Below are 66,480 nucleotides of genomic sequence, written 5' to 3'. Positions count from 1 at the left end.
AGCAACAGTTCTGTAAGGTAGTGCCTGCATTTTTCTTGGCAGACAGAGGTGTGTCAAAGTATGACTAAATCACAGTGTGTTGCATGTTATTTCTGACATAATTATATATTCCCATACATTGCTCTTAGCAGCATGAACCTCCATTCCAGCCTGCTATCACAAAGGCAGAGAGAAGGAGAGACTGTTCACGTCTGGAGAGGAGAACCAGTGGCATTGTGAGATACATGGGCAGACGGAAGACTTGAGATGTCAGAGAGGAACTAATGATACCAGAGATCATATATTTCCTCGTGCATAACCTATATTGTGCCCTGCCACGCCTGCCACCGCCTTTCTTCACCCAGCCCTATATCCCTGGGGAATTATATCCATCGAATGAGATTTCCAGGAACCAAGTACTTTGTCCCTGTCACTTCCACTGTAAATTTGTTTATGATCCAGCATGACCATATTTATTTTTAAAAACAAATGAATGTACATTTTCCCTTCTGACTCATTACACATCCTTTTCATTAGGTTAATAATTATACACAGACTGGTAAATGGAGTTGCACTGAAACTAGCATTTGCTCACAAGTGCCCCATATTGGAGACTGGTAATTTATACTTATAAACAGAATATATTTGCAGCAATGAATGATACATGGTTAGTTTTTAATAGCTTAAAAGGCCCCTATTTATTTTGCTGACTTATTTTTTTCCTCATTTTTAAGTTCTACAATCTGCTCTGCGGTCCTTTGCATCATTTGTGGCATTAAATATCTCTCCCTAGGCAATGCTCTTCAAAGGCATTATGTGATGAACAGATCTAGTTGTACTCCAGAATTAAATACAATAGAAAGAAATTTTGAAAAATATTCTTAATATTGACTTTTAAAATGTAGATCTTTTCAAGTGAAAATTAATACCTCTGTGAGGTGTCAGATGAGTAAGGTGGAAAGGTTTGAATACACATGCATCCATTTAATAAAATACTGACTGTCACGCTGTCAGCCAAACTGCCCTGCTGAAGAGCCTCACTCTAATTTAGAGCAACAGATTCTTAAAATAAACATCTGAGGTGCTTTCTGTACTCATCAAATCCCTGGACTGTCAGAAAGCTACTAATTAGCATCAAATGCTTTTGTGCTTAATTCGCTATGATTTTGACAAACACAAGGTAACTAGGTGTTCACTATGACCTGAAAAGGAAAGGTTCAGTACCAGATGGTTCAAGACCAAAGCATGTGACATTCCAGCTGAACCACAGATAAAACAGGGAGGCAAACAGGAATGTTACATACAGGACTGAGCTCCTAAAACATATTTGTAATGACCCTAAACGTTTGGAGAGGGTTTTTACTGCTTCTTGAATAGTATCATTCCACCACAATAGATCATATGAGGGAAATTTCAGGCTAACAGTAGTTGGCAAGATAAGTGTATAATCTGCATTTAAAATCTGATGTACATTCATTGATATAAAAGGTATGAGAAGCACTACCTTTAAAAGTAACTGAACCAATGCTAAATGTGAGATAGAATTACAGGCGGGCCAATAGCACTTCAAAATGCTACTGACAAAGGAATTACTTCAACGTTTTAAAGTAAATCAGGCAAGTGACATGAACTTACTATTTGGAATATTGTTCCTCCTCAGGGTGGGTATGTAATTCCAGTAGATTATAATTAAGTTACGTAAGATTCAGTGGAAGGTTATAAGGATATATTTAAAATATTCATCACCATTCAAAAATAACACTTTTAAAGCATCAGGATAATTAGTTCCACTAAGGTTACATCTCCATTGATGCTGCTCTAGCTAATATAAATCCATCAGCTGATCTTTCTGTTGTGTCACATGCAAATGCTTTTATTAGGCTTATTCATAACTTCCTTTGTTTCTGAGCTGATCAGTGTAAGGAATTATGTCTACATTTCTCATTCCTACTCTAGGGTAAAAATCTCCAGAGCTACAGAAGTTAGGCCAGAAGGCGGGGGAGGCACTGAAATCAGTGAGCCCTGTTCCCTACCGCATTCTGTCTGTGCAGTCCTGGCCTATGAAAGGGGTCTGACAAACTGCTGTCTTGACTGGAAGGCAAGTTGCCTTGTGACACTCCAGTGTGCGCGCTCCTTTTTCATGAAGAAAGGTACCTCACAAGGCTAAAACCATTAAAACATCAAGTCTGCAGTTTCTGGTCACTAGGAAAAAACTATGTGCCCGGTGCAATATTATTTAAAAATTCTCCTGTACTTTGATAGGGTCAAATTTCATAAACTGTCTGTTACTGCATCTTTCTGAATCATTACAGACCACATCCTGCTATAAGAGTCTGCATCAGCAATACATATGGAAAATCTGATGATGGTGAGAAACCTGGTCAAAACAAACGCATGGTTAGAGTTTTGGCTCGAGAATAATGCATGCAACTAACTCAAGACAGGACAACCTATTGTAAATCCTGTATTCCAGATCACTAAGATGAACCAAGTCAGAACCTGAAAGCTGTTCTGTACCCTTGGTTCTTGGAGTCTGTGAGATTTCTCAAGAAACAGCAACACCACTTTGCACTCTATACCACTAGTCTTACAAGTTCTGTTTTCCTATACTAATTCCACTGCTATTTTCATGTAATACAAGCAAAGCACCTCAAATAACATCCTGTTAATATAAATAAGCTTGAATTTAATTCCTTATAGAAGCACAAATTTAGAATAAATCTTGAATTAACTGATATTCTGGGATAGCACTATTTCAAGAAGTCCAACAGGGATGGTATTCTGAAATTACAGGCCCACACTGTGTGAAAACCACATGCCTTTTTTCCGTCCTACATACAGGCAGCTCTGACTCTCACAGACTCAATCAGGCACATACGACATGAGCAGAACAAGGGACGTGATGACACAATGGGATGCAATGCAAGGATCATTTGCTAATCAGACTCCTGAAGTCTTGTAGGCAAGCTTCCCTGAGTGAGGAGCGCTGGCTGCCACGCCACCATCGCTTGCACTACCAGGGAAAATGTAATTCAGTTTTGTTCCTCCCAGATCTGTGAAACTCAACCTTAAAAACTAATTATACACCCGAAGACACCCTTGCTAGTAAGATATCCTTGGGGGATTTTTTGGGTCCACTAGGAGTAACTGTCCTATGAACAGAAAATTCACTTTTCTCTGGCCCTATTCCCACACACACTCCCTACAGCTATTTCCACCCACACTACAGCTCTTTTTAACTGTGTTTAAAAAGCTGAGAGAGAGAAATGTGCTGCTGCTGCTGCTAGTGCTCCTCCTCCTCAGGTGGGCGGGTTGGTAGCTGGTCAGTTTTCTGCAGCATTTCTCATTGCTGGAAGCGTGGGAGGCCGAGAGCTGGAAGGGAAGGAAGCGGTCCTCTTAGGGAGGGAGGCATATCAAAGCAAGTGGGAAGCAAATAGCCCCTTCCCACCTGCACATGTGCAATTATATGCAAATGAAAAACTAACACAATAGATCTGCAAGCGGAGCTTTCCCAGCTGTGGTCCTAAAAGGTATCAAACGGCTTGGGTCTCAAAGCCAAATTCAGGGGTGACCAGATCTCTAGGAAGGTGACATTTTTTCACCCACAAAGAACAAACCCATGGGGAGGAAAGAAGGAAGGCAAGAGGGCGTTCCTTACAGTTCTGGTTTTGTACGTAGGTGGAGGGTGGTTTGGGGGGAGGAGTGACAGATTGCTTGTGGCAGCAGGGAAGAAAGATGTAGGAGGGTGTTTGCCCAGGGTTTGTCTAAGCCAGGGTGGTGGGAGGGGAGGCACCCACTGGTGGATGGACCTTGCTTGGGGCCTCTCTCCCGCCCTCATCAACACAGCAGTGTCTGCAGCAGCACTCAGCCGCCCCCACACTTTCCACAGTGCCCTCTGAGGCCCAAAGAACGTGGAAACTGCTTCACTCACAGTTTCAGTAGGGATTTGCACTCATCCTTTTGCAAACACTTCTAGTTCCCCACTGATAAGTACCAAATTAACTGGTAAAATACAGGGGGGGGGATGTGTGTGGAGTCCCCCACCATCACATTTCTATTATAGGAGAAACTCACTACCGCATGCAATTAGCTGTGACCTCATCCCAATCTAAGACTTCAGCAGTTAGATGGATGCATCATCTGAAAAGTATCTGCTCAAAGCCCTGGGGAAAGCCCTCTGTTCCCATGGGTTAAGTTACATTAAAGACAAAAATTTGCTTCTCCATATTACATGTGTTTCCTGTGTTTCAGCCCTTCTCTGGGCTGGCCTATTCTTAAGCAGTGGAGAAATGGATTAGTTTATTCTTATTTTAAGTCTACTTCTACTCACACTGACATCAATGAAAGACTCTCCACTGCACTATGAGGTGTCCAGTTAGAGCACGGAAAGCTGAACCTGTCTCATCTGTGGAGGTGTTTTAGAATATTGTCAGCTATGGTTGGACTAAGAAGAAACAATTAGAGGATCACCTGTCAGGATTGTAATAACCAGTTAGCAGGGATGGACCGGAAAACTTCCCATTCTGTTCCTCAGTCCTTTAGAGTCTCATTTTTCCTAACCTTCACATAGTGTAAGGATGCACTTGCTACCCACACACAGAGAAATTAGATGCTAGCTGTTAGACCAGCAGCAGAGAAAAAGAAAAACATTACAGCCAGCCTGGATGCAGGAGCATGCGACACGATGCAACATTTGTACCATTTATTATCTGGTCTTCGTGAACTACAAAGGGAGCTCTCAGAGGAAAGCGAAAGGTACAAATTAATGATTAGGGGTATATGGGTGGCACACAGAACATAGCTGAGCAACTCTTAGAATCTTTCTTTGGAGCAAGAGCTCCCACATCCTGAAGTTACATGTTTTTCTGGAGAAGAAAAAAAAAAAAACAAAACACCCTACCAGGAACAAAACCTGAAAACATCTGCTCAACTCTGAAGTCCTCCTACAGTCTGCAATTTGTTTCTCTTTTCAAACCTGCTAAACACACTGCCAGGAAATTTCTCCAAGGAGAGGAATTACAACCTGCCTATCCTTCTGGCTTGCGTTTATACTCCCTGACTTCCTGGCTTGGTTACTAGGAGTGAGCAGCACCCCTAATATATCCGGCCTCCTGCAGCCCTCTTTGCCAATAATAGCATCATCCATAAACTCCCAGGTTAAAGGTCATCTCATTCTGCTTGTTCTCATGCAACTTCATTCCCTTCACTCTTCTTCCTATTTCTACTCATAGAAATCTTACTTTTTAGAAAAGATTTTCACTTTGACATTCTACTCTGCAGAAAATGGGGTGTGCAAGAAGACTTTAAAAACCAGGGTAATATCTGAGTTACTTTTTGGACTGGCTTTCAGTCACCAAATGGCTGGCTATGAGAAAATCACAGTCTTCTAACACCACCAAGCCTCCCCCCAAAGCTCTACAAACTATAAGTAACTTAAAGCCATCCCCAGCATGTTCTAAAGTGAAGTAGAACGCTACAGAGCCATAGAATCTCCTGAGTTGGAAGGGACCCTTAGGGATTAGGTCCAACTCCTGTCTCCACACGGTACCAGACAAGTCAGAGCGTGTGACTGAGCGCATTGTCCAGACGCTTCTATGCTCAAGGAAGATGTCTCTTCTGTCACTACTTTTTCATCTTGAAACCCATTAAAAAAAAAAAACAAACAACAAAACAAACCCGAAAAACTCATTTAAAGAAAACATTAAGCATAAATTCAACATCAGCACTGTGGAAAGAAATTAGTAGCTGCTGCCAGATAATGCTTGCTATTACATTGCTGTTTGTAAATGATCTAGCCCCACTCTTGTTCTCAATCAGACATACAGCTGGAAATCAGAGAAAGATACAGAAGCTGGAGGTATGAAGTCAGCATAAGTAAAAGATGAATCAGAGCACTGACTTCTATTTTGGACTCTAGAAACTGACATTGTATGTAATCATGTCCTGATCACAGCCTTGCCCATGTGCAGGTGGAATTCATGGAACGATTTCCAGGGTTTTCCAACAGCCTCCACCTGCTTTTACCCAAGGTTAGCTTTCAGATTTCTTCATTTCAGTAACAAAAGGATTACCCTACAGAAAGTTTTTGGTCATACTTGCCTGTGAAGTGTATAGACTTTCAGACATGGGGTGTGAACTACAATGTTTTGATCTCCTTATCTTACTTTGATTACGGCTGGATGAGAGATGGAGTTTTCTCATCTTCAAAAGTAATTAAAAAAATAATCTAAGTAAGGGTTCAGATTGGCAACTGTGTCATTTTGACTGGTTTAGATTTAATTGCATGGTACTTCCAGCAAAAGAACATTTGGGCATTTATTTGATCAAGATGACACTAACACGTTGCATTGGTCATATAATCTGCAGGTGAAAGTTCAGATAGCCTGGACTGCCTAATTAAATCCGCCCATAATTAGTTCACAGCAGGCAGTCTCCTAATGCCTGCAAAGCACCTCATGTCCTGTTATTTTTTGATCACAGCGTACAAGACAAAGCTGTGACTACATAGCACAGACATACCCTGTGTCTTTTTTGTGCCTGTGTAGTTCAATTAATATTTTCACAACCAAATTTAATATACCCTATGAGTTACTGCAACGGGAATGCCAATGGTACCACAAGCAGGGCCTGAATCACTTCTTGAAATGAAGAGCAAGGTTGCCCTCTGGGGACTTCTCTAGAAGTGCTTCTGCAAACTGGGATTATTATTTTTTTTTTTTTCTAGCAAACTAACTTTGTTACATGGTTTTATTTATTTTAAATATGAAAGTGAATCGAGACAGCCAGTGCTCAGAAACTGATACATCCAGAAGCCATGAAGCTACTTTTCTGCCTAATGCACTGTATTGTCATTTACTTTGTGATTCATCACACTCTTCATCTGTTTTATGCTCATGGTATGTGGCAGCCTAAAAAAAAAATAAATTAGAAAATCCACAGAATAGTGTCTAATTTAGTTACTGGTATGAAAGTGAATTTAGGACTATGGATGGACTCCTAGCGTGATGGCCATAAATTCTTAAGTGCTTTTTTTTTCCCCTTTTTCCTAAAATGCAGTTTTCTAGTTGCAATTTGCGAGTCCATGCTGAACACACGCTGTGTGAACTCACGGTTCTGCCAGCAGCTGCTGTTGGAGCAGCACCCACGCCAGCTGCTTAACCCCTGTATCCACCAGATGCTGGTGCGACGCCACATTAGCGCAGCCCCTTCACCCCGGCTCACTAACCTGAGCGCCAGGAGCTGAGGGCAGCACCGGTGTGGCTGCAGACGTGAAGGGTGAGGAGAAACTAGGAGATCAGGAATTAAGAAAGCCGGTTTTGCTGCTGAAACCAATACAGCGTCAAAACACGGTTTGACTCCACAGTGAGCTCGGCTCTGACGGTAACCTGGCAGCTTTGGCTTTCTCCGCCAAGGGCAGCCACCGCTGTGGCTTGTGTTATTGCCACAGACGGTGCCATTTGCTTCGCCGAGGAACGAGCAGCCCCACCTCGTGTGCTGGCCCCTCCCGGCCTAAGCCGGGACGGGGAGCAGCAGGGCTTCTGCCCCGATCCTAGCGAGGTAAGGCCAACCCTTTCCGCAGCCCTGCTTAGGTGGCCCGCTCCGCCCGCCCGGCCTCCCGCTCTAACCGCGGTCAGTCGCTACCCCGCCCGGGAAAGGGCCGTTCGGGGAGAAGCGGGCTGCCTCGAGGCTCCCCGCCTCCCGTACACGAGCGGCGGAGGTGGGGGCGCGGGCGGAGGCGGGCGAGGGAGCCGGAGGCCGGGACAAGCCGGCGGAGCCGCCCGCTTCCCGGCGCTGAGGGAAACAGAGCGCTACCCACCGACCGCGCTCCCGCGCATGCGCCCCACCACAGCCGCCTACCTCATGACGACGATCGACCGCGCCGGTTGCCGCCATGGCGGCCCGGGTGCTGAGGCGGCTGCCCAGGTAACGGGGAAGCGGCGGCAGCCGCTCTGAGGCGCGATGAAGCTTGTCCCACGCTCCTCCCCGCCGAGGGGCTTAAATGGCGCCGGGCCGGGCGTGCCCGCAGCGTGCGGCGCCGAACGGCGTCGGGGAATTGCTGGGGATTGCGACTCTGCGCACCAGTACAAGTTAGGCCCGGGTCAGCCAGGCCCAAGTTAGCCAGGCCCGGGTCAGCTTTCTCCTTCTAAAACGAGCGGGTGCTTAAAAGCAGCACAGGGTGCCGGGATGCTACCACATAACACGCTCACTGGCCGTGGCTCATGCTTCTAAGCAGCTAAAAAGTACAGTTGCTCATTTATGTTGTTGCAAGCCAGGTGTGTGAGAGAAAATTACTGTCTTCCTCAGTAGAGTACAGGGACAGTTTAATAAAGAACAGCCTCATTACTTACATTGAGTAGCATGTTCCCAAACTGGCAGCGTGGGTACCTCCTCCAAGCCTTCCTTGTTCAAATTCTGTTAACAGAAGACCTACACAAATATACGTGCCCTCAAGGACATGCATGGGAAGGTTAGGTATACCAGAAACTTTGGAAATACACAGGTTTTTGACCAGACATTAAAAAAGAAAGCTAGATTTAAACATGCAGGAAAAGGCTGTAAATCTTTAGGAGACACACTGCTAAGTATCAAACACACACTCAAACTCTTTGTTGTCTTATTTACAATTTCTAACTTGAACACATTGAAAACATTAGTCTGTATTTGCTATCTATTTACCAGTAAGCAAAGACACTTCCAACTTTTGATATCAAAATTTTTCTCTAATTTGATTTTAAGGAGAATGTAAAACAATTGTGTTCAGAAATTCTGACAAAGTTGCTTAACTCAGTCATATTTAGGTGTTAAGTAAATGACGTATGGTTTTAGCTATCTTTTTTTAATACTTCTTTTTCAGACTTAAGCCATTCAACAGACTGCAAGTAATATTACAACATTTGGTAAGAGAAGCATCCTCTTTGACCCAGTTGGAAATTTTTAGAACTTTTACTTCTCCAAGACAGCACATGCAATTTCTAATAGGCCTGCTCATGCCATCATTTGTTAACCATGTCTTTTAGCACTTTGTTAGAGATTTCTATTATACTGTAAACAAAGTCTGAATTATTTTGGCCTTACCTACTTTTATAGCTGGTTTCTATGCTAGCTTCCATTTGTTCCTTAAATGTCATTCAACTGAGAGTCTGAAAGCAATTGTGACAATACTGTAGTGATCTTTTTTCTCTACTGTTAAACATTACTTACAAAGCCATGTGTACATTTGGGGTTTCAGTGTCAGACTGCCAGTAAAGACACTTGGAACTGTCATTGTTTTGATTGTTGCAGGTATTTTCAGAATGTTGGTCTTAATGAACCATGTTTGTGTTTTACTGTGGGTTATTTTAATGAACTCAAATGTCACTGTCAAAGAGCGTGCAGCTCAAAAACTTGTTTGAAGTTTATTACTCTGAAGGACTCAAAGTGTTTTCAAAAGAACTGCTTAGGAAATGCAAATAAAATTTAAAGCACAGTGAGGAAGTCTTAACATGCAGATCAATGCATGTTTTATGATCTTAAATTGTGCATTTTGAGAATGCATTTCTATAAATACTCTTGCAAGTATGTTACTCAAGGTATATGATGACATTTGCTTTTTTATTTGGTTTTGCATGTACAGAGAATGTCTAAGCATGCAGATTTGACAGCTGAAGTGTTCTTGGAAAAGAGAGGAGGTGCAGGAATAATAACTTTGAATAGACCCAAGGCTCTGAACGCACTAAATATTTCTATGATCCAACAAATTTATCCGCAAATAAAGGTTAGTAGCTCTGCTTCTACCTATCCACTATAAACACATTGTCCAAAACAGATTTGAAAAGTAAGTCTGGCAGTTCTTAGTGTACTGATTTAATGAATGAAAGTCTGCCTGAGTGCACTGGCCAATAAGCTCAGATTTATAGGATGGGAAGGAATAGTTTCAAGCAAGTTTGACACGTCTTCTCTTTCTAAGAAGCATTTTTTCAATGTTAAGTTTAGCAGCTGGGTAGATAAGAGACATGCATATTAAAACCAGGCCTCGGAGTTTATACGTTCCTTTTGGCAACACACACCTGCTCAGAATTCCAAGCTATACAGCGGTGTTGCCTCATGACTGGGTGCCTGTTTTGTGGGGAGGCTGCGTAACTGAGATAAAAGATAGAAGTGACTAGGAAGCAAGGTGCTGTCAGTGTTATTTGTTAAAGAAATACAGATATAGAGGCACTGTTTCTACAAGCTAATTAAGTAATAGGGAATTTTAAGCATGCAAATAGTCCTTTGTAATTTAATGATATGATCACGTGCACAGTCAAACTTAGTAGAATCCAGTATTTGTAGGGTAGTTGCCTGCCTTTTGGTATTTTGGCAGAGGGTTGTGCTGCTAATTTTTGCATTCTTTGAAGAACATTTAAAGAAAAACATACTTCATCTGTACTGCTCAGTATCTCGCTGTTTTTGAAGCATAACCTTAAAAAGTGGCATAATTTTAAGTACAGTAGTTGTTATAAAGAAACATCTTAGCTGCATACACTTACTTGAATAAAGGATATTAAGGATAGTTTAAGGGGAAGAAAGTCTGTTAAAAGACATCTTTTTCTCAATATGGTTATACCGCTGTATAATTCAGGAACCCACTCTATAGTTTTGCACCTAGCAATACCTCTGAACACAAACTGATTTGATTCAATCCACGATTAACATGGACTGCAGTCATTTTAACAAAATCCATCAACAATTTAAATGCCATTTTCTTTGCCATGCGTCATAGACTTATCACAACTTTAATGATTTAGCCTGAAACTTTGATATTTTAACCTACATATTGCCAGCTTTCTGTCTCAGCATCATGTTACCATTGAGATTTATGTTGGGCCCTGTTTTAGGAAGTGCCACCCTTCTTCAGGGACTGGGAGGGCTTGTAAAGGTCTTCACAGGCATTTTTCTGAAATACATGAGGCAACTCTGCAGATCTCTGATGACTAGGACACAGGAGTGGTAAAAAGACATTTCTCTCTCCAACTTCAGTTTAAGACAAGCCATTTTAATCATGGTTTGATTTGCTTTTTGAAGAAGTAAAAATAAGAATTATAGTATGCAAAGAAAGCTTTTTTTTTTGACAGACTTTAATCTTACATGGGAACATTTACTTCTTTTTAGACTTGGGAGCAAGATCCTGAAACCTTTCTAATAATTATAAAGGGAACAGGAGGAAAAGCTTTTTGTGCTGGAGGTGATATCAGAGGTAAGGACTGTAGTCACTTAAACACTGGACACACCTTTCCCAGTTACAACTTTGCACTGATTTCCTTTATTTACTGTGACTTGGGTAAATGGAGGCTTGCTAATCAACAGTAAGAGACATTAGTTGTGCTGACTTCTTAGAACACCTTGATGTACAGATGCTATTTAAGTTACTTGTCAGGAAACAGCTGTTGGAGCATTGTATAAAAGAGTGAAAATCTTTTTTTTTTTTTTTTTAATTAATAACTGGCTAGGCCAGATAGTCACTCTTTGAAAGAAAGGGCTCTTATCTTTGCCACCTTCTCAGATTTTCATTACTGACAGTTTCTTTGCAAGAAATACAAAAAGTCCTAATAGGTAACTATTACTACTGGATAATTTGTCTGATGTTTGATTTGGAGATGGCTAGATACAGAGCTGGCAGTGGTGATCAGTCTATCTGTGATTACTTCGTGACTGTGAACTGTAGGAGGTCTCTGAACTATGAAAGTTAGCAGTTGTTTTAAATTTCAGGTAAACAGGCAGCACAGGTTATTGTTAAATTATGCCCTGCTTCAATTTGCTTCTCATTTTTAGTATTCAGTCTTCAGTATAACTAATGTTAGTTCACATCAATTAGCAGATCAGCCACTATCACAAGACTACCACACACTAGGAGGGGTGCCACAGCATAGAATCACAGAATTGTAGGGGTTGGAAGAGATCATCGGGTCCAACCCCCCTGCCAAAGCAGCTCCCTAGCTCATATTGCACAGATAGCCGTCCAGATGGGTCTTGAATATCTCCAGAGAAGGAGACTCCACCACCTCCCTGGGCAGCCTGTCCCAGGGCTCTGTCACCCTCACTGTGAAAAAGTTCTTCCGCATGTTGGTGCGGAACTTCCTGTGCTCCAACTTGCAGCCATTGCCCCTTGTCCTGTCTCCACAGAGCACTGAAAAGGGGCTGGCTAATTCCCCCTGCATTCCATGCTTAAGATACTTATAGACATTAATTAGATACTTATAGACATTAATTAGATACTTATAGACATTAATTAGATCCCCCCTTAGTCTTCTCAAGACTGAACAGCCCCAGCTTATTCAGCCTCTCCTCGTAGGGGAGATGCACCAGGCCCTTAATCGTCTTTGTAGCCCTTCTTTGGCCTCTCTCAAGGAGATCCCTGTCCTTTTTATACCAGGGAGCCCAGAAATGGACTGCACTCTCACAAGTGTGTTGCAAAGTCTCCAGCGTAATAGAATTGACTCAAATTTGAAACTTTGCATTTATATTAAAGGTTAAGCAAGTTTTCTCAAATAAAGCAGGATTAAGTTGCTGTTTGATTGCTGAAGGAAAATGAGCTGGTATTATGTGATACTAATGTTTTTACTTGTTAGTGTATTTTCTATTTAAACTTACTTCTCTTAAGCCATCACAGAAGCAGGAAAAGCTGGAGACCCACTGGCACAAGATTTCTTCAGAGAAGAATATATGCTGAACAATGCCATTGGTATGTTTGACAGCAAGTTCTGAGGCGGTACAGCTTTCAATAACGGTGGCTTTGAATGCAAATTCATTTTCTCTCTTTGCTAATTTTTTTTTTTTACCAAGTTCAGTACCAGTATACCAGTATCATAAAACATCTTGTTTTTATGCACTGCATACAGAATTTGTTTCCTTTGTTTAAGCTATTATGACAACTATCTTCTACTATTCCATTCTTTGGGGTATTTGAGCTGTGGATAAATAAAGTCCTAGATGCAGACAGTGCAGTTCTGCGCTAAGTATCATTGATCTACTTCAGAGGAGACCCGAGATAAAGAGAGATGCATGGAAAATCATTGATATACTGTCAGAAAGCAGAAGATCAAATTATGTTAAAGCTTTTATGGAAATAAACTGCATAAATAAATACTCAACCTAAGGCAATTAACTCCTAGCTTGTTTTAAGAACATATACTCCTAGGTGCTTTGCAATAAACTAACAACAAAGACTCTGCATAAAGTTTACTGGGGCAAAGGATATTTCTTCTTTAGAATCAAAGTCAAAAGTTGAATGCTTTGGTGAGCAGAATATTTTCTGAACATACCTTAATTGCATACAGTTTGAGGTTTTTAAACATAGTGAGTAGATTTAGTCACTGCAGGAAGAGAGGCGATTATGTGTTTCAGCTTAGGTTGACAGAAGAGCACAGAATTGTTAGCTTAAGAGTAATATCCAAAAAGTTATTTGTACTTCGTTTGATAGAGCTTTCAGTTTTAGCATGTTTGACATGTACCTTTCATGCCTTTGTCAAGAAAAATACTTGTTTTATGTAATTGGGGAAAAACTAGTATTGCTATGGCAGTTGGATTAGATGATTGTTGTAGGCCCCTTCCAGCTAATTATTCTAGTCTATAGAATATCACAAGGGTACGTAATTTAAAAAACCACAGATAATAACAAACTTTTAAAGTAGAGTGTTCAGTGTCTATAATGCATGCAATTACAAAAGCTAGGTTTTTGATAACTGGTGTGACTATATTCCTTTAAGACTGAGATTTCTGTGAAAAAGATTTATTTCTGTCTTTATTTTACAACTTAAAAATACACACCAGAGCTGCTTTCACAGCATTTGCGGTTGAGAAGGCAAGTGTCTGTAGAAACTTAATTCAAAGACTAACATCTAGAGCCCATGCGTTAGCTCATGTGTTCACATAGGAACAAAGTTAAAAATGCAATTCTGTTGTATTTTCTATCTGCTAACTTGAAGGACTGAACTGCCTTTTTAAAAAAATCTTATTTTTTTTAAACAAGGCTCTGTGGTTGCTGCAGAAAAGCTAGCAGTATGTTTGCAGTGGATATTTGTATCAGCAGTCTGATTGAACTTTAAGTCTGACCTGAAAACACAGAATATGAGTTAGGGATTTCATTCACAGTGAACTTCTGAATATTTCTGTGAATGGTAATCAGAAGTGTCAGGTCTTTAGTTTCATGCCTCCTAAAGGCCCCAACAGATAAATCTGATAGGTAAAACACTGGTACTTTAGAATATTATCATCTCAACCTGCCTGTGTCGCATTCAGGGTTGTGAAACAGTTGGCAGGACAGAACACGTTTGCATTGCAGTAGTTCATAGTCACATTAGCATCTGGCTTTGTAGTCAAGTACTGGAATGCCAGTACACTCCCTGCTGTTAGTCCCAACTGCAAGATGGGGTGAAAGGGGAGCTCTTACATCCCAGTGTCCTCCAGGGCTATTTGTAATAGCCAAATGTGTCTACACTGTGAGGTACCCATATTGCAAGCAACCTGACATTTGATAGTAGTATAATGTTCTCTTACGACACTCAAAATGCACTCAGCGGTGTTTCTTTTTGATGCTTAAGAATTACATGAAGTGCCTTCATTATAAGTTGATATTTTGCTACTTAATTACCATTTATTTTCTGTTGCTCTTGTGGCAGAAAGATGTGGGGAAATATGTCATGTGTATGCAGTAAATCACAGATCTATTCTTTTGAAAAAAAATACACTTTTTTTACATTTTTACAGGCACTTGTAAGAAGCCATATGTGGCACTTATCGATGGCATCACAATGGGAGGGGTAAGTTAAGTACCTTGGTGTGATAACTGATACAATCTGTTTTAAAGTAATATTCTGTGTTTTAATTAAATGCACACATGGCATTTGAAAAATTTCAATTCAAGAGCAAACATCATAATCTGAACTTTGTCTCTTGCTTGTCAGGGTAGATTGCTGCTCTTCTAGTGCTTCTGCCATTCTTTGAAAGCTAGCACAACTGCTTTTGCTGAGGATTTGGCAATTGCATTGAGAAACAGAGCAGAGTCCTGTCACTGTAGGAAACACCTCTCACAAGCTTTCAAAATACTGAAGTACGAGTTTGTAGTTCATACAAGAGCTGAGAAGAATTATCCACTCATATTAAGATAGAATTATATATAAATAAATTTGAAAGACAACATTTTCAAGAACTGGAAAAATACCATTCTAAACTATAATTTAACAAACAGAACACCAATTCTTCATTTTTCCAACAACTACCACGGAAATGCATCTATCTTCCCTCTTCTGCAGTACTCCTAAAACATGAGTTAAGGTCCTGATTTCCCCCTACCTCCTTAAGGCTTCACCTTATTACCAAAGCAATGGAGAAGAATCCAGTACATTGCTAGTTATACTCAGTGCTACTTGTTTCGGAATTTGTTGGCTCTAAACACAATGAGTAGATAGTTAAAAAGACAATACCATGCTTTTCTACATGCTGAAATGCTATTCTCTTCAGTTGGACCTCTGTTGGTTACTCTTGCATCATAGCAGCGAGTAGAATGCCATAACCTTGTGATTTTGAATGTTGAGTTTGAGAGGGAAGTCCATCTGCCATATTGTCACTCAGAGTTCTGTTTTCTTGCATGTCAACGTCATATGGGTGTACACTCTATTTAAATTAAGATTGTCAAAGACAGGATACCAGTCATGACTCTTCATCATCCCTTACACATTCGATTTTTTCTATTTTGTTTGGTTTTTTCAGCAAGATAGGGAGTTCATTTATTATATGGTGTTTTGAATAATAGCCTCAGTAGCTATGAAAGAATAAGCCAGTCCAGCAGCTGATGTCTTTTCGGAGGTCTAAGAGATTGCTTATTATGATTGTGGCCTAAGCAGGAATAGATTTTTATTCTTTGAAAGGAATGGGTTTTTTTTTGTTTATTTGTATTTTTACTTAAATTATCACAGTAGACTCAGATGAGCCTTCATTACTAAGATTCATTATTAGTTCCCATTCTTTTGAAAGACAGTCTGTCAAACTGTAGTTGGATATCATATTTTAGCATAAGATACCCAAATTTCAGTGGGATCTTGACAGAATTTAACTACCATTAGAGTCAGAATGACAGACTACTTGTTCATCCTCAATTTGATGATACTAGTAGCAGTTATCTTCATTTCAGGGTAGGAGATTAGATTTTATTTGAGTGAGTATGCAGCCTAGCTTAGGGGAAAAATCATGTAGGTCTCAAGTTCCAGACAATTTTTAAACTTTTTTTTAACCTTGAGTGCTATTTACTTTGCATGTGTTAATACAGCTGCAGTTTACTCTGACATAATGTCCTTCCTACAGGAGCACCTGTTTTCATCAACACACTTCCCACACACTTCCTTGCTGTACCTGGAAGTATCTAGTGTTCATTTAACAAAGGTGGTCAGCAGTAGTATTTCTCAGCACCAATTAACTACTTCGGATGTGTTTTGGGTTAGTCTCCACAGCTGTCTTCTACACCTTTCCTTTCAAGCACCTGTCCCCTGGCTGTAAGATTTTATTCCTCTAACCAAAAAAATGCTTGTGTAGGAAAAGTGTGTTAGCTCCCACCTTTCCCCAACCCTCTTTCCTCAGCATTCTGAGCTTTGGGAGCTCCATCACAACAGACCTTAACCAAACTTAAAGCTTGCAGCAGCTTCTTTTCATATTGTGGTACAAATAGGTTCATTGCAGTGGGGTTTTATAGATTAAAACCACTAGAACAGCCCTTGTATGTGTCATGATCATACTGTTATCTTGTTCTGCTTGCTGTGTGGAAGTACTCTGTCCTACTGTCATTATTCACTTGAGCTGCATTCATTCAAAGGAGTTATTCTATTCATGGAATAAATAACTGCTTTGTTTTGAATCACTCAGATACTAGGATCTATGTTTTTGACACAATCAGGTCATATTTCATCTATTTTATATGCTCAAAGTCTGGCTGTCAGTCTCTGCAAATGAGTGGGAGCTGGAAACACTTGTCACTTAAAAAACATAATAAATGCCTTTAAAAATACTAATCTTTAGCTTTAAAAGCAAGATGTTTTAACTCGGGCTTAAAAAAATCATGGGACATCACTTAAACACTGCAATTTCATGATAGTCCATTTACCTGTGAGTGAAAAATGCAAGCAAGTCTATCTCAACCATGCTTGAGGCAGGAGCACTGTGCACATGAAGAACTCTTTTGCTAATTTCTTTTAAATTAGAACAACATCAAATGGTGTATTAATCTTGGCTATGTGCTTAGGTAGTGAGAGTTGCTACTGATGCACAGCTATCACAGAATTGCAGTGGCAGAACTAGGAATTGTATGGGAAAAAATGAACTGGTTCCACTTCAGCATTGCTGGCTAGAGGCTGGTAGATGGCTTTCTTGGGAGCTTAATTAGCCAACAGATGGGGCTGTGGAGCTGGTTTTCTGTACCTTCTTGTCTCCTATACTCCTCTAGGTCATAAAAAATTGATACTCAATATAAATGCAGCTTTTCCTACTTACTCAGAGGAGTAGGTTCAAGTCATAAGTATGTCTGATGAACCAAAGACATCTGCATTTTACCAAAAAAATTAATGAAATGAGTTATAAATACCACGTTTACTGCTAACGGGCGTACTGTTGAAGTGCATACTGGGCACATACTCTCATGTTGCTAAAACCTATTAAAATTATTTCAGTGGAATTCTATCCATAGATTTTTTAGTTCCTTGAAGTGAAATACCTGAACAATAGACAAGAAAAGTATTTGAACTTTAAAAAAATGTCTGTAAATGAGGCCCTAAATTCTGACTTCTTAGTTCTAAAAAAATCCCAAACCTTCCTTGAGTTCTTTGGAGATGAATGGAAATGAGATTTATAAGCTCAGTCCACATCTGTGGTTTTAAATAGGGCTTTGGTACAAAATACATTACTGTGTCAGATACTCTAACAGACTAAAAGGATTAATTATCTGGCTCTGAAACAGGTTTAAGTACACTAGACAGATTTGAGCAGCGGCTTTCCAATGATTTGGCCTAGAATTCAAGGTGAATACTTGAAATCACCTAAAAAAATACGGGGTAGAAACTATGGAAGTTCATAAGCGTGGTCCTGGTTGCTAGGCTAACTTTATGTACACCATACTTAAAACTCTAGTGGCATATTGCCAGAGCAGGAGTACATCATTTTTGCGAGCCTTTAGTTTAGGGACAAATCTGTGATGGCACATACAGAGCACCCTCTCCTTAGTACTGTTTTCTAGAGCATGCATGATTCAGAAGCTTCCTGAGCTAGGCTTTATTTCAGAACCACAGTGCCAAATAACCATCACTAATCATACTTATCTTTCTATTCAGCTAGGATTTTTTGACATAAAGTAGCCTTGAACTTCAGAAAGGCCTGTGGCAATTGGTTTCACAGTTGAATTTTGTGCTTTGTGAAAAGTAATTTACTGCTGCTGCAGGCCTATTATTATCCAGTATTATTGAATGCTAATGTGTTTAATAAGGCCAAAATAGGCCCTAATTTTTTTTTTTTTTTACTGATGAGTAAAGACTGTTGTATAAAGGTAGGAATTCTTTTCTTTGATCGGTTAAATACAGGAATTAGTCCTTGAGTCTGACCTCTTACATGGTGTTTCTGTCATGTTTATTTTAGCAAGATAAAGGTTTAGAAAAGTTATGTCATTATGTTACACTTCTTGCTTTAAACAATTAATGCTTTCAGTTGTAGTACCAGAATATATCTTCCTGGGGGACAAGTGGATTTTAGCTTAATATGGTAACATGCAACATTTTCAGAACAGAAAAGGAATTTAGTAGAGCTGCTAGCTCTCCAATCCCTTGCAAAGCCTTGTGCTTTGAGTTATTCCAAGAATCTTATTTTCTAAATCTTCACGTTTAGAGAGAGTAAGATAGGAAGTTGGAACTTTAATGTAATTCAGAAGTTAAAGAGATAAAGGTCACCCAAACTTATTTCCAAACCTCATTCTCTTGGATTCAGGGGCCCAGGCTGCGAGAGCGATAACAGTATGCAGTACGGACTGCTTTATTCTCTCATTTAGTAGAGAAGAAAGTCAGGTATACAGATTACAGGTATGAGAACACAACCTGTTATTTAGGCCTTTGGTTCATGAGCATCTTTCCAGTGCTTTTGTCAACAGTTACATTTTTCAGGCAAGGACTTTTACTTAAACATTTGATAGTATACATTTAAGTTACTTATCTAGAATATCCTTACAGTGACTATTAATAGAGTAGAATTGTTTTACAGTACTGTTTGAGTCTGTCTGCTAGGTACTAACTTGAAATGCATTAAGCTTTAGGTTATAATGAAGTATAGAGCTGAGAGGAACCTCAGGATTGTTCTTTCACACTTGAAATAGGTTTAAACATAGTTAGCTGATTACTTAGCAGATTTTTGCTAATACATTCAGAACTCTGTAACAGCAGAAGTTTTGGTAGTGTTTTTTCTAGATATCCCACCCAAGTGCTTATTCTTTCAAGTTAAAATTGCCTACTGTTTAGGTCTGTAGTAGCTGCAATCAATATATTCCTGTCTTAGGTACAGCTCTCTAAGAACATTTTGAGATACTTGCATTTCTTGCTCCCAGCTATCCCTCTTTAATAAGGATAAGGATAGATATTCAGCCTTTTCTATAGATTAAACCTCTTGGTCTTCTTGCAACCCTCTGGAACCCCTCCAGTTTGTGTGCTTTACAGATCATTACCAGAGACTAGACATACATTTCGGCTGGAAGACTCATCAGCACCAAGTAGAGCAGAATAATTATTCTTGCAGAGATAGTCCATACAAATAGCTCACATAAATAGCAATATCTCAAAGCATCAGGTGCCAGAAGGCCACCACTTCTAGTTATTCTTAAAACCATTACTCATATCTCTATCCTCCTTGCATAACATAAGCTTCCATCACAGTGCATAACTCTATTGTTTACCTTTTACCAATTTTTAAATCTTCTTCCTGAAGCAGAATTTGTTTGCCAAGAGTCAGTCTTGGGGAGCTACCCTTTTCCTCAAAGGCTACAGAGGAAAAAAACACTATCTATTTCCTCCTTCAAGAAACCTGAGTGCTGTGTCACCTGGCATTGTCTTTTAAGCTCCACCATGTCAGTCTGATCAGGCTTTCCAGGTGTCCTGAGTCTAGGCTGGGTGAGTTCCCTTCAGCCATAGGGTGTCTGCTTCTGGTGTAGTGTGATATCTTAAGTAGTTCTTTTTGCAACAGTGCATTATTTGTACTAAATTCATGCTTGCTATAAACCTCTGAAAAATGTCTAAGCATTTGTTCCATAGAAAATGTACGTGTAATCTCTGTGTTGGATTTTGCTTTCTTAAGTGTTGTTCTTTTCACTTAGTTAGTTTCTATCTTATCTCCAAAGTGAGATGGTTTTGAATTATCATCTTGTCCTTCAAAGTGTTTGCTTTCCCCAAATGTAATCTGTAAATTACAAAACCCCTTGTTATTTCGTCATCCAAGCAGATAATGAAAATATCAAATAAAACTTAATTAGCGAATGGCTTCTGTATAACCTCAGCAAGTGTGCCCTCTCAGTTTGATTGCAAGCTGTTGGTAACTCAGTATTTCAGATTGTTGTGCCTTCCATTTCATAGTGATATCATCTCAGCTATGTTTCCCTAGTTTATGAGGGGAAACACTGCTGTGTATGGGGAAGCGTCAGAAACATCACAGTTCAAAACCCCAGTCTGTTTCAGAATGCTGCTTACCGAGTGACATCATCTTTTTAATCACAGGGGTAATTGGGGATTCCAGAGAAACAGATGCAGAGAAATTTCTGAACCTACTCTGTGGTTTGGAAGTAACTCCTTTTATTGTGCATCTGACCACGGTTCCCTTCTGGGCTGCAGATTCAGAATTACTGAATCAGCTGAGTCCCCGATACTTGGCTTTACTTGTTTCTCGTGTTGTGCAACTTCATTTTCAGCAGAAGATTCCAGAGGCTAACATTGTTAGAAGAATGTGACTTTCCTTGTGAATCAAATCTCACGACCTGCTATGTAGGTCTTTAAGGCAGAAATTTGCTTAGTTGAAGTTTGTGTCTTTCTTCAGTGTTCTTTTGCATCACATAAGGTCCATTTGCTTAGTATGGGTTTAAGAAAGCCCTTGGAGAGGGATGACATTTTAATCCTCTTCAGAAAAAAAGTGGAACACTTCTCTGTTTTAAGCTTTTCCTCTGCTTTAATCAATAAAGACTTGTCAAAATTTTAAGTAATAATTTCCTGGAGGGAGTTTGCAGCGTTTTATTTCAACTTCAGCCTGGTGTATTTATGAAATTTTACCTCACAACATTCTAAAGAAAAAAGTATAATTAAAAATGTTTGTTCAGTAATGCTTTGTATATTTCCAATGTTAACTCTTAATAATTTGTTCTTGAGACCTACAGGGAAAGACTTGCTAGAGATTTACATCAGATGTGTAATTTTTTTGGTAGCAGGTGAAAATACATGCCTGACAAGCAGAATATTAGATTGACCTAAATTAATCTAGCAATCTAGTGCTCATGAGATCAATCATCAGTTTTGAAAAGTGAGTCCCCTGGGCTCTTGTGTGTGCTTAAGAATGTTTGCTGTCAAATAATGCATGTTGGCATGTCCCAGGAGGAATTGGCCTGCTTCTCATGGTTGTCCTGTGTGGGAAAAAACATATTTGTTTATTTCTTAGCTGTTTGAGCTGAAAGCTGTGGAGGAGTTTGCTCCAAAGGTATCATATGATGTTGTCGTCTTTTTTCAGGAATCAGTAGGCCTGAAAAAAGTATATACAAATCATTCTCAATCACAGAAATACAGAGAATTATGGGAAGGAAAGTAAAGTAATTTCTTACAGGGAGAGGTGAAGTCAATTTTCAGAATCTGCTTGCATGTAATTCAAACTGGATTTTTTTTTCCTGATGCTTCTTTGAATAGAAAAAAAAATCTAAAAAGGTTTCCAATTCAATATTCAAAGGATCAGCTGCATCTTGCATTTTTCTAAACCACTGGAACCGAAATGTTGTTCAGGGGAAGATGTTCAGTCAGTTTACTTAATATACTGCTTATTTATTAGCATGTCTGTATATTACCTTGTGTAATGTATTGCCCGTGTGTGAGTGCTCTGACAGATCTGGACCACATTAAAAATAAAGGATTTAGATACACAGGTACAAGTTTAAGAGAGTTTCCCAAGACTAGAAATGTAAGTTACAGTGAATGCTTTTCAACAGCTAAATTAATATGATGTTTTCTTGAACAGTGTTCTTAGAGGCTTGCTATAAGTACCATGAAGATTCTACCAGTATAGTTACAAATGTCTAAACTTAAACTTTAGCAGGATTTGGTCAACAGTTCTTATTAATATTTCTTGTCAAGTGAATTGCTAGTGATGTCAGAAGCAGCTTATATGTTATACATTGTAGTCAGAGGAGCTGGAGTTGAGCAACAGCCATCCTTAATTCTGTCCGATTTTTACTAGATTCTGTGTGTGTGTGGCAGTGTTTCTTCAGAAACGTTCCTTTCACTGCCAACATAGGTGTAAAATTTCTGGTGTGCATCTGCAAATAACAATTTTTTCCTTGTTTCTTCCAAAATATATTTTAAAAAGTGAACATCAGTGTCAAATTTAAATGACATGTTTTTATTAAATGGAATTACTTGGTTTTTTGATTGTGTGATATTCTGTGGTGGGGACCAAAGCCAGACAAGGAAAAACACATCTTTCTTACTGCTGCAAATAAAATCCACACAAAGCTCCCTGATTTTATCCACAGTGTAATGTCTTTCCATCTTTTGGGTTTTGGGGGTTTTTTAATATGTTTGCATTTAGGATGTATTCATATAAACTGTATGAATACAGCTTTTATACAGAGATCTAGATAGCAGCATTTGAGAGTAACATTCAGAAACTAGGAAACATTGGAATTAACCATATCTGTAAAATCTTACTCTTTTTTTGACCACTTGTGGTACAGTTTTTAATTAGAGGAATATGTATTCATGAAGTGCAGAGGTGGGTATTACTCAGAACAAACAGCTATTCATTTATTGTTTCATGTGTGCATATTTTATTGCAAACTATAGAAATTCTTCATATTAGTTATTAATGTATCATATGCTTTGGGTGATTAACTGCAGCAAATAAAATTTAATAAAAATTACGAACTAGATAGTGCAGCACTTCTATGCTATAATAGACATGATACCCCTTTAATCCTTTTTTACAGTGAGGAAACTGGGACTTGGTAATGTCAGTGCTTCTTGGGACCTCTCCTGATTCTTCTTTTTCTTCCTTCTTAGAAATAGGTCATGCCTCTTGTCGGTCATCATGCTCTGAAACTTAAACATCTTTGGTTTTGTTTTAATTTGTGCTCTAAAATCTGCCCTGAAGTAAAAGTAATTTCATATTAAACCTAGATAAGCTGCTTTCCAATTCTCTCCCCCTCTCTCCCCTTGTCTGGAAACACACAGGTGTGCCACACAGAAGCTTGTAGCCTGTTTTGTTGCCAGTGCTTGAAAGCTGGAGGCTTCTCTACTGTAAAATAGAATACAAATTTTGAAAGAGGTTATTTATTGTACTTTGAAAGAAATCTTTGTGAGGTTGACTGTGTACCACTTCGCTTGTGTAATATAGGACATTGAAAGCACTGCTGAGGCAATACTAAGAAAGGATTCTCTCTTAGCAGATACTAGAGTATATTTACCATCTGGTGCGCTGGTCTGCCGGCTAAGCTCCTGCGTGTGATCCCAGGGACAAATGGTGCACTGATTTTGTAGCTAATCGGACTATAATATCAGCAGCTCTTGACATCAGCAAAAAAAATAACCACTCACTGCTCAACAATTTGCATGTGGAGCCAAGGGGCTTGTCCTAAAGCATTGTCTTGAAAACAAGTATTTTAAATTATGGGTTGGTACTGGTGCAGTAAGTAAAACTCCTCTCCCCTCCCTGTACACTGTGAAAAGGAGCAGATGCCACTGTTTTACACCCAGAAAAGCAAGGCAGGCTTCCTGAGCATGCATCGTATAGACACTGGTTATTACAGTCATACTGCACGTAGTGTTTTTGAATTACAGAATAAACGTGCATTCCTGCACAGTGGAATGGCATACAGATCACACCGTAGTGCGAACATCACTTGTCTACTCAGAGACTAAAGTTGAAGCTTCATAAGACTAAAGTTGAAGGTTTAAACTGTACTGGCTAGATTATTTCCCCCCCTGTATGTTTAAAAACCTGTCTGTGTTTAAAGGAGGTTTTATTTGTGGCTTCATGGGAAGCTTTCCTACCCCTGCACTGTTGACAGCCATTGCAGAGATTTTTGCAGGCTTCTGCACAGATTTGTTCTTTTCATTTAACACTTGCTAAAAGTTCCACTATTTTTCTCTAATTCTAGGCCTTCATGTAGATGCCTAATGTCATATTGAGAGTTATCTCATTATTTCCCCTCTCCTTCCCTTTATCATAGATTAAGGAAAGAAGTTCTGAAGAGAATTATCTTTGTCTGCTTTTCCATCCTTTCATATTTCTGCTATTTTTTCTCGTTTCCAGAGGAATTTGAATGCTCATTTTCTCACTGAGTTAGTTTTAATGTTTTATACTTCTAAAGGTTTTTTTTCCTGATAAATAAAACATCATTACAAAATCCTCTCAGTTCACTCCTGGCATCCGAAATAACTGTGCTGCTGTTTCAGTCAAGTTCTGCTGTACATGCTGGTCTTTAAAGAACAGGAGTTGTTTCTTCAGTTTTAAGAAAAAAACCCCTAAAATCTTAGTTATGGATTGCTGCAAGTTGTGGAAATGAGGGGTTCCCCACAACGTGCCTTCCTTCCCTCCAGACATTAAGATGTGGAGAGTTGGACATACGGATTTCTTGCAGAATCTACATTTTTAGGTGATAGAGAAGAACAAAGGAACAGAGCTTGTCTTCCAGAATTTTAGAAATAATAAACTCCCCACACTTAGTATCTTTTTTTTTATGAACACAAATGGGCAGTTTCATATAGGGAAACACTCAAGAACAACACTGAGGAAGAAAGATGCTTTCATATTTAACACTAGAAAAAGTTTCACTGGGTAGTGACTAATTACTTTTGCTGTTTTCAGATCTAGGTCCTCTTAAATCTTCTGTTTTCTTTCTGTCGCAGCAGAGGTCTTTTATGTCCATAAAAAGTTTTGCTTCCTCTGACATGAAAGAATATTTTTTTAATGGATATAGCTGACTCTTGTTGCCAGGAAGTTTTGTGGGCTCACTAAAAATGAGTCTTGGAAAGCAATATGTGGTAGTAGAAACAAAACAAGGAACACATTCTTAATTCTGGCAATAAGTTATTTCAGAAATTCTGAGTAATCGGAACCAGTTCTTGGAAGGAGTTTTTAATGTTAGCTCATGGCCTTTGAGCAGTGTCTGTAGGCGAGGTTGCACCATTCCACTGCATGCTGCTCTTTGCCTTGGAGAAGCTGGTTTAACTGCCACTGTGGCCTCTGCATGGGCCACCAGGTGGGATTGCAAGGCTAGGATGGGTGCTCACCACACGAAATGATTGAAAAGTTCACAGAAAGCACTGGGGTTTTATGATTTTTTTTTCTAATACTTGTATAAAGTTGATTTCTCTGTTATCAACCAAAGAGTGATATTCCTAATCCAGATTGATCTGTGATGCTGCACTGTGCTGCTTCACAAAGTCATCTTGTCTGTTAGTATCTAGAGGTAAAAATGGATTATTTTCTTTGGAGTGGTCCATAACATTAATGATGAACCGTGATTAATTTTGATACAGTTTAAGATTTCTCTGCATGCAGGGGGTAGTGCTCTTGCATCAGTGATTTTTGTTCTAACATAGCAGCTCCTGCTGCTTCCTGAGTACAAGCAACATTCCCGAAGGCCTTTTCTATTTGTATTCTTTTATCCTGTTGCTTATGCTTCCCTAGGTTTATGCTTTTCTTTACAGCCTGAAGTTATTTAGTAAATAGACACTTGTGATTTATGGTTTTGCTGTGACACAGATCTGCTTTTCTGTATGTGACCAGATGTTGAGGTATGTTTCAGGAAGGGTATGTTTATTAATCTCTATGGTTCTCCATTGTGGTGGCCCTCAATTTCTTAATAATATCCTCAGATGTGATGAGTTCTTTGACCTACTAATACAGGTCATTTTAAATATAAGATAATACAGACTCCCAGCTACAACTTACTTCTTAAGATTTATAGCAGCTGTGTTCCATTTCTGCATCTGTCAGTAATTTGCACCCTGTTTTTCATTAGGAAAATACTTGTAAGAGAGAAAAAAATGGAAATCAGTGCTAAATTTTCTATACACGGTCACATAATGACTTTTGAAATACGGCATTGAGTCAGAAATCATGTGTATAGGAAGTACAATTCAGATACTCTTCTGGCTTTTTCAGAAGCTTGTTGATGAATCCAGTCCAAACTGCCTATAATATTATGTGCCCATTTGAGGTGCGCTAATCCTAATAGTCACGTTGCAACACACTCTTTTTAGGATCAATATCTTAATATCCCTGCAGGAATAAATCTGTAATTTGTAACCAAACACCTTCATAGCCAATCTATCTACAGTAATACATTGTCAGACCATCTTTTCTGCTTTATCTATATTTTTGGTTAGTTCACATATAAACCCTACAGAAAGATTGTTTACATTGCTTGCTTGTTGATTTCTTAACTTCTAGTCTCATTCTTTAAATATACTTAACAAAATTCAAACATTCAGCTGTCAGTGGGGAAAAGTTTCATGCCAGTATTAAGATAAACTATCTGGATTAAAAAACAAATCTGATTCATCATAGGAACCTGATATATTGGAAAAGTCTGTGGGAAGACATTAGTTTTAGTATATGCTTGAAGATCATGAAAGGTAGGGCTCTGCCAGTGCAGGATAGAGTGTATTTTAATACATACATCAAGACTTGTATATTTAAATGCTGCGACTGTTCGGTGAAGTGAATGCAGCCCAACTGCAGATACTTTAATAGCGATAAGGACCTCCTACGTGGGACTCGAGGCTCTAATGAATGATTATTTAGAAATGATCTTCAAAACCATAAGGGCATATTTGCACCATTTGCTTTATAATGGGTAAGAAAAAAACATAGTTTTCGCCTTTTAAATATACATTTGAAATTAAGCTATTATCTATACTACAAAACTTGAAGCCAATCTAGAAAACAAATCCAATTATGGCTTAAGCACTTGAGAAAGTGAAATCTGATTTAATTACTTCTTTCAAAAGAAAAATTACCTCTTTCAGTTTTTTATTATTAAAACCGCAATTATTTTTATCACTATAAAAAGGAATGGCCTGAAAGAGAATATGCATAAAAATAACAGCAGAAATATTGTACTTTCTCTTGCGATAGCAAAGGCTTTACCCAATTAAATGCAGTGAAAATTTAAACAAAAAATGTTGGAAGAGATGAAGTTACATTTCCATTTCTGAGTTGTAGAGCTGGTTTAGGAGTGAATGTGGCTTTACATGTAGCTTTGCATTTGCCAGAAAACTAAATACACTAGCACTGCCCTTGCTGGTGCTCAGATGAGGTCTGCAACCTCGACAACACCATACTCTGAACAGTCCTCAAGTGAAAGGTATGAAGGACAGATAAGGGATGAGACATAAGATTGTAGGTTTGGCTTAGTCTCTGGATGTAAGATCAAGTATAGTAACCAATTACCATGAGTGTCCATTTGTCAGGAAATGAGACTGTCACCATAAAAACTTCATACATCTATAGGAAAACCTAAGACTGGCAGATACTCATTTTATGGAAAAAACTGAAAGACATTTTCAAACTTAGTCATGTATCACCCTGACGGAATTAACAGCGACCATTCATTTCTTGCTGCGCAGAACTGTAAGAGGCCCAGGAAAATGGGATGAGGAAATGGGTGTAATTTTTGTTAAATTAAAGTAACTCTTAAAAATTGTAAGGTAAACCCTACTCAAAGATGTCTGTAGATAAGTGAAATGAAAACCTGTTCTGTGTTCTACTGTCTTCTCAAAAGCCTATCAAACATATAGTGTGGTCCAAGCAAGTATCACCCAGGTAATCCCACAGCTTTCATTGGAAAGTATGAAATACTGTGAAAATTTACAAAGACTAGCAGCGCTAGTTGGGTGAAGTGCCATTTTTTTAGTGTTTGAACAATTAGTAATGTTACTTAAAAATCTATGACATCTTTGTTAAGACACGGACTTCTTTTGGCCAACAACATTTAAGATATCTTTGTTTTAATAGAAAAATATGGATGGATAGTAGGACTAAGCAAAGGGAAATTTAACAGTGAGGAAGTAACTGAAACAGTGGAAAGGAAGAGAGAAAAAAATTATCTGAAGAAACTTCTTGTAAAATATTCAGTAGAGGGGTTTGTCTCTAGGTAGGATCTAACATTTCTACTGGCATGTATCACGTAGGTAAGTTTGAGAAGTGAGACTTCTTTACCCACGTGTTGTGGTTGTACCCAGGAATACAAATATTCTTGTATTACTATTAAATAATAGTAATTGTCTCAGATAATCTTTTAATTCAAATTTGCTCTTGAACATTTCTCTGTATTAATATAATTTTGCCTAAATCAGAAAATGTGATAGACAACACCAGAACTCAACTCTTCAGGGAAGTGTCTCATCAGGAAGGACTGCTAGAGAAGAGACCTAGGTACTTGGAAATGTAAATTCTATTTCTGATTTGGAGAACAAAAGTGCGTGGTCTAAATAAGTGACTTTCTAACCACATACTTTGAATTTTAATCAATAATGCTGAATGCTTTTCCTGCTTAAAATATAGATAATCATCACACAATAAGAATAGTTCATTATTTTTTAAAAAAGTATTATAAATACAACTTTGTGCAATTCTTGCATATTCCAAAAGTACTAGTGTTGCTTTTGTTGGTGGTTTGAAGTACGTGCAAGAAATTATAGATGGGGTAACCAGCAAAAAGATGTCAACTCAGCTGTCTAATGGAGAAAATGGGGTCACTCATTTCTGTTGCTGTCACTCATGGGTTTTTGAAGTTAATCTCTGTATGACTCATCAGTCTTTTAAAGTATAGAATTTTATTTCAGCCAAATCATAAAGATATTGTTGAGATGTGCACATTAAATCTAAAATTATTTAGTTGTAGAGCAAAGCAAGAGGTTTGTTACATAGGATTAAGTTTACAAATATTTTTACTGGTAGTGCTCTAACTGTGTCCTTTGCTTGTGCTCTGTGCATAGGGAGTTGGCCTCTCAGTCCATGGACATTTCCGAGTTGCTACAGAAAAGACACTTTTTGCAATGCCAGAAACAGCAATAGGTGAGTATTTTAACAGATCATCACATGTTAACCTGTTTAAAGTTTCACTTCTTGCATAGTGAGGATGAAAGGTCTGAGAGCAGTGGTGGTAATGGAAAGTGTTAAAAGAGAAATGGGAGATTACCATATACGGAAAGTATTTTCTATTAAATTAATAGAAATGCAACTGTATTCTGGGACGCTGATCACTGAGGGTCTTAACCTGGGGTTCACTGCCTAGACTGACACAAAGACTTACCAGGCTACATTTTTAAAAAAAATTAAAGTAGATCTGAGCAACTAAGTTTTGCTACAGATCTCAGTGCAAGTCTGTCAACCAACTTTACATGTGTAGTTGAACTACCTGTACTGCAAGCTGATCTGCAACGTTAATGAGAGAGATGTTGAAATTCCAGCTTTTTTTTTAGATTACTATTGTAGACCCATTACAGCTCTGTACAGATTGTGTACAGGCAAGATCACAGTGTCTGTGAAATCACTCATGTTTCCCTCAGATAATAATCCTGGCACTGACATCCACATTGAACCTGTTATTGTCTGGCACATACACTCCATTAATTCCTTGATCACTGTCCAAGTCCCTTCTCCCTGCTTATCACCAATGTTTATGAAGAATGCTCAAAACCTATAACCTATCCTGCATTTTTCTGCTGCAAAGTTTCTAGACTCTGCATCTTCCCAAGACAAAGCAGCTGAAGGATGATTGCAATTGTTCTTATCTTTATGTCCTCAAACAGGAGAATGAGGCTGGTCTGTAATATGTGGCCCTGTTGAACACGTTTATTCAGAAGAGTGACCCTTATTTGTTGGTTGAATAACTGAAGTGGTACCAAACATGGTGCTGTTTGCTTCAATCTTAGTTTCACAGAATCACTAGGTTGGAAAAGGCCTTTGAGATCATCAACTCCAACCATAAACTGTCCTCTACTAAACCATATCCCTAAGCAATATTTGTGTGTTTCACCACAAAGAATTTGTAGTAAGGAGTAGTGAGCATTATTTTCTTAAAAGAATCTCCAAACTGTTACATCATGTTAAAAAAAATCAGGACCCAGTTCTGAAAAGAGAAAAAAAATTCTAATATTCTGCTTTTGTTGAGAATATTTTATATATAGTCATGTAATTGCAAGGAGAGTAAAAATGCATGCTTTGTGATTGGATTTATGCTGTGTCCCCTTTAGTAATGTTTATCAGGTCTATCATTTTTCATATTTTTAAAGGGTGTCTTACATGCTGTCTATTGTTTATTGCTATCTAGCCTGTATGATACATTTCAGAAGAATTACCAAATTCTTAAAATAATAAATGAGCTGTGAGCATCAAGCCAAGAAAACCATAATAAACCCCCAAGTACAAGCAAGGCCATTATCACTCTAAGTCCTCGAAAAATTTTAAAAGCAGTTCGTTGCTAACTGATGAATGTCATGTGACATTTCAGAACAAGTAAGTTTGGGATGAGAAAGGTAAAAACAATGGCAGGCCTCCAAAACTAGGTCAGTTAAGCAGCTCCAGTGTTAATATAATGTGAATTTGCTAAACTGCTGAAGTTTATTATCAGTTGTAGAAGGAAAACACAGGAAGCAAACATTTTTTTAATAGAAAAAATTTAACAGAGAAATTCTTTGGTACATAAAATTACTCCAACAATAAACATAACTTCATTGCTTTCTTCATCAAAGGTAAAGATATGAGTGGTCTTACATTACAAAGATGATGTACTTTACATCCATTTCCTGTGTTTAGAACAACAGACTTAAACAAACACAGACCGTGAAAACTCGTAAATAAAAAGCTTAGAACTTGCTTAGGAAAGAAATTAAAACCCTTTTAGGATCAATTAGTAAAACCACTGAAATCTGTTTGGATTTAAGGGCTTAGGTGTTTTGATCTCTGTGGTGTATGTTTAAAATGTCTAGCTGTCTAGGTCTTGTATTAACAGATTGCTTCATATGTTTGCTTATTTCAGTAGGTATTGCACCTTTCCTGGGAAACAGAACCAAAGCATTCCTTCAGCTGCTACATTTTCACACAATTATTCTGCACTTACACACCACCATAAATAAGAATATATAGATAGATAGGCCATTTTGCACATAAAAATAAAAGACAGCTCTGGAGCATAGGAGTTTCAAACTGACAAAGATAAAATAAAGCACTGGAAAGCAGGTTAGAGGTGGAAGGGTATGGAAAACAACTGATGGGAAGAACAAAAGATGGAATTATATTGTAAGAAGTGGGCTTTAAGGTGATGGTTTAATAATAGTGGACACTTCCTTCTATATCCCTTTAAGGTTTTAGCTTTCTATAAGTAATTTACTAATAAAGCTTTAACCAGCTCTGCAAGGAAAGGCAGGAATGCAGTAGCGGCAGAGTTTCACAGGGCAGTGTGTCGTGCCTGTCTCAGTGCAAACTGCAAGTCAGCATTGGAGGCACAGGCTTTCAGCCCGGTCAGTCCAGCAGGCATTCAGTTCTTCTCTTGTTTATTGGAGAAATAATTGGTAAACACTTTGAAAAGGAAAAAAAAAATTAAACCCAAGCATTTGGAATATGTTAAGAGAAACCCAGCAGCACACCAGAAGATACAGCAGGCGTTACTGGGAGAATTAAGGGGATATGCCAAGAGGAGTAAAATTCAAAGAAAGGAAGAGAGGGCCCTTGAAAATGATACAGTAGAAGCTATAGCAGACTACATTCATGCAACCAAGTAAGTTTGAAATGGATTAGTGACACCTTTGCTAGCTCTGTTTGTAAATTCCTCAATAACAAAAAAACCTGCATTCAATTTAGTTTTATTCACCTCTAAAGCAACTTAGGTTAAGCAACTTCACAGTGTAGTTTAAATTAATTGCCCTGTGTACAGCCATGTGGGATTGCCCTACAGATCCCAACTCAAAGATAGCTTTTGCTTCAGAAAGTCACTGGAGCACAGAGAGGTTAGTGCTTCAGTATCGGTATTTTAATTGCAGCAAAGAGGAAAAGGTTGTTGAAAGTTGCAGTCCTGGTGGATAGGGAAAATAATGAAATTACCCTTTTTGCTCCGGAGGGCACTTGTAAGAGAGGCTTCATTTTGAAATGAGGGAATGTTTTACAGTAGTAGGAAATCAAATAGGAGGCAGATGAATAGAAATACGAAACTAAACAACGGCTTTGGCATCAGCATTATGATGGCTCAAACTGAGAAGGTGAAATGCAGGGTATTCAGAAAATGAGTGCAGATGAAAAAGAAGGGAAGAGATGAATTTGGGTTACACCTTAGGGCTTTTAAAGGGTGCCAACTCATTCGTCATTTCAGTACAAGAGCTGTATGTCTTGGTAGCCTCACCCTATGACAGGGGGTTGGAACTAGAAGACCTTTTCCAAGGTCCTTTCCAACCCAAACCATTCTATCATCTTCTAGAGATTGCTGAGAAGAAAAAAAAACAAACACTGAAGAGCAGCATCTGAAAGAAACCTCCTCTCGATTCCAACTAAGGGGAAGAAATATGCAGGGACCACCAGTTTTCCACATCTTAAAATACTTGTAATAGAGTCTTTCTATAATATGTACATTGACTCTTTTGTGACTGAAAGCGATCACTTGTGAGTGAAAAAATACCACCTTCTGTCAAAATACCATTTAAACTCCTTACGTGCACCCTAAGTTTCCCAGTTAATCTCTCGGCTTTAAGCAAGTGTGTTCTGAGTTTCTTATTGCCCATTTGTATTCTTTTTTGTTTATCTTCATATTTCATTTATCCCTTCGAAGTAAAAAAACCCAACCAACCAACAACACACCTTTAAATTCTTCGAAAGACTTGCAGTTTCATGAATACACTGTTAGTGATAATTTCAAAGTAGTAACCACGCACTCTGCTTCTTTCCATTTTGATTTTTGAGATCAGTGCAGCTAAGCTTAAATTTTCTTAAGCTAAGTATGTTAAAAGTTACAAAAAATGTTTGAATTTCTTTTTCAGTTGATTATTGTATGTAATAGAGTACGACAGATATTGTCAAAGTGACAATATTTAAACTGATAATAGGAGCTATACGTGTTTCAATTACAACTTTTAAAAGTCTTACATTTTTTAAACAGCTTTGATTTTTTTTTTAATTTTACCCTACTCTACAGAGTAGATTATAAAAAAAAAGATAGTCACTAAACTAGAAAGTTTTATAATTTATTTCTACTTGGAGGTTAGACCTGTTACAGAGCCAGGTATTATTAGGTCAAGAACTTGTGCCTTCACCTTCAGAAAGAACCTGGACATGCCTTAGATCCATTAATGAAGTCTCAGCCTAGAAAATTTGCTCAAATGTAGCTGTGCAAGAAGCACTTCATCATTGTTTGATATTTTTACTTTAATAACAATTTCAGAAAAAAAGCAGCATCCAGTTTCACCTTGCATAAATTATTTCACAGTTTTTTGCATCACTTCTGGATGTTGTTGAGAGTACACTTGCTTCTTCAAGCATCTAAAAATGGCTCCAGTTGTTGGCAAACAGAATGAATGACACCCTGAGTTTGTAATTTATGTGTTGTTGGAAAGGATAGAGTTTGGAAGGTGTTCAGTGATTTCCTTTTAGGAAAGGTTTTGATGAGTGAGAAATACTCAACAAAGTCAAGGAGAAACTTGGGCAAGAGAGCCGTGCCTAAGTCAGGGAGATGAAAGTGAGACAAGAAGAAGTAGCTGCTGCATTACATGTGTAATTAAACGAGTTCTTCTCCCTCCACTTTGTTTATTGCAGGCCTTTTTCCAGATGTGGGAGGAGGGTATTTCTTGCCCAGACTCTCAGGAAAGGTTGGCTATTTCCTAGCCCTGACAGGATTTAGGCTGAAAGGAAGAGATGTGCTAAAAGCTGGCATCGCTACACATTTTGTAGACTCTGAACAGGTAAGGAGCTAACCAGCACTAACGAGGGCACAGCCTAGAGCCATAACGACAGGTTTGAGCTGTGCAGCAGACACATGGACCAGCTTGAGTGCAGGCAGAGGCGCAATGCTGTTAGCAGGCCATGCACTGTCAACGGCGACTGTCAGATACTGTCAAGCTGTCATTGTCATGCTTGCCAACTAGTGATGGCTTTTTTCAAGGAGGGACCAAATGTTGCTGTCTTCACAGTTCTACTGTGGAAGGCCATGATTTGCTGAGCATAATTGAAGTTGCTTGGAAAATTATACAAGCTAGACAACAGTATCTGAAAGAAGAGATTATTTCTACAACTGCAGAGTTTTTAATCTAGGCCACAACCTAGATTAAACCATGTGTTCTTTATCAGTGTCTTTAACAGATACCCTATTTGTTTTTTACCATGGCTGTAAGAAAGTACATTTGATAAAGCTAGGGTCATAATGTTCCAGTAACTTGCGTGGACATAAGTGAAGGAGAAATAGCAACTTGTTTTCCTTCTCTGTGTAAAGAACCTTGACTGTCATTGTGTCTGCAGTGCTGGCTGGTTGGTTGGACACTATTTTGAGCATAGCACTGTTGCCAGACGCCTGCTCTTTCCTCCCCAATGGCTGTAGGCTGGCTTTACCTGCTGTAGTGCTGCACTGAAGGGCTGCTTGGGGAAGCAGAGTTCTTTGCTGATCACTGCAGACATAATTAAATCCAGATGGTTCGACACTGTAAAGTGAACTCTGGCTCCTTGTGCTGTTTACTTGGTACCTCTAAGACCTGTCCGAAAGTTGGGGGTGGTGGCAGTAGTGTTTATATACATATATGTATACACTACATAAAACTGTTACCAAAGCAGCAGTAATCCAAGAAATGCATTTTGGTTTACTTTGAATTAAATCTTATTTTTAATAGCTACCTGCCTTAGAGAAGGACCTGATAGCACTGAAATCTCCTTCAATGGAAAATATTGCCGATTTGCTGAATGCTTACCACACGAAGGTAAACTGATCAGTTACTGAAATCAAGCAGAATTATTCCAGATATGTAAATAGAAGTTCTTTTTTATCCATGCTACTGGTCATTTAATTTATGTTTAAAAAATAACGGGTTTCCGAACTCTCTGCACTCTGTAAAACACTTATTTGTAGCACTAATGCTTACAGTGATCAAAATTAAAATTTAGGAGTCTTTTTACTCATTTTGGATACCCCTCAAATTCCAATTGTGATCAGCTCACTCGCTTTCTGTGTGTGTGTGTAAGTTTCCAGCCAGTAGCAGGACAGTGCAGAAAATACATTGCTGCTTGATTTTTCCCCTTACCCTTGGATTTGTAGCGCACGCTGCAGAAAGCAAAGCAGATAGCTGCTAGCAGACTGGGAGCTGTGTGTGATGGGGAGCACAGTCTGGGGAGTTAGCCTGAAATTCAGGGATTCTGACAAAAACAAATGACATGGTTAGAATTACTGGCCTAGTCCAGAGGGTGTAGAGGTTACAGTGCCAGTTATTAAATACTATGCTGCTCACTTGGAAGCAGATGTTATATTTCCATCCTAGAAACTCTCTTGATCAACCTGAAAAATTATTTGGCTAGCTTACTGCTTTTAATTTAAATTTTTGTGTTATTTTGATTGTTGCCTGTAGTTTAGATTTGAAGCCTGAAGATTGTTCCCTTACTTTCTCAAAATGTTTTATATGTTTTGAAGGCTGTGAATAAGCACAGCAGTTATTAATAGGATAAGTATCAGCAGAGAGCAGGTATGTTGTAGGGAAGGCACCTGAGATCTTAAAGCAGTATGTTCAGTGGGAGAGAGGTGCTGTTTTCCCAGTGGACAAACCCACTGTTTTCTGTTGTGATTTTGGGGTGAATGTAACTGTATTGATAATATATAACTAGTATTTATTAGCCCCCTGTAAAGGTGGGCTCAAAAATAAAAGGGTTTGGCTTCACGATGATTTCATTTAGTGGCTATTTTAGCTAATTTGATGTGCATTGTGATTTTATTTTGAAAGAAAGGAAACTTCTGGAGTCAAATTGGGATTCGCTGCATTTAGTCAATCCGAGTATTACTCCTCAGTTGTTTCTGTATTGAATTTCTGGTTTGGAATTACTAAGTTTGTATATAAAGATTAATTAGAAAAATAAAATAAGCTAATTTGCATGGTAGTACTGATTATTTTGACAGAATAGAGAGCCATCAAATAGGAGTGATTGTATGTTGCAGTGTACTGCTTTACAAGATGACACAGACAAAGAAGCTGTGTATTTTTAGTTATCAGAGCTGAAATGACAGAGAACCTTTCTCAGCTTCAGCTGCTGTTACCCAAACATCCGCCTCTGTCCTAAACCCCAGGAGATTTGAAACATTTGACAGCCTTTCTGCACAAGGCCAACAGATCTTTCACACTCTCTAGTTGTCTAAATAAAATTGTGTAAAATGAGAGAAAAGATGAGGAAGGGAAAGGAATTTTTTTTCTTTTTTACTAAGCATATGCATGCCTATATGTTTTTAAAGAAAAGTCAAACTTTTTCTTAAAACATTCTCAGGTTTTTGAATAGATTTATCTACATTGGTTTTCTCAGCATGTTTGATAGAAATGTATTGATAGAGTAATGATTAGTTGTGTGCAAGATACCCAACCCAGTCAAATAATGCTCAAATAATGCTCAGAGCAAGCACTGCTTTATGAGGTGATGCATTTATCATTCGCAAGATACAGCGACACGTTCGCTTCCACATACTGAAACAATGCAATTAATTTAACATATCAGTGTATTATGAATATTAAATATTCATTTATGAGAGTGTATTTCTGTAACACAAGTCACTGAAATTTTTCAGTACCAATAAGCTTTTTGGTCACAAATAACAAAGTAAAATACGTATTTGCTTTTTAAATAGAGCAAGGTTGATCAAGAAAAGTTTGTACTTGATGAACATATGGAGAAGATTAACAGGTATTCAGCCATCTTTCTTCTTTTTTATTCTTTTGGATAGAGAACATAAAGTTAAATACAGAAACAGTATCAGTATTCCACAGATAAGGTGATAGAAATTACATGGAAGTTAGTGATTTAAATGTTTTTCCCTTTAGGGACCTTTATCTGAAGCTCATTAAATGTTTCACTTGTCAGTATATTAAATATGTCAGGTATTTTCCTGACTCATATACCATCCTGTTAAGCAACTACACTATGATATGTTAGAATAACCATTTTCTTCAGAAATTGGTTGGGGGTTTGTGGGAGGAGCCTTATGTAGTGCGTTTATACTCTTCTGTATAAGGTCATTTCTATGATTGTTTGGAACTTCTGTGTATCAGAAAGGGAAGGAGAAAGAACTGAGAGTGATAAGGAGCAGCTAAAAATCTTGGGAGAAGGATGGCAGTAACTGGAAATTTAGAGGTGAGAGATGTTGACCCTAAACCTCTAGAAAGGAGCTTGAAGCTGAAGATTCAATGTGGTGTAAAAATAAAGCTAAGACTGATGGTCATAATTAAAGTTTCTGGATAAATGTCAGGGTTTGTATGTAAAGGAAAAGGAGATGCCTGTCAACTAAGTTGCTAACACATTGCTAAAAGAATCAAAATCACCTGGTTACACTCTGTTCCTAATACCTGTTACTAACACTTCTTAGTGGAGAAGGTTGAAGCAGTTAATTTATTAATCTTTTTTCTTTTAGTCTTTTTTCAGCAAATAGTATGGAAGAGATTGTTAAAAAATTAAAGCAAGATGGTTCTTCTTTTGCCACTAAGCAGCTAGAGGTAATGTCTTCTTTGTTAGAAATCTGGAGTCTGGTTCTATTCTTGATCATGGGACAGATTTTAGTCACCTCATTAACACAACTAACGCTACATAATGCCAGTAGGACACTAGACTGAGATCCTCAGGTTCTCACATACAGTCCTCTAGGATTATAAGTAGCTTTATGCAGACAACAATAGTCCTCTGTAAAACCATACAATGTGAACACCATCATATGTTGCATAAAATTGTAATCTAGTAAAAAAACCAAACCCCAAACCCAACAAACTCCCTTTCCTCCTACCCTCGATCAGAGGGTGGCTGGTGACATTGGTTCCTTTTATCGCTCCTCATTTTATTTCCAAGGGTTGGAATAAAACAGTGCCAGAACAGTGTTGTTAGTTTTCTTCCATTCCAGCTATCTCATTTGGGTAAACAGCAAGCAGTTTATCATCACAAAGTATTTCTTTATCTTTTTAGTACATTTCTGAGTGTTGGATGTAGTCACTACTCAAAGGGACAGTCACACTACACAAGTAATATATACTTCAGCTTCAAAAGCAAGAAGCAACTTAAGATTTTAACTGATTTTTTTTAGTTCCTGACACCAAAACACCTTTCCTTCATTACTTCTTTGCTTTTCATTTTTCATAACTTTAATAGGACTTTATAGCAGATTTTTTTATTTCATGTGATTTGTAAATTACTCTCTTGGAGTTGACAGAATTCCGGAACAATTCTCTGTTTGGTTTGACAGATGAGACAGCATTAGTAAGAGTTGCTTCTGTCCATACAAAAATTTGACACCAATACACCCCACTTTTTCTGGTAGGTGCAAGGCTTATTAATGTGAACAAGTACATAAGTTTCAGACAAGCTCCTAACAGCACGTGCTCTATTGTCGGATCAGGTATTTAATTTCTTCTTTGAAAGACCCAGAAATCTGAAAAAGGAAAATGTGTTTGTGGAGGAGAAAAGTGGAAAAGGGGTTCAGGTATAAATCTGGCTTTCCACAGGAACCGTTTGCCAGTTGGACTGGAGGTTTGGTTTTAGTAGGGAAGCAGAATTGTAATTAAAGTTAATTGTAGATGGAGGAGGACGGCTTGCACCCTGGCAGTTGAGCATTTTACCACAGCTACAGACAGAGCACTGGTTTGCTGTCATGTTGCTTGGAGGAGCAGAGTACAAAGAAGTGGTTAGAATAAGGAACACATATCAAAACTGTGACAGTCTGAGATTATCAGACTAACAGCTCGCTGACTTGTGTGAAGCTGGTAATTTTCCTCATTAGTAGTACCACAGTACCAAGAGTATGTCCGTAGATTATAGTTTCCTGTCACTTTGTGACACTGAGGGCTCACTTTAGTGTCCAGCTACAGGAGCAACAGAACATGCCAGTGATAGAGACTGTAAAGCGTTCAGTAACAGCCATGTGTATGCTTATTTTCTTTGTTTCCCTGCATGTTTATTATGATATAATGATGTACTAAGCTAGTAAGCTAATGGAAAGTCTACTACAAATACCCTAATTGGAGGCAGCACCTTGGATGTACAGATCCGTTTTAGCGTTAATCAACTGGAACAAGTTCTGCTATAACCCAGGCTATTGTAGGTATCCAGTTCAGTTCAATCTGCAGCATTTCTGCCTTCTACTTTCAGAGGATGCCTGCTGCAGGCTTCAGCCTATCTGATACGAAAGGGGTCTGCATGAACAAGAACACAAACATTGAAATTCTACTCGAAATTGGCTTCACGATTTAAATTACATTTTGAACCTGGTTACAAATAGGTAAAAACCTGGAGTTCAAGAAGCGTGTTAGTACTCATAGCAAGATACGAAAAAAACCAACAAAACAAACCACAGCTTTCACTTTATAGCATTACTTTGTGTTCAGGATTTGCACAAGCCAAAAAGCTTTAATCTGAGTGACTGAAGTGCCACTTCTCATTGGATGAAGTAGGAATGTGGGGTCAAAATATGAAAAGCATCAGATCATAGTTTGAGTCAGAAGGGACTTTTAAAGGCTATCTAGTCCAACCCCTGCAATTGAGCAGGTTCATCTTCAACTAGATCAGGTTGCTGAGAGCCCTGTCCAACCTGACCCTGACCTTCTTTAAGTACTGAAAGGCCTTGGTTTTCACATGATGCTGTCTTAGACCTTTGCTTTTGGCAGGACAGTCCATCTTCTGAGCACTGATACTTCATGATTTAATAGCATTTGTTGTTAATGAATTCCAGTGTGGTGTACTGAACACTGCAGAGACTAAGATTTACAAGACACCTTGTCCAGATCTACTGGTCAGGCTGGGGTGCAGACTCTAGTTCCTGAAACTTTAAATGGGTATGCAGCGAGCAGGTGAGAGAGGTTACAGGAACGAAGCCCAGTGGTATCATAGTAGAGATAAATTCAAGTAAAGCAGCATTCTGAAACCCTCTCAACAGACCAGTAAGTGTAATTTATCTGCCCCTAAGCAGCTTTCCTGTGGTGATTTGGTTAGATACTCTTATTATGTCAGAGCTCATCTAGAGTCATTGTTTGGTGCAGACAAATGCTTTAGTAACCCAGAAAGTGAGTGATGGTGCCTGCATTTATCGCAATAGAAGCCATGCACTGGTCCTCTGAGAAGTTTTTTTTTTGTTTGTTTAAAACAATCCTCCTTCAAGGACCCTCAGCAGCTCAGGTCAGAAACTTCCATGGAGTTTGGTGACAAAGGATGAAGCCACTATTCCAGCTGTTACTCCTGTAAGAGGGTAACATATAGAAACATATATAAATACTGCAATAGATGTCAAATACTTCTACGAAGACTTCTTTGCATTTTAGTACTCCCCACTTCAGCCTATCCTATCTCCTTTTCAGGCTTGTTCCCTAGCACCGATCCCCTCCTCCTCTTTGTACAGAGAATTTATTTATAGATATGCTGGTGACTCATTTTTCTGTGATTACACCTACCCATTTTCTTTCCTTGTTCCTCTTCCTTCAGCTTGGTTTATGGCAGTGCCTCCTCCACCTTCAACCTCACTGATATGCCACAATAAGGCAGCTGCTGGATGCACTAGACTAGTTCAGTGCTGTTTTCAGATCTTCCCCATTGCAATGCTTTCCTTGGCCAGAGAGAGCTTGCCATTACTGTTTCACCTCTGGACCATCTGGTTGCACTGCTCTGAGCAAAGACTTTCTAACCTAGATGGCAGAAAGTGAAACTGGAAAGGAGAAAAAAATCCAGTTCAAAGGTAAAGCCCGCAAGAGCGTGTACTGGGAACTGAGGGGCCCAGTCATGGGCTATCCATCCCAGACCTACACAACAATGCAGTTAGAGGTAGAGCTGGCTTCTTTATCTGCTGAAAGGCAGCTCATTGTTAGAGAGCTTTACCAGAACGCAGGAAACGCTGACAGTGCGAACCAGCATCAGTTCTTTCTAAGCCAGCTTCTCTCTCAAGCGAAGAGGTCGGCGTGCACGTAGCGGGATGGCAGAACCAGTGCTTCAGAGGTACAGCTGCGCAGCCTCCTGCTTGTATAGCCACTGCATGTGTTCCAGCTTAACTAGGCAAAATGGGTCACTGCTGTATCAGCTGGTGTCTGGAGAGGGATGAAGAGTAATTGGGAGCCAGAAAAAATGTTCATGTTGATGACTGGAAAGCTGCCATTTCAGTCTGTGGGTAAGGAGTCTAATGGTTGTAATGAAAATAATGTAAAGAGGCAAATCTTACCATCTGCTGCTTTTAGGTAGTGGCAGAAATGTCCTATTTAGCAGGAAGTGTCTATTGTGCTGTGAATAATACAGAGCTTTTTGTTGGGTTCACAGGGAAAGAAGAGTCTTGTTTACAGTAAGAAAACAACGACCATCAAGACTAAGATTTAGGTCCTTTCCCCCACAACCCTGAAAGCTCAGTTCTGTTTTCTTAACCAGGTTTTTGTCTTTCCCCCCACCTCCCCCTACTGTTTACTGGCATGCTAGTAACTGAAGGATAGTCATGGGAGCCAGATTTACAGCATTTGTTTGTGTGCCTTAACAGATCCTGTCTGTTGCATAATATTTATAGCCTGTAACTCTGTCAAAAGAAGGAAGGCAAGATCGCCAGGCTTCCCATCAGCAGAACTACATAGGGCTAAACTACTGTGGTGTCTGTGGATCCCAGGCAAGAAGCCTGGACAAATAGGCATTTGTGTTTGGCTTCTTTTAATACCTTTCTTCCTTTTAATACCTTCTTTCACTATTTGCTTCCTTCAATATTGCCTAGTCTTTACAGGTGATCATAAAGTAACTACTTAAAGTTTGTGGCTAACCTTACTATTAGTGCCTTACTACTCTGACTATTGTAACACCTAAAGTGTGTAGCATACTCATATCAGCTACAGTATCAATAATGTCTAAGAGCAATTCAGTCTGTATACAGGATATTTAGAAAAGAAGTATAATTGCTTGTAGTACTCGCCTTCTCAGAAGAGTCTGCTTCGAAATAGCTCTCAAGCTGCATTAGATTCCCTGGCTAGTAGTAATTTGATGGGAAATGATGGGACCTGGGGAGTTCTAGACTTCCCATGAGTGATGGCATGCATCCCAGAAATCTTGCTGATAAAAGTGTATGCAAGTAAGTTCATTTAGTTTGACAGTGTGGTGGGAGGAAGCGGGAGGAATAGGTATCACATAAGCGAGCTCAGGGAGAAGAGTGCCATCATTTACTTCACAAAGTGTAAAATGCAAAGAGACAGACTTGTAAATGTGTCTAAATTGAAGAGAATAAAAATAACTGTTAATGTCTTCCCCAGACTATTAATAAGATGTCACCTACGTCCTTAAAGCTAACTCTGAGGCAGCTCAGAGAAGGAGCTTCAATGAGCTTGCAGGATGTACTCACGATGGAATACAGGCTGAGCCAAGCATGCATGGTAAGCCAGCAGCTGAGCCCTTTGTCTCTTTCCAGCCACACAGGGGTAGCGCATTTTTCAGACTCAGCTCTAGAGAGATGCTATCAAGGGGTCACATTTTATAGGTTTTAGTTTTCAGTATTGCGTGTTTGTCAGGCCATCATTCTCTTTTTTCTAGTTCCATGTCCTTATATGCAACTCAAAGGAGACTACATTAATGATGGTCAGATGGGAAGGGTGGAGGGCTTTTGTTCAAAAACCCCAAAGGACTATGATAACGTTCTGTTATGGAAGGTTTTGTATTTAGACCATAATTTTAAAACTCTGGTGTTCTTGAACAGCTTTCCTATTTCAATTACTTAGTCCTCAGTTCCTGGCAGCAGGAATAGTTGTAGATCACTTCCTTTCAGGAGGGCTGTGATAAATTTATTAAATAAAAAAAAAAATGATTTTAGTAGTGTTATTATATTATTAGTACTAGCCCTTTAGTAAGGGCTGAGTACTCAGATAACATACAGGGAAATGAGTGATCCTTTCAGTAGAACAGTGTTCCTAAACAAATAAGCCGAACAAATTCTTCATAAAGATTCTCCATGGCACAGTTTTGTCACATTTTAAAATAAGATGTTTAAGTATCTATTAAATTATTTGTGATAGTTAATTTCTCAAGGAAAGATTGAAAATGTACCTAATTCTGGTAGGTCGCAGTGCCCAGCAATGTCTTTGCCATATCTTTCAAAACCTAGTAGTATCATCACTCCTTTGCTAGTAAAGCATTCCGAGGGATTTAAAGGTTACATTTACCTTTATAAAAATATAACTGCATGTGTCCAGGATCCCATTTAACTGCAGAGTGTTACAGCATGCAAAATATATCACAGTTCCTTCAGAGAAAGGCAAATCTTCAGCATTTCTGGTCCTACACACCTTGGCCCCCATCGTGCCACACTCTTCAGACCCAAATGTATGAGACCTAATGCAGAGAGGGATTGTGCCATGTGAGAGTTCAGCAGACCGATTTTAGAGTTGTGGCTGCGTTTAAGCAAGAGGATCCGGAGCAAGTAAACAGAAAGTAGGGCTAGGTGAGAACAGTACAAGTAGGATTTAACTGCATCTTAAGAGTTTGCACTTCAGTCAGACGCAGGATGGGGAAAGATGGGGCAAATAGAATCTGTGGCATGAAGGCTTTTCTTTTTGTATCCTTCAGAGAGGCCATGACTTCTATGAAGGGGTTCGAGCAGGTAAGCACGTTTCTCACACTTCATAATATGCTCACTGACTGCTGCGTTGCTTCTCTGGGGACTGAGGAAGGAGCGCGCAGCAGCAGCCCCGAGAACGCTCCCCAGCTTGATGCAGGTTTTGCTTACTGCCCGCCCCACATTTATTATTTGTTCCGAAGTGCAACAGCCATGCTGTTTCCTTTGTGTGAGCTCGGCTTCCTACCATCATTTATCCACCCAGTAATGCAGCACCATGAAGAGGCTTCACTAGTTCATTGGGAAAGTTCAAAATCTGTTCAGTGCTGACAGTAGCAAGTAGCTCTGTGATCGTTCACCTCTCCAGATGTAGCGTTAGCACATAGCTGGTTCAGTCAGCTCTAAGGGGGTTTAAGACTCAAAGAACAACTATTTGCATAGAAAAATTGTTACAACAGCGACTGCTTTCACCCACACCCAAAATATCTCTGCATAGAGGTGTCTTACTATTGAAATACCGTCTATGTAAACTTAACATTATGTAGTGCAGCATTTTAAGACATTGGCCAAGATAGGTAGTGGTAAGAGTAGAGCAGCAGCTCAGCAAGTTCACCTCGGGTACAGACGGAGGTTCTGTCCTTGATTGTACTGCTGATTCATGATGCAGCTTGTCAGACCCAGCGTCACATCTGTTCCATGCTGTAGTAGTTATTTATGTACTATTCAGCACAAGATGAGACGTTTCCTTTTCCAAGGAGCTTGCAGTACAAGACATCTGAATGAGTAACACTTTGGGGTGGGGGGAACCTGGCTTTTAATTCACACAGTAACATCCTCAAGTATGTATTACTGCTTCCTCCTTGGGTTTTGTATCTGTCTTTATAAAATAATTTAAAAATCCACCTGAGTGGCGGATGTTAGTGTGAGAATTCACTGTTAATGCTGTTTTGAAGACAGCCTCGGGTGAGAGATGCAAAGTTTGTGTGTACAGCACAGAAAAAGTTTCCAATTTGAATTAATTCATCTTTACTACTTATTAGCAGGGACTCCTTTGAAGAGTTTCTCTCACATGCTGTACATCGTTTTTGTTGTGATGGCAGTGGGCAGAAAGCTGTCTTAAAAAGGTTATTCCTGGGATATATGCTAACCCACTGCAGAAGCTGCTGAAGTGTAGTAACTCAGGAAGTGATGAACTCCGGGAGAGTCAGGTGGACACCGAAGTCTCACCTGTAACACACAAGGTCATTAAACCATCTGGGCGTGCGATAAAGGACAGAAGCAAATCACTTGTCAGCATGACCAGTGAATTACACAAACTGCTTGTACTGCAGCTGGGAAGTCTCCCTTCTCCATAGGATGAGGTAGTAAAGGCTTAACTATGCTGGGGGAAGAGGAAAAAACCAAACTGCAGAACACCAGAGATCCAGCTGCATTGAGGGCACTGCCAAGGAGAACATTTTTTTTAAAAAATACTTTTGCTCTCTGCTTATGGCATCAGCCTTGTTCTCAAATTTGTTGCCTTAAAGTTGTTTCTCTTGTGTAAGAAGGTGCAGATTCTCACCTAAAATCACCTTTGTAGTTGGGTCTAACCTCATAAAAATTGTTATCCAACAATGTGCTGAGCGTCCATTTTAGCAGAAAGCAAGGTTATTAAGCACTTCACAGGATCAACCATAGTGAATAAAAATTGAAGCGCTAACAGTATTAATTTAAGAATTAGCTTTTACATACCAAGCATTTAAGAACCAGCTGTTGACCCTGTGTACCACCAAGGGATCCACCACAAAGTACAGTTAAGATGTAATGATCAGATTTGAGTTTTTGAAGATTGTTTTACAACAGCAGCAGCCATAGGTCAGGTATTAATAACAGCTTTTATCTGCTTCAGACCATGATTGTAGTAGGCATGCTAGGGAAGTAAGTTTGCTTAAAAGCTTTTTAAACCTGCTTTGACCTGAGGTCAGAACTTCATTTTTCTTTTAGCAAGTTTTCTTTCAACCAGACTGAAAATCTGCTGGCAAATATTCTTCTCCATCTATGATGCTTGCAATAGGAGCTCAAAAAACCCCTAACCAACCAAAAACCCACAGAAACCTCTTAAAGCCTGAAATACACAGACCATATTTCATGAGCATTTTTGCATAGAATGGTAAAACAGCAGTCTTTGAACACTTTAGGTATCCATGTTTCACTTTGGCTTATGGAATGATAGGTGAACTAAGACATGTGCAGCTCTGGGTGATTTCCAGAGCTTTGGGGTTTAATTCTTACTGCGAGAGAAGAACGGTTGGTTTTGGTCTGTGCTCAAAGCATCAGGCAGAACACAATCTCACTAGCCCAGTGAACAAAAGTCTATGAGATCAGCCTCCCAACTACGTGGTGGGAGCATACATTTGACAAGGAATTGTCAAGGCCTTCTACATATTGCTGATCTCAACTCTGCACAGGTTCAGCCCTCACCCTGCTGTGCTGGCAGGCGTGAGCCTCACCCCAGGCACCCAGAGCCACTGCTGTCGCTGAGCAGGCCAGCACACAGCACTGTGATGAGCGGATCTCGGGCGCTTCAAAATACCAGTGTTCTGGCTGCGCTGACCGAAGCTGAGCAACAGAACACCAGCTGAAGTCTGGAAGAGGCACTGCTATTGAACGGGGGGTTGGGGATTTATTGGTTTTAAAGGTTTTAAAAAAAAGCAATCCCTTATCACAATGCCTACTTTTAGTTACTTTTATCTTAATGAACTTCCCTTAGCCTACCTTAGGCATCTTCAGAACTCTGGGTCTTGCAGCAATGGGTATCTGAAGCTGGAGAAGCACAAAATACACCGAAGTTAATGCAGGAAGGGAATATTGTCACAATACCATTAGAAAACAAGTATTTTAACTCATACAAGATTAAAGATGTCATCGGCAAGACCATTATGAGCATTCAGTTTATCCAAGGGTGAATGAAGATGGCCACAGATTCACACGGAAAGATCAACTTGATTACACAGTAGTGCCACCAAGTGCAGAATTACCAGCAATTACTGCTGTACGTCAGGATCAAAATGCTGCAGTAGCAGGGACACAGATTCTCACCCCGTCACCCCAATCTACAGCATCTCTAGTCAGTGTGGTCTGTCGTGGGTGACAGGATTCTTTGGGCCAGACTGTGAACTTCCACTGAAGCTGGAGAAAGTGCTGCTCCAATGGAACAAACACAAGCGATTTAAGACAATTATGTATTTTGACCCAAACCAGTCAGTGGCTTCACAATACAGTATTTAAAATTAACTGGTTGGATCATAACTTGCAGGTAAACAGATGCAGGGCTCCAAGTCTTCTTTCTCTGTAGAGGTGCAAGTTAAAGAGCTGTGACACCCATATGCCCTTAACTACAGAAATATTAATCAGCACAGCTGCCCTTTGGAAGGTGTTTTTTTTTTTTCTGGGTGTTTTCCAAGCCATGGTTATAGAGAGAAAAGTTAAAAAGCAATTGTCAAGTCACATTTTTTACCACAAACTGCTATAACAGCCATCTTTCGATAAGACACAATCTTTAGGAGGGCATGCTTTCCACTAACCTTAAAATTCCAAACCCTTTACATGGCTTTAGTTAAGTAACCAAGCTCCAAGTCTGTTGTGAAAAACACAACCACTTACCAACAAACTAGCTGTTGCTCTTCCAAATATCCATTCCCTATAAGCATCTTCTGTCCAGAAGCTTTCAGAGCCTCCCACTCTGAAGCCCTTATCAGAAGGCACAAGCAAACAAGCTCCCTGCCCACCCCCTGGGCTGCCAGGTGCTGTGCTGGACCGGAGGCCACCCGGGGCACAGGTGCATCACCAAATCACTCACTGATGCCACACATCTGGAGGGAAGCTGTGTTGAGGAGGAGGGCTGTTGGGTGGCCAGTGCTTCTGTGGAGTTACACATACTGGAGCTGTTCCTTTCCAAATTATAATACGTCATGCTGTGACTAGCACCTTGGCAGGTTCTCTTGGGGCGGGAAGGGCGCTCAGAGGGATGCCCTGGTACTCTGCTCATACTGGGCATTTTGACACACACATGAACTTGCTCTTGTCCTGTTACTGTTTGTTTAGTGCAGCTGTTCATGCTGACCTGCCTGTGACATTCCTCTAGTGCAAGGGGAGCTTTCTGAGAGCTGGTATTTGCTTGTTACGCTTTAACACATGATTCATTCACTGATGATTTTTATCACCAGCCATGTGTATTTCCCAGCGTAAGGGACACGTACTAAGACTATACAGACCTTCACAGTTAAATCCACATAGGTCTGCAGTATCTGTCAGCACATACAAATAGATACTCTTGAGTTTCCCACAAAAGTTACTCTGCTTTAGTCTTTCCTGAGGAGCTGTTTCAGTATTAGTTGACATGATGTGTTTAAATTAGCTCTAGGTGTCTAACACCTACTTTGAGTCATCTCCTGCACTCTACAAATTTAGCGGACAGAGATGAAAGCCCTCATCCCAGAGGAGTGTCATGTGTGCTGTGCCCAGTGTCACCTGAGAAAGCACAAGTCAGCACCTGCTGCAGGACTGTCCCTTCAGCACTGTCCCTTGTACTGTCAGGCAGCTCCCAGGTGCCTCTCTAGGCAGGTCACAAGTCTGGAACGTTTATTCTGGTAGAAATACCTGCGTTATAAACCCTCTGTTTCCCCCAAAGCCTACTGATTCCCCCCCACGTGCTCACTGTAGTTGTCTGTCTTCATGCAGTTTGAAGTCGTCTTAATTAGAGAAGGTTGACAAGTAACCTTTGTGTCTTTGTACCCCTGGCAGTGCTGATTGACAAAGACCAGTCCCCCCGGTGGAAGCCAGCTGTCCTAGAAGACGTCAGCGATGAATTCGTGGACGATTGCTTTAAGCCACTGGGGAAGAATGATCTCAAGTTGTAAAGATCAAGCCTATTGACATCCTATACATCTGATTAATTATAATGATTTCTACTTGATATAAAAAAATAATGGTAGTGTGATAAAGTTTGGCAATAATCTTTAGCTAGCCTGCAATTTCTAATTTTTTCAGCAACATTCTCTTTTGTTGTGCTTCAATAACAACAAAAATCATTGTATCTCTGGTTAATAAGGGAAAAACTGCTTCAAGTGAAATTGTTATTTTTACTGCTTTGCACAATGATTAATGTTTAATTTTATTGCATCTGCTCTTAGTTTAGGAGGAACCTTTAGGGGAGACAGCACAGATAAGGGGTGACCTAATAAGTAAGACCTTTGTGTTTTTGGCTTTGTCAGGGCTGTGTTAAATTGGGATTGTGCCTCGGGTTCTTCTCTATACAGTGAAAATAAATATATTTAAAGCTTTAAAAGTCAGAGCTACAAAGGAAAGCGCAAGACACACTAAATCCATGATGTTAAGTACTCTTAGAAATAAAAGGTCAGACCGACACATTATGAGTCTGGGAGGAAGAACTCGATCTATTGATTTAACGTTCGGTCAGTACTGAGTCTTGCTGTGTGATGTAGACATTGTTTCCCGTGTCATAATATTGCCAGAGCCAAGCGCATGCTTCTCCGCTTGTAAAGCCAGTTGTTTGACAGCGCCGGTAGGTCTGACGGAACCCCATCGGTAGTTCTCCCTTACTGCAGACAGTGGCGGTACAGCGGGGACGAAGTAACTCCTGGGGCTCCTCTGGACACCGAGCAGACAATTCCCTGCAGCTGGTAGCAGTTGTCTCATTGTTCCAGTGGCCCCAGCACGCAGGTGGCTGGAGTTCCACTGTGCCAGCTGCCCTGGGTTCCTGGTGCTTGTGCCCACAAATGTCCGGGGTGCTGGGTGGAAGCTTTGTGGGAGGTAGGGGGTTATGTCCTGAATACATCAGCAGTACGTGCTGAAGGGAACGGGAGGGGCAAACATGGGATTCTATCGGGTCTTAACGCAACGTGTCCTAACAAATGTGTTTGGTGGGATCAATATTTATATGTATGTAAACAACCTCCTCATTGTACATGCATTAAAGGCTGCTAGGTTCTGATACTGGTAATTCTTGAGATGATACGACATAACCAGAGCCCCTTGATCAAAATACATTTTGGGGGGTAACTTTTTTTTCTATTGTGCATGCAATGCATAGCTGCTGAGCTCTGCTCAGTGTGCTTCTATGTTGATCAAGTCATGTGTCAGCATCTCTTCCCACTTGATTCTGCAGTTACAGGCGGGTCATAAACACAGAGTTTTGGCTTTGCTGAAGATGAACCACTGGGACTAGAGGAAGAAAACATGGTCAGATAACGTAGTTGGTACTCAGCACTCAGCAATCCTACTTTTAATTTATTTTTTTAAAACTGGTCTGTTATTTTTGTATAAAAGGAGCAGTCCTCAGCAACTATCTTTAATGAAAAGCATGGTAATCCCCAGGGATTGGGGTTGCGCTTCCTCTCATTGAAAAGGTCTTGAAGCGTTTCAGCAGGAGTATAACCCTGAACCAATAAGCTTTGCCTCACATCTTCAGTTCCTTGCACAATTTATGTGATCAGGAATCATCCCAAGCTCAGGGCAGTAAGACCCCATCCAAGTGTGGCTTACCAAACAGAAGGCTTACAAGCAGATAGTAAGTTTAATTTTATTTGGTCCACAAGAAAATATTTGCCACAAAAAGTATTGTAAAAATAGATCATAGTGTGTTTTATTTGGGAACACTGGTCTGGCTTACTACAGAGAGGCCTGGTTTACAAAGTTGTGCTGCAGTTAACATGTTTTGAACCATCGTTAGAGTATTCAAGTCACACAGTACCTGCTCAGACTATACTGCTGGAAAAAAACCAAAGCAAACGTAGTATTAACTCCTACAGAGCAGCAGGCACCAGCCCCTCACCAGTGCCTTTATTACACATGGTTGAGTCACAGAGTCAGTGGCAACTGAGCTGGAAAGTAACTGTACATCTATAGCAGAATCTAACGATAAGTAAAGAGAGGTTATTTTATTTCGGTAAAGAAGCCTTCGCTTTTTATGACCAGTATTGTGCCTGTTAAAAACAGAGCAGAATTTTGGAGAGAGAGATCTCCTCCCCTCTCTCAGCAGACTGTAGCATTGAGCAGATTTGGGGTTATTCTGAAGGGTAAGTGCATTATTTGTTAAGGGCAGTGTCTTGTAAGGGATTGCTTTCCCAGCAAGAAGCTGCCTCCCTGTTGGCTGCAAGCGTGCTTGCTTTCCCTGAAGGGCCGGTGTCAGGAGGATCCTAAGCCAGCTGGAATCACACTTCAGGCAGTACCGAAGCTGCTGCCCTCTTCAAGCACCAATGACAGGCAGGCTTGGTGGTTCCAGGTGAGGGACTGGTTGGACCTAACGAGCAGCTGGCGATCCCATCCCCAGCACATTGCTGGCCGTGTAGCCGCCCCATGCAGCAAGTGCTCCAAACAAGCTCGCTGGGATGCGCGTTTAGTTCTACCTGGTGACCTTGCCCTGCGGGGACATTCTGAGCATTTCCCAGGACGTGACTTTTCTTCCAGCGGGTTTACCTTCTGATTCTGCCCACCATTGGACTGGGCAGGGGCAGCCTGCCAAGGGAGAAGCCGCCTTCAAAGGCGCATCTGATACCCTGGCCCCGGAGTGTGCCAGGCGCCAAGGCGGCACGCAGAGAAGGGCTTTGAGCCACTGCTGGAGCAGGTGCTGCAGCACCTCGCCCCCGGCAGCCACCAGGGTGCCAGGACAAGGGTCGAGGCAGACAGACCTAGCTGCTCTCTTAGAGCAGGCGCAGTTCCTGATCTGCACCTCGCCTGTCCCCGCTTCTCTGGCCGAGGATGCCAAGGGCACCTAGGCCTTAGTTCTGAATTGCTGACTTTGGCACTGTTGCCGCTCTACAGCCAATACCTACAGTACAGAAAGGCTGGCTTTTTTGTTTGTTTGTTTTAAATCTTTATTTTAGCTATATGAGATTAGAAGTGTTATTTAATCCGGTGGTTAAGCAATATCCAATCCATATGTACTGATCTGATCAGTGTTTCAGTTTACTTTTTAATTCACCCTAGCAGGTGGCATGGAGGTTTTTTTAGATGGAGCAAATGCAAGGTATGACCTCATGTTTTACGTGCCTTAGAGCACAGAGGAACATCACTGTTAGCAGCAGAATTCACATGGGCCATAATACCTTAGTTCCACTTCACATAGGGCTTCAAAGACGACTGCATTACTTCGAAGACAATGGCATTCCATCACAAGCAGATGTTCCCTTTTCCAGCAGAAGCCTGAGGACAGACTTAGGTATGCCAGGGCCAGTGTGAACTAATGGCAGTCCTGCGCTGTGCTACGAAAACCCGTTTCTCCCGGTGACCCTCAATACCACACATGTCCCCACAGAAGGGGATTTCAAATCACTGTTTGTGTCACAGAGCCAGCAAACCAGCTCAGTGCCTAGACTGTCTTGTGTCTGACAATAAGCTAAAAGTAGCACTTGACATGGTCCTGGTCCTGCTTCTTACCATGGTTTCAGAAATCATACTTTCTGTCGGTTACTGAACTGCACATTCCTTCCTTATACAAACAGTAACAGTTTTCGCCAGCATGGAAAGTATTTGTTTAGAAAGTGAGAACACAAAATGGAAAGCACTTTGATTTCAGGAAGAAAACCCATTGAAGCTGGCCATTGCAGCCTGAGAAACAAAGAGGTGCTAAAATCCTAGGCTTTTACAAGGCATTCACCTCGTCTCAGATGTCAGCAGGACTGTAGCTCTGAGCTGGCCATGAGTAATCCATCCCGTTCTTGACACCTGGACAGCAGGCAGGAGTGCGGGAGGTCCAGCTGTGGGTGCCAGGGGCAGCACGTGGATGCCAGCGAGGTCAGAGGGGTAAAGAACGTCGCTCTTCAGCGCCGGGCCTAAGACTTGCTCACTGATTCAGTGCATGGCTCAGGCTCCTGTAGCGCCCGTCCGCATCGCCACGCGCAGCTTCACCCACAGTTACATGATGAGCCTGCAGAAGCTGAAGGAAGGCACGCTGTCCCAGGGGGTTGCTTCAGAGTCACGCTTTAGGGCAACGCAGCCATAGATGCCATGAGACAAACAGTCCTAAAACACCGTTGCACCTTCGAAGGTTCGTTTCGCTGGTTAGCATCAGTAGCTTTTACACACCTACTGGGGTTACGGTAAAAAAAAACCAACACAAACCCCCAAAGCCCAGCACCCAAACAGGAGAAAAAGCCAAAAACCCCCAACAAAACCCAACAAACAACTGAAAAGCTTTGGTCTGAACACAGTGATGAGATGTAACTAAAGAACCTTCCTGCAGGATTTAGAGAATAGCCTTCGTGCCTTTACAGAAGCCTGAGCATCTGTTCGTTATAACGTGCTGTTTATCAATATTGTCATGTTCCTCACCGGTTCATGTAAGAGCGGATCTTGAGCAGTCCTGTCATCCATATGGTTCCCTGAATGCTGCTTGGTTTATAAAACGCTTCCCATCGCCTTCACCATTTTGTGGTTACAGGATTAGTCAGGTCAAAGCAGCAAAGTAAAATTTATGGCCACGGTTACCTTTGCTACAGGCAGACCTGGGCTGCACTTTAGGAGAACACAGACAAGTTTACCAAGCACAGAGAAGAGCTCTTCTCTTTTCACCTACAAACAGGCCACCAATTCTTTATGCAGTAAATAAAAATAATCCATGCTTTGTCCTTCTGCATCTCTGGGGCCCCTGTGACAGTGCTTGTACAGTTGCAGGGCAGCCACATTCTTTTTTAACACTTAATTTCTGATCACATTCAAGACATAACATGGACAGAACACACTCAACACACGGCTGTAACAAATGACACTCGATTAAGAGACACTACTGGCATCCCATGAGGTTCTTAGTGATACAGATTCAAAGACAACCTTTTCCAGCCCCTCCTCGACAGCATGTCCATACAGTGAGCGGCACGGTGCTCCGCTCCCAGCTGCTTGTACTTTATTTGCATGAGTACCAAGTACAAACTGGTAACAGGCGGGAGAGTCCTCACCAGCCTGGGCTCAGGGCACATCGCTTTCAATAAAGGGGATGTCGCTGTATTTGCTTTCAGTCACTGCCCACTGTTTGACTGCCTGATCCAGAATCTCACGGGAGAGACGGTGAGCATAGTCCAGCACTATAGTGCTCGATGGACCTTTCTCGTCCTCCTTCACTGCGATCAGTGACGATTTCTCCCCAGTGTGTCCTTCATTACCTTCCCCGATCCTTTCATCCTGGATAGCGTTCGAACCCGGAAAGGCATCCTTGGATTTGATGCATCCCATGGTACATTGGAAAATGCAGCTGCAAGATTCAGGTCGACAGCATGTTTGGATATCCGGGATGTGGCTTCCTTGTTTGAGGCGCAGTGTGGCTGCTTCTTGCCGGTGGATCCAGTTGTTTTCACAGAACGGAACGTCTCCTTTGCTGCTGCTTTACTCCTGAAGAAATCTGTCAAAACAGTTTCACAAAAACACAGTAAATAGCTTACCATTCTGGGTGAGCTCAGAGGAAAGCTGAAATCGCTGCAGGCGCTCGTAGATCTCTGCACGGAGTGCGTAAAATGTTTTTATCAGTAACATCCATCTACTACAAGCAGGCAAAGCTTGACCTGAATTCAAGCTGCCTGCAAATGCAGCTCCCAGTAGGTGATGTAAACCTTCTAGGAACGTAAAGGTCTTAGGAAAAAAGTCATCTGTTCCTCCCAAACTGACAGCACAGCACTCTTTTCCTGAATCCATGAACAAATACTGTTTAACTCCAGTGGCTGCTGAGGCTGAAGAAAATAAAACCCCAAACCACCCCAGAGAAGCACCTCCCAACCACCACCCAAGGACAGCCTTGTGCCATGGCAGCTGTACACCCTTTGGGCAGGAGGGACACTAGTTCTTGGGTGTCGTTCTGCTGTTGCTCAAGGAGGCACAAGCATGCAGCCATGAGAAGGTATTTGTGAGAAACAAGAGCTGGTCTTTGGTTCTTCCCTCATTGCTGAGGGAAAGCAGCAGCAGCTGCTGTGGCAGGTCTGGCACCTGGAGCACTGTTCTTACCAAAGCAGGACAACTCTCCACCTGGGGAAGGGAGAGTGAGCAATAAAACACCCGACGTGGTCTTTCTGTCAGACTCCTCAAGAATCAGAACTGGCCAGCCCCAAATGCAGATGTATGTCATCTGTCACCCTACAAAGCTGTTTCTCAGGCTACTTTCTCTATACGGGCAAAGCAGAACCTTGTGATATGCCTGACTTTGCTTGGCATGAGCTTACCCACTTACCAGAGGTAACAGACTTCCAGCTGAAATAAAGCTTCTCTTCTCAGCCTGGAGAAGACAAGGCTCCGGGGGGACCTAGTTGCAGCATACCAATACTTAAAGGGGTCCTGCAGGGAAGCGGAAGAGGAACTGTCCCTCAGGGAGTGCAGTGATAGGACATGGGGCAATGGCTTCAAACTGAAAGAGGGCGGGGTTAGATTAGGTATGAGGAAGAAATCCTTCCCTGCAAGGGTGCTGAGGCCCTGGCACAGGGTGCCCAGAGAAGCTGTGGCTGCCCCTGGATCCCTGGCAGGGTTCGAGGCCAGGCTGAATGGGGCTTTGGGCAGCCTGAACTAGTGGAGGGTGTCTCTGCCCAAGGAAGGGGGTTGGAACTAGATGGGCTTTGAGGTCTCTGCCCACCCAAAGGAAGAAAAGAAATACTGTGCTGCACAGAAAACAGCTGCTCCCCGCAGCTTCACCCGGTGACGTCGTGCTAAGGTCAGCCAAAGTTAAAGATTTTTTTGTAAATACCCTTTGAAAACATAATCACAGCAAAGATGTTAAGCCTTATTTATTTGCTTTCTATTCTGGGGGAAACGGGGGCTGCGAGCCAGGAACCTGATGGTAGGTAAACAGTTGGAGAGGAAGCCAGTCCATCAGCAGGAGGATGGTGCTTTGCAGGTAGGACAGGACTTCCTCAGTTCCAACAGCTGACTCAGGAGAACCAGTGTCACGGTGACAAGCTTCTCTCCTTTCTGCTAGTTGATAAACATACCACTACCTGTTCAGAACACAGCTGGTAGGACTGAAGTGCCGGCACTCGGAAGCGGTGGCCAGTCTTCCTGGCAGGAAGTCAGCCCTAAAGGCTCTCTGAAACCACGACGTACACACAAACACCTTCGTACCTTTAGCGTTGTGTCAGAACATTTCGGCATTTTAGAGAGATCTTTTTAATCACTTCCATGAAATCCAGGAAGTTCTCGTGTGTAGCAACATGCTGCAGCACGTGCCCTGCGTATTTTAGAGTGGGGAGTGTAGCTAACAAACCTGTAACGTAACCCCCCTGTTAGGAGCTGTGGCCTTACCCAGGACAGAGGAGAGCCAAACACACACCAATGAACCTTCAAACGCTTACAGAACATGCTTGCAGGCCAGAGGCCAGGGAGATGTCTGAAAGCAATTCAGACATCTGAATAATTCAGAACTTTCTAATAGTGATACTTTGTACATGACTAATTTCAATATTTACCATTAATAAAACATTAATAAGAGTAGTTTCACTTGCTCTTCTGGACAAATATGTAGCTCAAAGTATCTAATACAGCCAAGAATCGCTAATAGCATCTGTAAGCCAGCGCTGCTGGACCCTGAAAGCTGCAGTCCTGGTCTGGCCAGGGCCATACTCAGGCTGCACGAGTTGGTGCCTGGATAGGCTGCCTAATCTTGCTCACTATGGGTGACAGTTGGAAACTTTAGGTGAGAGATATCATGTCCTCCTTAGGCTTAGCTGAACTGTTGATTTAAACTGCCACCAATACAAAAGCTCCACACCACAGCGTGTATCACCACATAAGTTATCAGTTTCATCCCTGACACTTTGTTTCATGTTTAGTCAGACTTGGATTTTTTACCTAAGCTTGCAGCCATGTCCTTTTATATGTTGTCCTTTTCCTGTGGGTTTTAAAGGAAGCCTATCAGACACTAGCCAGCTTTAGCTAGTGTTAATCATTAAGATGTTTCTGGATTTCCTTTCTTCTGTTGGAGAACCCCAGGAGGTAAGCTGGTGTCTAGCAGAAAGGAGGAGGGAATGGGAGCAGAGAGAGGACAAACATCTCCAAAAGTGGGCATGATGAAATTCCCTTGGTCAGCATCTTCCTCTGCAGAATTTGCCTCTGTTCCCACCTTCTTACTTCTGCTCTTCCATCTGGACTAAATCAAACATTTGTGCGACTCTCCTACCTGGAGGAAGGGGCGGGCCGTAAAGCTTCTAGATAGCAAGGCATGCAGGACAACTAAATTGTTCCAAATTGATTACTAGTTGAGCTTAAAAGCAAAGCTATCGACCCTAGTTTAAATTCTTGACTGTTGCTCATTGCATTATTTATAGAGCGTGGTACTTTCCAAGTCACTGCAGCAAGTTTTACAGTTTCCCTGCTCTACTGGAGTTAATAATTGCTGCATAAACGATTGCAAATGAAGCTGCCCTCAGTCTTCTGACTGCTTGTTTTTCTGACAACCATAGCTTGCACATGCCTGGCAAAGTGCTGTTTACATCCCCTCCACCAAACTCATCTGCAGAGGGTTAAGTTCCGATGGGGATTTTAACATTTATAGCTTTCCTCACAGTGCTCCCGCCCTCAGAAGGGAGAAAGAGAACCCACCTCAGTTTACTCCCAGCACACTGTTCCCTGCAGTAACTGCACCTGGCAGAATTCCCTGACAGGTGCCTGTTGGTTTCAGTGCCTGAGCTCTCACCTGCTGCCGGCCATGGCTCACACCATGGCACGGAGGGTTCGAGGCTCAGGCCCAAAGCTCCGCAGCAGAGGTTTCCCCACACGCCAAGCTGCCATGCTTCGCTGGAGGCAGAGGTAGGGAGCTGCAATCTGCTCTCCCACGCTGTCAACCAGGAGCTAAAGCAGCACCCTCACAAGCCTTGACATATCTTCCCTTTTTAAAGACTGATTTTACAGCGAGTGAAATGTTGGTTTAACTCATCTGAAAAATGCAGGTCCTTACTTGTGCTCAATTTCAGCAGACACAGAGTTGATGTGCTTTTAAAAACCTCACTGAACTCCAGTGCTATAGATGTTGTGCATTGTGTTAAGAAGAGTCCTGAAAACAATCCATTCCCTTTCACATCCCTGGAACGGGAAGTTCCCGAGGACAAGTTCAGGTGTTGTTTCACCTGTTACTTACTACAGGGGCACGCTGTGGTCATACAAGGAGAGAGAATATCGAGGGAGCTGAACTCACCTTGCATGAGAGGGCTGATCAGGCTCCTTGCCAGCCTTGCTAAGTGTTTCCTGCCAAGGTAAGTTCATTTCTAACCACGGAAGGAAGGAAAGCAGTGGTAAAAAGATGCCTGCAATTCACTATCACACAATGTAAAGTACTGGGGAAAAGCATTACTGGCGTAACTGCTGTTCTGTTTAGACAAGTACGACTTTTTAAGGTATTAAAAACAGGAAATAACTATGAAAGGATAAATACAAGCTATCCAAAACTAAGAGTTCCACCTGGCTCTCCGCAACCTTCGTGTGAGGAAGACAGGCCCAAGACAAAGGGCTTTGCTGTTACATGACATCTCTAGCCATCACAGGCAAGTAAGTTCCCACCACCATTTAAATGCTTTCCATCCATAAGAGCTTTGGGGAAAATCTCCTCCTGTGACAGCAGTCACCGGATTAAAATATGAGTCGTACTTTGCAAATCAGCTTAGTGCAGCTTTGCCCAGTTGAACACAGCGAGTAATTTCTGCTGTGACAGAGCCCGGCGCCTCACTGCCCAAACCTCTGAGTTCAAACATGACACCTCGAAACTCTCCTCTGGCCAGGGAGGCTTTTCCTCTGCATCCACAAGAGAAGCTCTGCATGCTGCTTACCAAGAACATGTCTGCTTTTAGCAAGTCATCCCACTTGTCCCTGGTACAGCACAGACAGCTTCAAGGCTGGGGCTCTGCAAAGGGAGCCAATAAATAACCCTTAGCGCCCATGAAGGTGTCAGAGTTACAAATTATCGGAGAGTTAGATGAACCTTAAGCGCTGACCTTGCAGACATCTGCTTGCCTGCATGCCCTGAGCGTTGGACTCTGATAAAGGTGGAAGGATGATGCAGCACTTACAGAAGTAGGTTGAGTGGCAGCTGCAACAATTCCTGTACAGTACCCGGCCCGGGCGTGCAGCGGGGACGCTGCCTGGGCAAGCGGCTCCCGCACTACACGCAGCATGACCACTTCCTTCCACAGCATGCCTGGCTGAGGACTGTTTCAGCAAGGATGTAGGAAGGGTAACATACCAGCATCTGGAGCATCCCATCTTTTGTCTAAGCTTAGAAGTTTTCCCATTTTCCCTTGTCCCTCTGAGAGCTCCTGCTGAGACCTGGACCTTTATCATCTACGTGCCCTGGGAGAGCAGTCAGATAATCACAATGCTGTCAACGCTCTGGAAGCAATAAATGTGACTTTTTGTCACAGAGATACTCAGACTCAGGGAAGCGACCCAAGTGATGTCCCAGCAGAGGAAAACCAAACCGCATTCAGGCATCTGGGCCTCTGAACTGCGCCTAGTTGTGGTAAATATTTACGTCCTCCATGTAATAACGAAGAGAAACAGAAACCCCCAACATCCCACATCTGCCGTTCCTCTCCCTAACGAGGTGGGGTGTTATTCACACAGACATGTGATATTACACTTGTATATGTTCTGGAGTTTCCAGCCGAGCAATGGCACATAAAAGGCAGAGGGATGAATCATTCACTTAGTGCACAGCATCGCCTCCATCACTGCAGGAGGCTCCCTGTGCTGAGCAGCCCCAGGCAGGGGCTCTCAAGCCCTCCAGTCCACCAGTTTGACATTTCTGCCTCTCCTTAACATCCTGCTCTCTGCAAACCCTAGACAGCAAATACACTGGAGGAACGTTTATTTTGAAATCTCCTGCTGGCCACATGAAAACGGAGCAGAGAAGCTAGACTTCTTTTAAAACAGGCATGATCCCCAAGACGTGGCTACCTCAGGCAATCACTGAAAGACCTAACTACCCCAAAACAATCTAGGCAACAAAGAGCAAAAAAGAAATCCTCATCCTCACAGGGCTGTCCTCTCCCTCTCCTCACAACAAGAGATAAAAGCTACAGATTGGGAAGGGCTGGATGCAGGAACCAAGCAACTGCTGTGCAGGGTTAGCGCCTAAATAGCGCCCCTGGTTATCTGTCTCAGGGTAACTGCTGGAATTTCAAGGGCTTGGGTTCCCCCCGCCCCATGGCTGTAACTTTTGCAGGCCTTCAAGACAGTGTGTAACCAGACGGGACAACACCACGCTTGCTTCTCAGAATCAGGCGTGACCTCTAGCTTACTTTAAAAGGCTTTTCGAGCAGAGGACAGTTGGGGCAGCAAGCAAAGGAACCCTTAGGTGCAAATACGAGTAGCTCAGAAAGCAGCAGAGCTGGTAGGTACAATCCCTGGTGGCTGTAAGGTTAGTGTTCATCCAGGAAAAAAAGTCTTGTTAAAAGTAAGAAACATCGCATGCTCAGTAGCCAATTTCATGAAAGTAAAGCCCTACCCAGTCAGCTGTCCTGAAATCCTCCCTTTTCCCTCCAATCCAGCAATTTATTTACCAGAATGGCATGCAGCTTGGAGAGAAGCCTGGAGGCAAGAGGGGAAGAGGATGGTGAGAACTTCTTACAGGTTCTGCTCTCATTTAACTTAGCTGCTTGTCCAAGCAAACACACATACTTTGATGTTGGAGAAAACGCGTACAACACATTGATTCTGCTTAATTTTTCAACACCCAGTGGGTTTTTCCCCCAACAAAGTTCCAGAATACAAGAGAGCAGATGTTTAGTGGTAGACTTCCTGCAAGACCACAGACAAGGGAGTGATTAACTTAATATGCCCTTGCACAAACAGGAGTAGGATGCCTAACGTTGATGAACGCCTGTTTTCTGGATGAGTAGGAGTGGACAAATGGAGTGTCCATAGCAAGTGAGGTCTCAGAGCAAGACTGTAGAAGAAAGGGCATGAATAAGATGCAGGGCTCCTCAGCAGCTTTGTCTTCATGGAGTTTAGTCAAAAGCAAAGGAACTTTGCTTCAGAAATTAGAGAAACACCTTGGTTTGGAGGAAGTAAAAGCTAACACTCACAGAGGAGGTCTGACACTCTCCAAGAGCCCTGACCCAAGCACAAAACAACGCTCAGAACTGGTGAGTGGAGACAAAACACAGCAAACAGATATGAAGTCTGTAACATAGATGTACAGCTGTTTCCTTTCCTGTGTTAACACAGAAAGATATTGGTTCAACACATCTTGCAGCAAAGCCCACAGTTGTTACAATCATCGGCCCACCCTCCATATGTATTAGCTGCAAGCCTGGAGAAATCTCCGACAAACATTTTCCCCACCGTTGGAAAAACACCAGGCATACCACCCAGGGGTGTCAGAGAGCCCAGCTGAGCCCTGCACCGAGGTCAGGCTGCTTTACAGCACAGTACTGGGTTAAAATGAAGCGGGGTGGTGGTTTATTACAGCACGTGATGCTGTTTGGAATGTAAACTAGAGCAGAAACCAGTATTCATACAGCACAGAACTTCCGTGTCAGTAAGTCAGTTATGGAGCCACAGCTACCAACAGCCCACCTTCAGGAATGCATTAAAACATCCAGTCACTTACAGGTGGGCTAAAACTTAGGGTCTAGCCTTGTTTATAAAGGGTATTCCTGCCCTCCACAGGTGCCAGCCAAAGACAGAGCGCTGCAGATGACAAGTGGGGATGCACAAATCTTTACAAGAAAGAGAAGTCCTCCTTCCACTGTAACTGGCTGCTGCCCAGCCTGGGGATCCTGCCAGCAGGTACAACAGTGGCTCAGTACCTCAGTCTGACAGGGTCACGTTCTATTGTAGTATCTGTTACAAGATTCAGCTGCCAACATATAGAGCTGCAGATCATAAGGAATGGATGAGGTACCTTGGTTTGCTTTGTGACACCCTTAGAAAGACAAATGCCCCGCTAGATTAAGGCAAACAGAAGCCAGAAGGAAGGAGAAGGCCAGGCTCTGTCCAAGAACAACCAGAAGAGTACAAGAGAAGCAGCACACATCCCCGTTCTGTTCTTTAATCTCCCTGTACAGAAGCCAATTGTAAAAATGGGAATTTGAATTAGGAATGCAACAGAAGATCCATTTTGCCACATCTCACATAGGAACGCACAGCTCCGCGCTGTAAAACCACAACTACGTTCGCAGCGATTAGCAGACATCAGCCAAGGACTAAGAAAACAACGCCAGGAGCTAAGGACCAGATGCTCGGGCTCTGACAAGCAGCCCGGAATTGCAATGAAGGACTGCATCACCACCGTCTCACAGCTCCCCCGGTATTGTTTCCTTCAGTTTCATCGCGCCCAAGCGTGCCAGCTCCTACTTCTGTCAGAGTTGCCGCCTTCGCGCCGGAGCAGCGGGGCGGGCGGCAGCCAGGCAGGCAGCAGTGCCCCGCGCAGCCTGGCAGCACCGCTGCCGGGCCCTGCCCGCAGAAACACCCTGTCCCTGGGGGCATGAGCATCGCCCGGCTCAACCCAAACCCTTGGGCGACTCCCAACCCTCGGGCGACTCGTACAAGCCGAAGCGATTGCAAAGAAAGAATTTTCTCAGCAGAACATAACGTTCAGAAGAAAACTCATTTGTATGCACTTGAAGGTTAAAAATATCACTTTGTTAAGAGTATAGTATAAACCCCTCTATTTTTCCTTTTTTTTTAAAAGACTATATTTAGAAACCTAATTTGGATTCCTGCTTCCTGAACTATGAGGAAGCATGAGATGTTTCTAAATGGTTTACAGTTTTTGCCATGGCTGATCTTACCATACTAAATCTGTATTTTACAACACACTAGATCAAGGTAACCTTCCTAGCACAGGTTTTTGCTGGAGCTTGGAAAAGGTGCTTGTGGCCGATCAGGAGCAGCCAAGAAACCCTCACACCACCTCAACCAGCAGGTACAGTTGTCGCACCTTCCATACAGCAGGAATGCAGCTTGCTAAGAGGCGGCCACAACATTTACCTTCCTCCTCTGCATCTCTTTACGTAGCTCTACCTCCCCTCAAGCCACCCCATGTGTGCCCCGCTGGAGTGGCACCTCTGGTTTGCTCAGTTCTGCAGACATTGTAGCTAGCAAGCTCGCCACGAGATGATGGGAGGAGGAAGGCCTCACTACCACCTGCCCTCAAAAACCCCACCTCTGAGCCCAGGTCTTCTTCCTTTCCTCCACAGCATAAGCTAATGTTGCTGAAGGCCAATCCTGCCCACAGCCACCGCTCACCCCATGGGCCCTGAGAAGGGGTGCAGCCCACCCTTCCTGCAACACAGCACCAGGCTACCACGGTCCTCTTTGTAGGACCTAAGCAAGATGAGATGGATCGAAGCAAGAAACCCATCTGACATACCAGTGCGGTGGGGGTGGTTTAAGTGCAAAGAGCATGTTGCAGATGCGATCCCACCCACATGCCTCCATCCAGAGCGGGAACTCCTGCAGCAGGTCAGGTCGGGGTGGAGAGGGCTGCTCCTTCCTCCAGACGTGCTTGCCGGCTCAGGCCCTCATCCCGCCACCGCCGCGCCCTCCAGATTCCTGTTCGGAAACGATAAGGACGCGAAAGCGTCATCAAAGTCCGCGCTGACAGCACTTTCGGAGAACTACCTGCAAGCGCCCGCCGCGCCGCCGGCACGGGGGGGTCCCGGCGGGCAACGCCCTGCCTCCGCCCCGCACCAGCGCACCGACGGCACTGGCACCCCCCTTCGCCGCCGGGGCTCCGCGACCCAGCACCCGCCTTCACCCTCCCACCTTCCCGTGGGGTCCTCCCGTTCCCTCCGGCCAGCACCCGGCGGCATTCGCACAGGTACCGCCCGGCGAGGGGCCCCCACCCGCCGCCGCCGCCGCCACTCACGCCGCTCCGCCGGGCACCCTCCCCGCGGCACCGCCGGGGCGGCCGCGGGCTGTCGGCGGCGCTGGCGCTCCCGGCGGGGCGGGGCGGGGCGGGAGGGGCGGGGCGGTGCTCCCCCCTTCCCCGCCGGGTCCGTCAGCAGCGCCACGGCCCCAACCTGCGCTGCGCCCCGCCCCGCGGCCCCGGCGGCACCTGCCGCTCCGCCCACGGCAGGGGATGCAGAAGCGAAACAAGCAATTAATTGAAAAAAAAGGGGAGGTCGAAATCAGGACTGGAAAACTCGCCTCTCGCCGGTACTGCTCCTGCTACGTGCGGGGATGCGCTCTGAGAGGCGGAGGCATGAGAAGGCTTGCGGCTTCAGCAGCCCCGCTGGGCTCAGCCCGCGGGTAAAGCGCCGACATGCCCCGGCCGAGGGAGGGCTAAAGGCTGCCGAACGCTTAAGCGAAGGGAACCGTGGGAAAGACCAGGGCCGAGGCCCGGGGGATGCTTCTCTCTCCTGTTCCGTCCTGCCAGGCAGCATCAAATCACGTACAGCCACAGCAGTACGCTAACCGCACCGGGCTCTTCAGGGGGTGCCCCTACCCTCAAGGACAGGTTCCCACCTGAAGGAGCTGAGCAAACTAATACAGCGGGTTTAATTTGAAAAAAAAAAAAAAAAAAAAAAAGTGCTGCTACAAATTAAAAGCGTTTCTCAGAGAGGCTGTAAGCAGCCAACTCCTGTAAAGCAGTCCTGCCTCTGGGGACTCCTGACATCAAAGCCACTGCAAGACAAGCAAGCATTCACCTTGGGTAGCTGTGGGGCTTGTGCTTGGCCAGGGCTGGAAAACAGCACCCCAACATTGCAGGGGTGTCCTGGGGACATGATCTGTGCATCCCGAACACCGGCCTCACACTGGACCCCAGCTTCTCCTACCGTTCCAGGCTACAAGGCAGGGGTACTGCAGGGCTCGTGGCCTGCTCACACTCATGTGCGAAGTCTTCCCATGTGTGTAGGCAACAGCTATTTTCAAGTAAGTTTCTAACATTTTCAGATGGGCATCGGCCAGCCAAGGGAATCATTGGAGCATTGGCAGAGCCAAAGCAAACATCGCATTTATAACAGCATCGCTCTTGGCTAGAGCTACTGATGTAGCTGTGAGGTCACAGCCCACAGCCCTGCTGCTCCCAAGTCCCAGGAGGGCTGTGCAGGGCCAGGAGAGCCAGGGGCTGGAGAGGCACAGGAAAATACATCCCACATGCCTCCATGACTGGCAAAAGCAATACCACCCTCCTCCTTGGCACAGAGAGCAGCAGGGCAGAGGCAGGCAGCCACCCCATAACACCCCTACAAGCTCAATCCAACGTTTTTGAAAGGGTCGCTGCCTACAGCTGTTGTGACCATTTGACAACAGCACACGGTGTTACACTCACTACTTGCAAACAGTCCACCGTGAGTGGGAATTTAAAAAATACTTATTTTACTAATTACTGTCTTCGGGGCACAGGGAAAGCATTTAGCACAGGGTCTGTACGTGCTGCAGCTGCTGCATCATTTCACCTGAACACTAATGGGAACCACACTGCCCTTAGAGATGGATGAGAAAGTTCCTAGGGCTGGGGCACAAAGATGGGGGAGGGGGGGTGGGCCGTGGTGGGCCCACCAGCAGCTCCCAGGGCAGACAACTTGGGTGCCAGTAATGGCACCAGTTCCTCAGATGGGCCATTTCTAAGTGATGCGTTCCCTAGGCAGCAGTAACCTCTTGGGAGCTAAGAACATGGGTGCAAGTGTTTGCAGGAGCAGGTTTTAGGGGCTTGACCCAAAGCCTATTAAAGCTGGCATCACTGTATCCTGTGGCTTCAAGTTGCTCTGACTTGGGATCTGCTAACCTGCTCAGATTTAGGTCAGATGTTTTTATTGATGATTTACTTTGCCTCTGGGTGGCTGAAGGAACAAATCAAATAAAATCATAGCCCTGAGAATTTAAATAAAATGGAGTACTGGAAAGGGATGTCTGCCTTGCACGCAGTAGTATTATTACAAGAGTGGTTTTTAAACTATATAAAACCAGTTTTTAAATAAGAATTTCATAGCCTATGCATATCTTTGCAGCAGTTTACAAGGATTTTGCTCTTTTTTTCCTTCTAGTTTGGTTTCTAACACAAGGCTCCACTTTTAACTTAAATTTTTAAGCAAGTGCCATTCCCATTGAGCAACTTTGAGACATGGGGCAACATTTCACAGGCTGCAAGTACATCAGCAGTGTCCAATTTGATCATTTCATTACATCCCAACAAATAACAATTGTATGGTGCTTGTGCACTGTTCACATCCCTGTGTCACAACCCAACAACAAAACGTTTAGTCAGAGCAGCAGCGCTTCAGCATAAAGCTGGACAGGACAGGATGGTGGGACAGTGGGGAGTTACAGAGAAGGAGATATATGTAATGAGAATTTTGACCTGTTTTTTATTTCTGGGTGCCAAAATGTATTTAATATTGTATTAGGCATGGAGTATGCAAGACAGCTTAATATGTGTGGCTCAACCAAAGCATTCAGTCTTTTTAGATGAGGAGCATCCATTTGGAATGACTACTACCAGGCATGGACCAGGCACTTGATGAAATATTTAGCTCATAAAGCATTTCAAAGTGAAAGGCTGGAGCCAGACATGAGCACTGTCATGTTGCAAACAACAACAC

At 41.9% G+C, this 66,480-nt stretch overlaps 2 protein-coding genes across 3 annotated transcripts; one reads left to right on the top strand and one right to left on the bottom strand.

Moving 5' to 3' along the window:
• Nucleotides 1-7,849: 7,849 nt before the first annotated feature.
• Nucleotides 7,850-49,375, top strand: HIBCH (3-hydroxyisobutyryl-CoA hydrolase). 2 transcript variants are annotated; one of them, XM_084264487.1, is made up of 14 exons: nucleotides 7,850-7,902; nucleotides 8,834-8,876; nucleotides 9,593-9,733; nucleotides 11,110-11,194; nucleotides 12,599-12,679; nucleotides 14,704-14,756; nucleotides 29,205-29,283; nucleotides 34,009-34,154; nucleotides 35,073-35,159; nucleotides 37,061-37,116; nucleotides 37,841-37,922; nucleotides 42,675-42,794; nucleotides 43,981-44,014; nucleotides 48,752-49,375. In XM_084264487.1, the coding sequence occupies exons 1-14, from the start codon at nucleotides 7,871-7,873 to the stop codon at nucleotides 48,865-48,867; spliced, it is 1,155 nt and encodes a 384-aa protein (XP_084120613.1). In that variant the 5' UTR covers nucleotides 7,850-7,870; the 3' UTR covers nucleotides 48,868-49,375. The 2 variants fall into 2 exon arrangements, with proteins under 2 accessions (XP_084120613.1, XP_084120614.1); XM_084264488.1 differs by lacking the exons at nucleotides 37,061-37,116; nucleotides 37,841-37,922.
• A 4,557-nt stretch (nucleotides 49,376-53,932) lies between these two features.
• Nucleotides 53,933-54,196, bottom strand: LOC311191987 (small membrane A-kinase anchor protein; the record flags this gene model as incomplete). Its single annotated transcript, XM_084264352.1, has 1 exon — nucleotides 53,933-54,196. One exon carries the CDS (start codon nucleotides 54,194-54,196, stop codon nucleotides 53,933-53,935), a length of 264 nt encoding a protein of 87 aa, XP_084120478.1.
• Between the last annotated feature and the right edge of the window lie 12,284 nt (nucleotides 54,197-66,480).

This window comes from Gallinula chloropus, assembly GCF_964237585.1.
Source record: "Gallinula chloropus genome assembly, chromosome: 5".
NCBI classification, from domain to species: domain Eukaryota; kingdom Metazoa; phylum Chordata; class Aves; order Gruiformes; family Rallidae; genus Gallinula; species Gallinula chloropus.
Note: the sequence above shows the minus strand (reverse complement) of the source record. Positions and strands in the feature narration are given on the sequence as shown.

Excerpts from the sequence above, each read along its gene's own strand:
- HIBCH (XM_084264487.1), top strand. The coding sequence starts at position 7,871 with ATGGCGGCCCGGGTGCTGAGGCGGCTGCCCAG. Across the intron at positions 8,877-9,592 it reads AAGTAATATTACAACATTTG|AGAATGTCTAAGCATGCAGA; the intron begins GTAAGAGAAGCA and ends TTGCATGTACAG. Across the intron at positions 14,757-29,204 it reads ATGGCATCACAATGGGAGGG|GGAGTTGGCCTCTCAGTCCA; the intron begins GTAAGTTAAGTA and ends CTCTGTGCATAG.